The following is a 72089-nucleotide window of genomic DNA, read 5'->3' as shown; positions in this document are numbered from 1 at the left end:
ATTTTTAATCTATTAATAATAACTTAGAAAAGTGATGATTGTCACTGTAGTGATAAGTACGTAGTAGGTTCTGAAAGAGCTACAATCATACTACTTATAAGAACTACTTTGTACATTGAAGAAATAGCTGTGTAAACGTGATGACTGTGACTGCAAAAGTGATTTTCAGTCCATTAGAAATAACTCTGGAAAAATGATGACTTAAGTAGGTTCTGGAAGTACATAGTAGGTGTCAGTCTATTAGAAATAGCTCTGAAAAAGTGATGACTGTCACTGGTAGTGATAAGTACATAGTAGGTTCTGTAAGAGCCACAATCATACTACCTATAGGAGCTATTCTGCACATTGAAGAAGCATTATTGTACCATGAATCTACAAAAATCTCTTAAACTTTAAAGATATTTGCGCTAATGGTTTCTATGTAGAAACTGGTGAAGATGTTGGTAGGAAGCACCTGCTCATCACTACGCGTGATAGTGAAATGAGAATACTAGAATAACTTCCCTCCATGAGTAATGGCTTGTACTGCACTCGCATTAAAGTACCTATAGTGTTCACTATCTTAAAGACTGTGTTTTATAGTGCAGAATAGATTCTCTCTATGACATGATAGATTTGGTCACCATGGTTTTAGAATGACGAGTAAAATAATTACTAACTCACAAGGTTGTGGCATACATGTAAAGAATTTTCTGAATCATAAAGATTTTGTATGCCTTGCATATGCTACCGAAAAATTAATTATAAGATTGTCTACCTTGAAGTTACAAGATGAAATCCTTGTATTCTTGTGCCTAATCCAGGGGTATTTATGGTCCTATTCAACATCTTTATGGCATATTCTGATACTTTATAGTATTGATAGACGCATCATCAAAGTAGTCACATGTAAGTCTATTATCTACCCACAACTACACCTTTGCAAAGTTGATCATACAAACCAAGAATAATTTTCCTGACTATCGAGTGAAATCCATTAGAATGGATAATATTAGAGAATTTACTTCTAAAGCGTTCGATGATTATTGCACTGGTATGAGAATTAAAGTTGATTATTGCGTTGGTATCGAGTGAACCTAAGGAAATAGGCATACGATATTTGCATCTTCCCACGTAGGAAGAAACCAGCGAAAATGCGCGCGCTGAAATAAACGCTAATAAACTGAAGGACCTTACTCCCACAGTAAGAAATAATGAAGAAGCACATAAAAGTGCACCTGAAAAAAATAATGAAGAACAAGATGAAGAAGCCCCATAAAGTGCAACCTATTATGAAATATCAATAAACAATGTGAATTTAAGGGAATCCTAGAACACAGCAACCATAATAGTTAATATATACTTCGCAAATAAAATTACTATAGTTATAGATCATGATCCTAAGCCTGCATCGCTTACTGAATGTAGAATGAGATCAGATTGAGAAGGCTGCAGAAGACAATAATAACTGAACTGTTGTCCTTAAACAAAAGAGAGGTATTTGGACCACTATGCCGCACACCTCCCCACATCAAACAAGTGGGATACAAGTATGTTTTTGTTCATAAGAGGAATAAAAGTAATGAAATTGTGAGGTACAAAACAAGACTAGTTGCACAAAGTTTTACTCAATGATCAGACGTTGATTATGAAGAAACATTTTCTCCGGAGATGAGTGACATTACCTTTAGATATTTAATCTCGATAACAATCAACCTAGAGTTGAAAATAAAATTGATAGATGTTGTGACTATATCTTTATATGAGTCTTTATTTAGATATTTATATGAAGGTATCTAAAGGAATATTATTGTCGAATTAGGATAGAAAAAATATATATCTTTATATCGTATAATCGAACAAATCGTTATATGGGAAGGGCGACAGATACCGGCCATCCTTCCCGCAGGTAGTAGTAGCATAATTTTGTTTTTTTTTTCAAATGGACGTCAACTTTTATAAATTTTTAATTTTCAAAATATAGAAATAAAAAAGTTCCGCGGCTGCCCGGCCATGGGCTCTGTACCTCTTGAATGACTGAACACTATGGGTCGGCTCAAAATCTAGGACCACTGATTCTCCATGGGCCATTCTGGGCCGCAGCTAGAGAAGAGAACCATGAACTTAACCATCAGTTTCGTAGGGGTCACGTACTCTCGTTCTGCTAATTCCGCTCTGTATTGATCCTGTGATTTATCTCTTTCTTTTATTTTATTTTATTCTGCAGTAGGTTTCGTAGCGGGCGCGTCTCCTCCGGCCCTCCTCCCTGTATAAGACTGCTATCAAGTCCGCGGCGCTGCCAATTCCATCACCACTGCCACCACCGAACGGCGAGGGCGCGCGAGGCGAGAGCAAGATGCAGATCTTCGTGAAGACGCTGACGGGGAAGACGATCACGCTGGAGGTGGAGAGCAGCGACACCGTCGGCAATGTCAAGGCCAAGATCCAGGACAAGGAAGGTATGCGTAGTTGCATGCGCACGCACACGGTCACCGGTGACCACCTTCTGGTTCATCTATCTATCGTCTCCGCCCGGCTGATGGCCTGCCTCTTTCTTGCACGCACATTGCCGCCTTTCTCGTTGCATCTATTGTATGCTCCATGTTGACATGTTTTCTCATCTTACATCCGAAATAGCTTAATTTTAATTTTCAATCCTATGTAAGAGCGTAGTGCGTCTTGGCTTCCTTTTGTTTCTTGAAGAGGACTGAAGCTGTTAGATCGGCAACGTTGCGACACATCTGAACTTTTATTTCGGGAAAAAATTTCTCGTTTTTGTTTGGATCAATTATCCGGCCTAATTTCGTGATCTCATTGTGGGAGCTACATCCCCATAAAATAGTACTAGAAGAACTGATCTCATGTATTTACGGTTTAGATCAAGTTTATATCGTGATATATAGCAAGAATTACTATAAACCACCTGCATGCAGGTATTCCCCCGGATCAGCAGCGCCTGATTTTCGCGGGGAAGCAGCTGGAGGACGGCAGAACCCTGGGCGACTACAACATCCAGAAGGAGTCGACGCTTCACCTTGTGCTCCGCCTCCGCGGCGGCAGCAGGGGCGGCTACCCCAAAGGGATCGAGCCCAGCCTCCGCGAACTCGCGCAGAAGTACAACGAGAACAAGCTGGTCTGCCGCAAGTACGCGCGCGTCCTCCCTGAGCTCTACTGATTTCATTCACCATGTGTGCTGCGTGCGCGCTTCATCCTGCTAGCAGCTTGCTGCATCCGACATGGCATCCTGACTTCGTTCGCCTTCTTCTCCTGCAGGTGCTATGCACGCCTTCCTCTCAGGTCGACCAACTGCCGCAAGAAGAAGTGTGGCTACAGCAGCCAGGTGAGAACTGATTAGCTTCTTGTCATCAAAGCGGTTTACCCCTTCGAATATTAGGCTACCAATTTTCATGTTCTTGGTTTTAGTTGGTTTGAATGCTGTCCATGTTTTTTTGGTTTGTTCAGTCATCCCTTTACTTGTTTCAGAGTTTCATAGGTTGGCATCGCTGTGTTAGTCATGCATTTAGATAGAGTCAGTTTCAATTTAGACTTTAATTGAGTTTACTGCCTTGTGTTTGATTTTTTTTATTCTGCTCAATATCGGTTGTGCTACACGCTTAATTACACAGCTGTGTAACAAATATATACTCGTATTTAAATTTCTGGCAGCAGAAAAATATATTTGTTCATTCTTTCATCTGACGTGTTTATTTTGTTTCGTCTAATTTTTCAGCTGAGGTCGAAGAAAAGGTTTATGTCCAAGCTTGGAAACTGAACCGTTGGAGAGCGTTGCCATGCATTCAGCTGTCTTCATAACGCAGTTATCAGATCCGAGCTACCATCTTGTTAACTGCTCTTGAATAAATTCTGGGCCGTTTATGCATTGCAATAGGAATGATTATTAAATTTTGTGGATGTTTTACATCTCTTACGGATAATGTTCTAGTAGAATTATTTACTTATATTAATAACAGAAGGACAAAAATAGCTATCACATTCGCTCTAAAAGCATGAAGAACAAAGAGAAAGATCTATAGGGCCAAGACTAGCTTAAGCGGGCCTTTAAATTTTCATAGTTGCATGGAATATATAAGGGTGATAGAAAACGTGGAGCTTATCAATTGACGAAGGACAACCGTTGGATTTGGACCGTGTGCTTCACCTCTCTTCTTCCTCGCATCTTCAGATTGAACATTAGGATATAAAACTGTAGATCAGATTGATTGTTACATCTTTTTAAGGAATACTATTGTATTTCTGGAAATAAAAGGAAGAGTTCCATAGAAAATACAATTCCTAACTAAAAATACTTTAATCTATCCCTACACTTGCGTGGAAGATTTGCTAGTTTCCCACTTGGTGGGTATTTACTATGTCAGCGTAAATCTTCTGGTGGGAATGAGCTCTTTCCTGCCTTATGTGCTCTATTTTTCAATCTCATCGCAATCGGGAGTACGATTGATCGCAGAACAGGCAATGCTGTTCTAGTCTTGCAAATTTCACCACTGTAGAAATGACCGACGCCATTCCAACACTACCAGAATTCAAAAGATCCCAATTCATGAGTGGACATGCAGACAGGACGCGCACACACCAAAACCGTCGGGCTAGACTGCACAGATGCATTATCATTTTAGCAGATATTCAAGCTCGCTGGAATATCCTTTCCCTTTTTGGATATTTTTTTTTTCTTTTCTCCAGTTAAGCGTGCTTATCATTTTAGGGATAGCGTGTCAGCGGGCGTGATTAATGTGCTGGACACTCTAAATTCCACTTTTATCGTGTTTGTGCATCCACTTTTAGATTAAAAAAAATACTTTTTTAGTCCTCTTTCATGTGGATTTTGAATTCATTGAACGGTTTGCTGAAAGAATTAAATTGAAAAAAAGGAGGGGAGTTAATTAGCAGTAATTAAATATCTGCTTTCAAATAGTTTCAATTACTTTCAATCATTTTCAAAAGGGCAGACCCTATAGCATACTGCTAAGCTGATTTATCATTATTCATTTTTATGAAGCGCAAATAATTTTTGGGACGTGAGATATGAGGGTAAGAAAAGGGTGAGAGAGTGAATTATACTTTTAATTGGTTTGTATATCCACTTTTATATTACAAATAATATCCGATGTACATTAAATTGAAAATAATAATATTCAGTATACAAAGTTTATTAAAAAAGAATGATATAACTTTTTGGACATGTAACATCCTGAATTTTAGCATATAAAAATATAGCAAAATTCGCTCCAAATTAAAACTTTTTCTAATTATTAAACTAGTATAAAACCAAGAAAGTATATATTTGATGTATATATACTTGTATGTATATATTCAAATATATTATTTTGGTTAAGTATTCCAAAGATCACTAAGTTAATTTCTAAGTTAATCGTTGCATAAATTGAGCACATGCATTTTGGTTTATTGTTCTTATGGTTCTTTGTGTGGCGAATCGAGTGTTGTATGCTTCTCAGTTCGAATCTATTCTAGTTCTTCTCGGTAATTTTCTAATCCAAATCAATTCGTAAAGATCGATCTTCCAATCCAACTCAAATCTATAATTCAATTATTCAATTGAGTTATCCCCATTTAATTTTGTTCGACTCGAATTGAATGTCTCTCAAATTCGAATCTCAATATTTATTCTTATCAGCTCAAATACAAATTGAATTCAATTCCTTTGAATTCATGCCTCTCTCAAATACCGAGGTTTCCAGTTCAAATCTTTCTCCTAATTCAAATATCCTTATTTGAAATAATGCCAAACTCAGATTTGAATACTCCTATTTGAGTTTAATCCTATATATCTCAAATCCATTTTCAATTCGAACTCATTTTGAATTATCACCAATCCATTTCGATTCGATTGCATTCAAATTGAATCACTCAATCTCAATTTGAATATTTCCAAATCCTATTACCAATTCAAATTATTCAATTTGAATCCTTGCAAATACAAATACAATTCAAATACATCTATTTGAATTATCACACATTTCATTTACAAATTCAAATACATCTTTTGCAATTCAATATATTTATTTGAATCAATATTCATACAAATATCTCTCACCCTCTCTCAGATCTTTCCCTCTCTCTCTGTTCTTCTCATGCCCATCCCCTCCCTCTGTGCTCTCTCTCCCTTCCCTGGCACACTGCGCCGGCCATCAGCAGCCCATGCTCTGCACCGGTCATCTCTTCCTGATCTTTCCATCAAGCAGGCCAAAGCCATTTTACTTCCTTCTCCAAGCTTCACCTGCAAGCCATCCTCCACACCGAACAACTACATACATACACACGAGCACCAACAAGCACACAGCAGCAGCAGCACGCTGGCGTCGTTCTGCTCCTCTCCCTCGCATGCATCACACACACAAACATGCATACATATACGCAGGCACCCACACGGAGCACAACATCATAGCGCGCCCCTGCAAGCAGCACGGCCGCGCGCCACACCGTCCTCCGCGTTGCCGAGCCGCTGAGATGAGCTTCGCCACCGGTAAGCCTCCCTCCGCTCCCCTCTCCTCGGCTGCCGAACCCGAGCCACCGCCGGCATGCCCGGCCCTCATCTTCTCCGACTGTTTCTCATCTCCTTCGGCCTCCTCTGCGCGCCGCTGCCGCCGTGCAAGCTGCCGTCACGGCGCCGTCGCCGTTCGTCACGGTGAGCCCGCCTCCCTTTCCTCCGTTTTCCCTCTGTATCGCCACGCTACCGCTCCTCTGCGTGCGCTGCTCGGCCGCGCACGCCGTGCCGTGCTGTCGTCGCGCCGCCCAGCCCACCGGCTGCGCCGCCCTTGCACCGTTGGCCCGCGCGCGCCGTAGCTTGACGCCGAAGACGCGCCACAGCCCCTCCGCATCGCCGCGCCGCTCGGCCGCCGTCCGCGCGCCGCGCCCAGTCGCCACCGCGCCTGCGTGCACCGTCTCCCTCCCGGTGCGCCGTGCCGCCTCGGCCACGCCTCCCGGTCGCCCCTCTTGCCGTCTCGCCGCCGAGCTCCCCATCTCGGCCGGCCACCATCCCGCACTGCGCTGCCTTCAAGCCCCGGTCTCCTCTCCGGCCGGCTTCTCCTCTCTCCCCGGCCGCTCGTCAGCCGCCTCGCCCGGCCGACCACCTCCCTTCCGCCGGCGCCTCCTCCTCTCTCGCCGGCGCCGCCGCTCCCTTCGGTCCGCCGCCGCCGCTCCCTCCAGTCTCTCTCTCTTCTCTGAGCCGCTCGGGAAAAGCCCCCAGCCGGCCTTATCCTTTGGTGCCCCCCTCTCACCGGTATGTGGGCCCCACGAGCCAGTCCACCGGCCTGGTCCACGGTGGACCACACAGGCACAGCCCACACCGGTCCACAGCCCATGAGCCGAGTCCACCTGAGCTCGGTCCACGGTGCACCACCCTCACACCCACTCTGGTCCACAAATTCCGTAGACCGAGTTCGCGAAACAGTAGTCCTTTTTAATTTTCAGATTTATCTTTTCGGTAAATCTTTCGATAGCCATATCTCCTCCAATTCAACTCTGATTTCGGCGATTCTTTCGCCAATGTTCCTCTAAAATCATAATCTACCTCCATGCCAAATCTTGTAAATTTTGGAGTTCGTTTAATTTTCTCGTTTGGTAATTATTTGTATTGCGGCATTTGATCTAGATTTAGATTTTCTCCTTTAATAAATAACGTCAAGTTAGATAATTCGATAATGATGTTTAGGTTGTAATCATAGATTAGTCACTTATGATAACCTAGCTTAAGCAAATTAATTCCTTTTATTAATAAGAATAACTAAATGTTGTTTCAATTAAGTGTTTAAGAATAAATTGAGATTTCATGTGATATTTCATGTGATAGTTTATAGATTTAATCTTAGTTCAATTAAGGTAATAAATTAACTCGTGTAGCTGTTAAATAAATAAATATCAATCATTAGAATATGATAGAATATTTTATCATTAGTAATTAATTAATTGAATACCCTTTTAATAATTAATTAATTAGATTCAAAGGATAGATTAATCTAATTAATTAATTACCTGTATGCTTTTATGATAGCATTAAATATAACTTAATTAGTGTGGCAATTAACAAACTAAGTAATTAAGATTAGTTACTAAATAACCAGGTTTAGTGCTATAGATTAGAATAATTAATCTCCACGCTTAAGCACAGATAATCGTCTAGAGTTATACTTATGTATATATGTATACATGCTCACATACATATAGACATGAGTATTACACATATATTCATGTCGATACACGTGCACTCACCTATACGTAGAATCTCTAGTTGTCGTCCTTCGACAGTTAATCTAATAAGAGTTCACCTAGTTAATCGTGATTTGTTCAGGTTTTCTCTTAAGTTGATAAAACAACTAGGTTAATAGCTTAGCCTAGCTTCGCTAGATTATCCCGTTATTCTCTGTGTACTAGCTTCGTGTTGCTTAGAGTTATCGATCGTCTTCCGCTAGGTTTAGCTTTCGTCGTTTTCTCCGTTGTTCTTCTTCCGTTTTGGTATTTCTTGGTTTTGTTCTGGTGTTCAATTGCTTAGTCGTTATGCGTTTTTTGTCGTTAATCTGCGTAGACTCGAAGTCGAGGTTCTAAGCAAGAACGCGAGGAAGGAACTGAAGACAAGGTCCAACGATGAAGAAGAACCCTGGGAAACTCAAGAGACAAGACCAATCTTGAATTGACCCTTCAAGAAGGCAAGTCCTATTTCCTTGATCATACTGAACCTATGTTTTCGAATAATACACATGATCAACTAAAACCGGATTTATTATCGCATGTGCTACATATTGCGTTTTCTTTCAAACTACTTGTAGTAGTTAACCCTATCAACACTGCCATGCCATACAGGTCATCATCCAGAATACATATCACCCTAGGAATACCTGTTGTTAAATATATTAACGATGGACGACATCTTGATATCTAGCATGCTTAGGATTGAATACATCTCCTCGGAGATGTCGCTTTTAAAATACGTCTCCATGGAGATATTGCTTTTAAAACACTTCTTTTCGGAGACAAGATTTACTATTATCAACAATAACTCATATACCATGATTCCTTGATGGTTGTGAATTCCGTGATGGTCGAGAAATCCTTGATGTCATGTGGGACATGGAAGGTGATGTGTAAAAATGGGTGAAAACTGTTTTGGCGCGGGCAGGTAGAGTAGTCCTCCGGGGAGGATGCTCATGGGGGCTTGAGTTACATGATGGTATTCATTGCCCATGAAGATACCTAGCCCGGCCGCTTAAGGACCGAGTCTTGCGCCGTCATGCTTAGCCACCCCGTGCAACCATGCGTCCTGTATGGGCAGGACTTGATTTTCTTTCACTGGACTGAGTTGGGCATCATACCAGGAGGCTGAGAGCAACGAGCAGCCAGGGGTCTATCTGTCCCGCTGTTTGGAGGTTCAGGGACCGGCTTAGGCTTAAAAATGGAGGCTGGCCTTCGGAACATGCAGCTCTGGAACTTGGCGTGTCTCGTGGAAAAGCCTGGCAGGAAAGGTGTTTGGAGAGTCTCGGTATGATTCGCTCCTCCGCTTACAACGGTTGGAGGCTGAGCATATCGTATGGGTAAAGCTGTACAACCTCTGCAAAGTGTAAACCTATTCGAATAGCCGTGTCTACGGTCATGGACATGCAAAGCATTGACCTCACTTGAATAGACTCCGGGTGCGTGTGTCTTGATGAGTGAGTGTGTGGACTAGATGTCCGTGTGATGTGGTTCCTGGCTCGATCCGCCAGAAGCTGTGTGGTACTAGAGGTACACCAGATGTGATAAAAGGGACTGCGGAGTGAGGTATAGCCCCTCCCAGGACTGAAAACCTCCAGATACAACTTGTTACCCTGGTTTTGGTTTTAAAACTATTTCGACAGCTTTACTATCAGGTCACCTTCTAATACGTTGGGGACTTGAGGTGATACTCAGTACCAACAGAAGATGCCTGCTGTTGTTTTCAAAAGCTTTGATACATTTATTTCAAAAGGTTAACAATAAAGAATATAACTGGATGCTTGCATAAAATCTGCTTTACGCTTAAAACTATTCCGTAAAACCTTATCCTTGAAATATCCATTATGCATCTATCCACCTATTGAAGTAGTATAGGACTTGTTGAGTACCTTCTGTACTCAGTCTTGTTGCTTTCAGATTGTTGAGTTGGAGATCAACCTCAACCCAGATGAATTCGAAGAGAAGAAGTCTAAGGTCGCGTCCGCACCCGAGTTGCCTGTGGCATTGGGTTGCATCGTCGTTTCGCTTCGCTGCGCTGTAGGCTCTTCTGCCTGGCTGGTCTGCTGTGGATTCTTGTCCACCAGACCATCTTTTCTCTTTTTAGGTATTTATTTTACTTATTTGTATTCGAAGTATGTATTTGATATCATTCTGTTGGATTCTGTGCGTATCAGCTACTTGATCCAGGGACTGATACAGGAGGCACAGGGGAACCCGGGTTTGGGGTCCTGACAGGACATACCATAACAAAGTTAATAGGAAAAGTTTTACAAACAAAGTTATCTAGAAAACTTAATCGATACAAGTTATCTAGAAAACTATAAACCCTGAAAGTTGATAACTTATTTGATGTAACTTATTTATATAAATTTGTCAGGTAACTTATCTATGCAAACATTACCTAGAAAACTTATTCAGGATAACTTTTCAAAATATACCTTATTTGAGATAACTTACTTGTATAACTTATTTGAGATAACATGTAAAAAAAAGTTATCCATAAAAAGTTATCGAAAGAACTTTCAACAATAACTTTTTTTAAAAAAGGTTTTCCAAAAAAGATGATAAAACTTTTTCAAAAAAAAGATGAACACATAATATTTTCGAGATAACTATAGCAACCAAAGTTTTTGATATAACTCTTACATATAAGTTTATGATGAACCCATAACCTTTTGATAAACTTTTGTAAAACCTTTCGTTTGATAGCTAACTTTTTGAGACTTACATAGAAATGATTCCTAGAAACTTGTCTATAATACTTATACTGCAATTTTTTTTTCAAAAAAGATGATCCCAAAAAGTTACCGAGAAAAAGTCTAAAAAGAATTCATGCTTCTTGGGCCAGATCCAACTTGAGAATTGCTCAGGTTTACCAACGACTGCCTAACGGAAAGTCTAACGTGTGGTGGGTTGCACATGCAGCAGATCATACGACCCAATGCGGGTGGGCCGATCTGTTTGGTTTTACATGTGCATGTGGGCTAGTTGGTGGGCTCAAGAGAAGGACCATGTGTGCGTTGCACATGCATTTTGGGGATAAGATAGAATCGTTGTGGAGTAACAGACGAATTCCAATTGGTGGCTGGCCCTCCATGTGCGTCATTCGTTGGTTGGAGTCGCGCGTGACATAACAAGTAGGCACGCTCAGAACAAATTTTCGATCCATACATTGACTTCTCATGTTTTACGTGTCCTTCATCTTTGGCAGCTATCCCCTTGGTTTCGTCATTTGATGCCCACAACAACTTCTCCAAAAAACATAGGCTCCTTCACCGGTCAGCAGTTGGCATCATTGCATTCAATGCCCATAGCATATGACCACCATAAAAAAAACCACCTGCTAGCTAGCTTGTATGTAAACAACACACACCAGCTTCAGCCTTCCTCAAACCAAACTAGGAAAACATCAACTTACAATACTCTGTGAATCAACGACATGAGTGTAGAAATCCTTGACGACAAGACCATACAGAGCTTCGTGGAGGATGAGGACGCCTTCAACTCTTCCGTGGACGGCCGGTTCGCTGTGTTAGATAGGAAATATATTTCATGTATTTGTCAATTGATCTTGGGATCTCTTGTAGAATGATTTTTATTCATGTATAGATAGAAAGAGATCTCACGTGATCAAAACAAATTGTAACAGCCATGCTAGGGGTTGTTCCTAGCTGTATAAATAAACACACGTGGCCTCAAGAAGGGTTCAACGCTTCCTAAAATTCTTTTATGGCAATCATATCATCTCTTCCACAAAAACAGATCCAACTGCCATGGTGTCGTCTTCCTCATCTACATCTACTCCTCTCGGTCCTCCTATCTCCAAGAAATTAACTCGGGAGAACTATCTCCTATGGAGGGCGTAGGTCATGTTGGCCCTCTGTGGTGCTCTTTTGACTGGCTTCCTTGATGGTTGGTTGTTGCGCCTGTGAAGACCATCACCGTCGCTAAAGACTGCACGGTGGCTGATAAGACCACCGGCAAGGATGTCCAGACGATGACCAATCCGGCGTATATCCAATGGATTGCCCAAGATCAACAAGTCTTGGATACCTGTTGAACTCTTTGTCAAAGGAGGTTTTTGCGTAGGTTGCCAGGATGACAAGTGCAGCCAAAGTGTGGACTGCAATAGAGGACATCTTTTCCTCTCAATCTCGCGCTCGGGTGACCAATCTCAGGATCACCCTTGCCACCACCCATAAGGGATCAATGTCAACTACAGCCTACTTCAACAAGATGAAGGGCCTTGGTGATGAGCTCCCTGCTGCAGGGAAGAAGCTTGACGATGAGGAGATGGTTTCTTATATTCTTGCAGTGTTGGATATGGACTACAACCGCTTGTCTCCTTCGTCGTTGGCAGAATAGACCCCATATCTCTAAGCGATCTATATGCTCAGATGCTCTCCTATGATACACGCCTTGAGCTTCTTCAGGGGCCTAGCATTGGAGGGCAATTTCAGTCATCTACCAACTCTACATCCAGAGGACGCGGCGGCTTCAACTCACGAGGTCATGGAGGACGCAGTGGCGGTGGCCGCAGACGTGGACGCAGTGGTAGCCGCAACAATTGCAAGAAGGCATCAAGACAGGGAGGCCAGGGCTCTGGACAAATGCCTACTTGTCAGTTGTGCAACAAGTCAGGGCACACCACGTTCAATTGTTGGAATCACTTTGACCCTAATTTCCAACTAGAGGAGAAGGTTGAAGGGGCGGCCATAACAACCTATGGTGCGGATACAAATTGGTATACCGACACCGGCGCCACGGATCATATCACCGGAGAGTTAGAAAAGCTGATGGTCAGGGATAAGTACAATGGTCACGATCAAGTTCACACTGCGAATAGTGCGGGTATGACAATTAGATATGTTGGCCAGTCAATTACTCATGCCCCTAATCGTATTCTTCATCTTAATAATGTTCTTCATGTTCCTAGTGCCAAAAAGAACCTTGTCTCTATTCACCGTTTAGCCATTGACAATAAAACTTACCTTGAGTTTCATCCTAATTTCTTTTTGACCAAGGATCAAGCAAAGAAGAAAACAATTCTTCGAGGCAGATGTGAAGGAGGCCTTTATCCGCTAGGTTCATCTTCTTCAGGTCCAAGGATGAATAAACAAGCCTATGCGCCCCCAAGCCGTCTCCTACAAAGTAGCACAATAGACTAGGTCATCCTGCTTTTCCTATTGTTCATCGAATTCTTAAGAATAATGATCTTCCATGTTCGGGTGAAACTAGTGCTGAGTTTATTTGTGATTCCTGTCAAAGGGCTAAGACTCATCAATTGCCTTATCCTACATCTACAAGTGTGTCTTCTTCTCCCTTGGAGTTCGTTTTTTCTAATGTTTGGGGACGTGCCCCAGTCTCTATTGGAAGACATGTTTACTATGTGAGCTTTATCGATGACTATAGCAAATATACTTGGATTTACCTACTCAAAAAGAGAACTGATGTGTTTCATATTTTCCACAATTTTCAAAATCTTGTTGAGCGAAAATTTGGCACTAAAATCATCACCATGCAAACTGATTGGGGTAGTGATTATGAGAAATTAAATACCTTCTTTCAAAAGATTGGAATAGCTCATCATGCGTCATGTCCTCATGCTCATCAACAAAATGGGGTTGCAGAAAGAAAACATAGACACATAGTTGAGATGGGATTAGCTCTTCTAGCAAATGCATCCATGCCTCTAAAATTTTGGGATGAAGCTTTCCTTACCGCAACACATCTTATAAATTTATTGACGAGCAAAGTCATTGGCTTCCAAACTCCTGTTGAGCGCTTACTCAAGTAAAAACCAGATTACACATCTCTTTGAATTTTGGTTGTGCATATTGGCCGAATCTTAGACCCTACAATCCCAAGAAATTGACCTTCCACTCCAAGCAATGTGCCTTTCTTGGTTATAGTTCTCTCCACAAAGGGTTTAAGTACCTTGACATCTCCTCAGGACGTGTCTATATATCTAGAGACGTGGTGTTTAATGAGTCCATTTTCCCTTTCTCTAAGCTTCATCCCAATGCCAGTGCACGTCTCCACAAGGAAATTCTCCTTCTTCCTTCCCATCTCACCAACAATTCTATATTTGATCAAGGGGGTGAATATTGCACTGATAAAATGTTTATACATCCTAACTTTGTTGATAGTGATGATAGCATGTAGGTTTCTAGAGAAAATCCGACATCAAATGATAGAGATTTGGTTTAAACCCGACGTCAATGGTGCATGATGTCACAGGTTCGTTGGATATCGAACAGTCCGGTGCCTCTCGCACGTTGGGTGCCAGACTGACCAGTGCATCAGACTCGTTGGGTACCGGAGGATCCGGTGCGCTCATTCAGGCTGACTAGCCTGCCCGTACTGATGTGATTAACTCCCAGGGCGGCACTATTTTTCATGGTGATTCCTTGGCACCTAAGAGCCCGGTTTCTAGTGAGCTAGATGAAGTGCAGCTGGTGCAAGAATCCACTTCAGAGTTAGCTGCCTCCACATCCTCACCAGCGTTTGCATCTCCACTGCTCACTGCTCCAGCATCACCGCATGTACATGTGCAGAATCATCAGAATGTGCAAGCTCCTAATCGCAGAACAAAGACTCGACTACAGAGTGGTATATCTAAACCTAAAATGTTTATTGATGGTCGAATAAGATATGGCATGCTCAGATTAACAGAAGAACCAAGTCATCTTCATGAAGCAGTACATGATCCAAGATGGAAGAAGGCAATGGATGATGAATATAGTGCACTCATGAAAATTAAAAGTTGGCAGCCGCCTCGGAAGGTATCTCCGGCGCCGTTGATGAGGAGGATGAAGCAGATGGCTACGATGGCCAGTATGAGTCCGTCGAGACCATCCCAGGGGCAGCGGCCCATGTATTTGCCCTTAATGAGGTCCTAGTCGTAGCGGATGTACTTGACGGCGGCCATGGCGAAGTTGTGTCTGGCAAAGTTGAGTCCCTGGGCGAGCTGGATGCCGCGCACGACGGGGAGCGGGACGAACCAGTAGACGAACTGCATGAGGTGCATGACTCCGAGGAAAAGGACAAAGACGGCGGTGAGGATGCCAGCGGCCATGACCTCTGGGATGGCGAAGGAGAGGTCGGAGATCGCAGCGGCGGCGACGGCCTTCATGGGCTGGACTGGCATGGGCACGCTGTAGATGAGGCCCGTGACGGCGTTGTAGATGCCAGTGAAGATGAGCGTGGTGCCGAGGTTGAGGTGGCGGGAGAGCACCAGCGAGAGGACTATGGGGGTGTAGGTTCCAAGGTCGCCCATAGCGTCGTTGAGCTCATACCACACCATCCGGAACGCCAGGTTCTCGCGCGCGCGCCTAACCATGAACCTTGGCGCCCTCGGTTCCTTGGCATCGTCGGCGCTAGTGAGCGCCTCTGGATCAGCGTCGTCGAGGTTCACGTTGGTAGCCATGGCTGCTCTCCTCTCCTCTTGCCACTGACTTGTGGCCTGTGGGTCAACGGCGCCAAATGGGTCGCAGGATTTATAGGAGGTTGTTTAGATTTCTTCTTCTTGGCTTGCCTTTGCCTTGGGGCCTCTGCTCTTCAGCCCATGTATGCACTTCCTCGGTTCACTCCGTCTCTATATTTATCCTTTTCTTTCTTGTGATATTTTTTTTCAAAACAATGGCACGAGCTCTGCCGATTTTATCTTAGAAGAAGAGAATTGATCCAGTTTATAAGAAAAATCGGATCCAAAAAATAATATAACTTTATCGGAACAAAAGTTCGAAACAAGGTGCACTAACGACCACTTGGACACTACAACTATCGAAAAGCTATCGTAGGTTATTGTTGCCAAGCACGACTATAGCTCCGACTTCCTACGGCGATCCGCAACTACTACCTCAAACCATTGACTCCACCGCGGGGGAAAGCCGTGCACTGCGTCATCGTTGCTAAGCTCCATTGTACCCCCATGACGATGTAGCTCTGACTTCCCCACTGCATGGTTCGTACCACGCGAAGAGAAAAAACCAAAGAGGCAAAAACAACCCGACGTGTCCAAAGCACAGAAGGTTCGGTTTGATCGAAGCCTCTGCCGAAGGATCCATGTCCGCGCCCAAGCCTGCAACCACTCGAACCCAGGAAGGAACCTCTACTGTGATGTCTCCAAGGAGGGAACGATGTCCACAGACGCTGTCATCACCTATCCGTACACCCAGAGCTTAGCTTTCATCCAGAGAGTCCCTAACCTAGAGGCAGCGGCAACACGACAACACCTCTAAGAAGGGGAGTGGTGCCTCAGGCGTCACCGTTGTCAACATTGGCAAGAAACCAACTAGGGATTTTCACTTGTGGCCTCCGCACCCCAACCAACAAGCTGTAGGAAGAACCCCGCCGCAAATCAATCAGCCACTTTGAGCCACCACCAAGCCGTCGAGCTCCCCGCGAGCCAGATATAGGGGAGAGGAGATAGATCCGGCAAGGGGAGGAGCACATACAACGAGGGCCGAGGCTAGGAGGTTAGCATAGAGGGGTGGAGAGGGCCAACAGCAGGAGCACCTCAGGGCTATCTTCATCGTCGACGACGAGAACATAGAGCAGCAACAACAACCACCGACAAAGGGGCGGACTCAGACCTACAACTGGCCAGAGGCCTCCTTACTGACCGACCTAGAGCCCCCACGACCTCTTCAGTGCCTCCCCGAATCTGGCCACTAGGGCTCGAATCACCATGTCATGATGGTAGAGCCGCAACCGAAGGTCTTGAAGCTGGCGTCGATGATCTTGCCGCAGGTGACGACAAACCTGCAGGAGCCCTCATCCAAGCGGATTTGCAGCTTCAAGAAGTCGCCAGTGGTGGTCTCCCACGCCGCGCACTTGGCAAACAGGGAGACCCTCTCCCCCTACTGCTGCTGCCCAGCTACCGCGGTTAGCAGGCTCGACAGATCCACAGGAGAAGGAGAAGGCATGGCCTCGACAGAGGACGATGCTAGCGAGGGACAAGGCACAATGACCTAGAAAACCGGTGAGGCTAATGCCACCAGATGGAGGCGAACCGCCAGGGGGGAGCCCCGCCGCCGCCATCCTTGCGGCTACGCAGGCTTCCGGCAGCGCGCTCAAACGAGGTGAGAGAGGTGGTTGGAGGGGGTGGCAGCGCTAGGGTTTTGGTGCCGCCTGAGCCGCCCCTCTAGAGGGACGTGAGGCTAGTAACTCTCTCTTAGGTAACCAGCAGCTTCTGATCCAGCTGTGATTCTTTCTTGTGATATCAATATATGCTTTTCATTTTCCAAACGAATATCAATATCTATTCCTTAAGCATAAAATTTGGATATGCACTGCATTTGGTTTGCATCATCATCATCATCATCATCAGTACGATGTACTCCATTGCACTTGTGCAGTTATCATGGCAACAAAATGATGGATACCCCAGTTAGCATGATTGCAATGAGGCTAGTAAGAAGATTCTACCAGTCTACCACTGCACTATTTGGTTTCTGGCAGCCATTTAATTTTTTATTTGCTGTTGCCATGCATGACCACTCATTCATATGTGAATTTCAGCGATTGTCTTCCATCCCTTGATCGTTAGCATAACACATAACTTCTTCTGTATTTGGTTGCATTGCAGGGATGGCAACTGTGAGCATAATAATATATTTGTATGAGATTTGAAGTTGGCATAGTTTATTCTAGGGGGGGGGGGAACTTTGGCATAGGTGCAACCAGGAAAGATTCAACAGGTCGGTGTCTCATATTCTTTACATATATCTCAGAATGTTGACTTTGACCACAGCTCAGGGGCGGACCCACAGGGTAGTCCTGGTAGGCCCAGGACTTCCCTGGCCCAGCCCAAAAAGTCCGATTAGTAAGCCCGGTTCGGTTGTAAAAAAAACAAAAAGCCCACTGGTGCTCGCGTGCTGGGCTAGCGTACTCCTGTGCTCGCATGAGACGTTTTGACTTTCCATCTTCCTTGCCAACTCGATGAGGCGGCGCCTCCTCGTTTCACGCGTCATGCGATCAGCCGCCAATGTGGACTCGAGGATCAGCCGCCAATGCGTCACTCGATTGCCGGCCTGGGCGGGCGCTGAAGCAAGGCGGTTGTCGCCGTCATCCGGGCGACCGAAACGCTGTCGGCTGTCGCAGCTCTCCCACCCGGGGCTCCTCATCGGGCGGTCGCCGTCCCCTGCGCCCTCGCCGGTGCACGGGTCGAGGAGAAGGCGAGTAGCAGGAGGGGCTCCGCCAGGACCCGGGAAGGAGGCGGACAAGCAAGCAAACCCCATGTCTGGGAGTGGTGGTGGGCAGGCAGCATCGGCGATCGCGCCCGGCGGACCAGGCGCCAACACCAAGCAGCCAGGCACGACAGCCAAAGGGAATCTCCGCGAGCTCCTCATGGCACGCCACGCCTGATCCGCGTCCCTGTCTCAGCTCCGATCGCCGGGACGAGATCCCCTCCTTTTGCTCGCCCCTCCCCCTCCCCATCGCCCGCCTGCCTCCTCGAGCTGCATGTCAGTTGGTTCTCTCTGTAGTCACTCCTCATGCTTGCTCACCATGTGTTCGACTAAATAACTCTGAGGTGTGTGCACATGTGTGGGTGCTTTTTGGTCCGATTGGAGTGGAGACGGTGGGTTGATGTTCTAATTCAGTAGTAAGCTACTGCCAGTTGTGTGGATTTCTGGAGTGCCGTTTGTAAGGTCATGGCTAAAACTTGTAGCTTCCCGTTAAAAAAAAAGAGCTAAAAGCTCTTCAAAACTCGAGCAAAATTTATGCAAGCTTGCCTTACAGGAGCAGTAGGAATTTTAGCAGATGAGGAAGTGTTTTGTGCTTCGGAGCTATCCGCATAAGCTTTACAATATTATACCGAATTACCGAAATTGTATTAACTTTTGTCAAACCTTATACTTTTTTATCGAATTTGTAGTCTTAAAAATTTAGATGTCTACCCTATAAAAAAATTCTAGATCCGTCACTGCCACAGCTGATTATCAATATGAATGCACTGTTTCAAACGATGGAAGAATGACAGTTAACAATGTTATCTTCCCAAGTCAGCATCACAAAGTGATTGTCTTGATTGAGGCTGCCAAGTGTTGTAATAACACAAGGGTAGGGAAGAAGAATTTAAAGCCAGGGAATGGAATTGAAGTGCATTTCCATTCAGGCCGTATTCGGTGCAGATGTTTCCACACCTCACCCCAGTTGACAACTTGACAGCACCTTACAAGGAATATGTACTAGCCTATGCACTATACCTGATCATCTTACAAGTTACAACCTTCTTCTTTCTTTCTTTTTTTTTTTTGGGGCGAAGATACAGGTTACAACTGATGAGCAGCGCTGCCCCAGACATAGCTGTTGCTTCTCTCTCTCTCTCTCTCTCTCTCTCTCTCTCTCTCTCTCTCTCTGCCTGCAACGGCAACGTCAAGCATCCGATTTTAGAATATGATGCCGTTCATCTGCTGCAGGAGCTAAATAGCAGCCTAGCAGGGCATCTTACTCTTATCTTGGCTGGTGTTGCAAGTGCGAACCAATTATTTCTTTCTCAATCTATTTCGGAAACTGCTTTTTTTCTTTCCTTTTTTTGGTTGAGAATTCATAGTCATGATTTTTTTGAGTGGGTCATCTTAGGATTTTCAGTAACTGTAGGAGATGGAAGGATGGTTAATTTGGCAACACCAATGCAATGCACCAACGAACGAACATATTGGATTCGATCACAAAACCAAAAGAAACAATAGATTAACTATGAGCCGTCCATCTGTTAACCAAATGCAAATGCCAATGCTGCCCTTTTCTTGGGATTTCCAATTCTTCCTCTCTACTATTGGTAGCCCTGCCCTAAAGAGGCAGAGCAGGCATCACACATCTCAAGGTCCACGAATGGCCAAACCACACGAGAAAACGAACCCTCCCGTGTCACACCCAGTCACATTGCGCACTGACTGAAACGGCAATAGAGCTCAAAGGCAATTGCGTCCACGCTGGATGGTTCACGTTAAAATGGGCAATTTTGCTTTCTACAGACAGACGCCGAATATCGAAGGACTCCAGTTCCAGTTTGTTGGCAATTTAATCTAGATTTACTGATATTTCAGAAAACGAAGCTGCATAAAGATGCTCCATCACCGCCGTTCAATCCCTTTTAACACAAGACACATCTTTGGCATGTCATCTTTGGAACTGATTTTTAGCCTTCTCTCAGTCCACGGAGGAGAGCTGTCTGATCCAAATTGGATGTGTGTCGTGCCTTCTTCAACCTCCTCTCTGCTCTGGTGCTCCTCTCTATCTCACTTTTGCACTGCTCTCGCCATGACGCCTCCGCCTACCACCCGCCTCCACCGTCTTCGGCGGCGTCTCCCCCTACCACGCAGCGCTAACCTGGCACGTTGTGACGCCCCTGCCCTGGCTCTGGTCCATCGGCGGTATCCCGTAGCCCACGACCGGCGACATCACTGTGGCCCAGCCGTCTCGCCTGCCTCCCCTAGCCGCCTCACCTGTCTCCCGCCTCCTCCACCTAGCCGGCATGTCTCCCCTGAAGCTCTTCTAAGCTCGGTAGCCATGAAGAATCCTCCGAAAACCTTGAAATCCTAAAACCCCAGCTGTTATACCTCGTTGGAATTTTGTGTTCACACCATCGACTGAAATTTTGCGAGATTTGCGATTGAAGTAGAGAAAACGTGTAATAGTATATATAGGCTGAGTGTTCCAACTGGCGGAGAAAGAGAGTACAAATCCAACTATAAGAGCAACCCGTAGTGCAAATAGAACAGCAAGAATGTTGGAACTGCCTCTGCTTGAATCATCCTTGCGTCCAGACTCCATAGTGACAATATATCCTTCAGGCTGGATCCCGCGAAGACGCTCCAGGCACCATTTCCCAAAAGGATTCTAGTGTAGCAGAATCCGCTGCACTTTCTGGTTCTAAAATTGAAGAGCTTTCCGCAACTGTGTTCCAGTGATATAAACTTCCTTGCATCGCTCCGTTGCATCCTGCGGTCATGTTCATGTCAGAGAAAAGGCTGTCAAGGCCAAATTCTAGCAGAATCCAGGATATGTGTGTGAGACAGACAATCAGATGCCATGCTACTGAACTAAGAGAGGAACAAGTGGTGGGATTTACAAGTAAGATGCTGCACATGTTCTCGCTAGACGAAATGAAATATTGTGGACTAGAGATCATTAGTGCATTCATTGCATTACAGCTAGGACAAAGCATAAGTACCTCCGTTGTTTCTGATCGTTGCAGGTAATCACAATCATAGCTGCCGGCCAACAAGTCGATCGGTTGTAACAGACTTGTTGTTCTATTATACACAGAGAAAACTCAAAGGAAGCGTGTAAAGCTCAATATCACAATGTCAATAACTAAATATGTTCCGCAACATTGATCAACAGGTAAGACTTCTTTAAAAAACTAAATAGAGTCGGTGTAGTTTAAATTATTTTCCAAGTATAAAGGTTCTGTACAAAATCTGTACCTCAACTCGCGAGATATAATTTGAGTCGCCTTATTCTGAGATGGTGATTATATTTCTCGAAGTCATTAGTGGTAGAGTCATCATCTGCCTCATTGAGGATGAAATCCAGTCTGCTTCTTAGACTGGTAATGACGTCCACCTTATCAGGGAGTAGGAGACGCAGCACAAAAGCTGTTAGCTTTATTTAAACCGATGATAAATATTCTAATTATATGATGGCTGGAACTAGAAGTCAGCTAATGGAGATTCAAATTAAAAAAAAACTTCCTCTGTGAGGTGATTGGTTGCCTTCAAAATAACTTCTTAAACGGCTTAGCTTGAACAGCTGTCGATCTATGCCAGGCGTAAGGGCATGTATAATGGTCTACACAACGGTTGTCTATAAGATTCATCCATGTCATTTTTAAACAGTAATGAAAATAACTCATTCAATATGTTATCTATAAAAATTATCTACAGACTCATATACAATACTATAGGTACAAATAAATACGCATATAATAGTTTAGACAGTAGCAAGCTGTCTAATAAACTATCTATTAAATACTAGATGGTATTTCTCTCTCTCATCCCTCTTCTCTATATATCATCTAAAATCCCATGACATGAGAGCTGACATCGCCCCTGCTGAGGGTGTAGGCCGTTCGGGCCACTATGTAGGCCCGGTGTTTTGGGCTTTGTCGTGCTTAAACGTCCAAAAACTGGTCTAATATTCGGAGAAGGGAGAAGATATTGCACTCATTACTATTTGGGCCTTTTACTTATGCAGCTTAAGAAAGTCCACATGAGGCCCATGAGTGCGAAATTGTGCTATTCCAAAGCCCCTCTCACGAGTTCTCGTCAGTTTGAAAGAAAACATTTTAAAAAAAAACTTATCCAAATGAAGATAGCGCATTCTATCAGCACACATTATATAATTTTCTCTAAGTGTGACTACTAAACATGTTACTTACTGAAGAAATTGATTTTATATTGCAAGTCTCAGGACTCTACAAGTAGGGAGAAAAGAGGCAGGTAAATATGAAGTCACTGAAACTATCTTTTGCATGTCAACTTGAATAACAGTTCTGAAATTACATTTCTCTGGCCAAACATGTCAACTGCGTCATGAAAGACCATATTACTAAACCCTAGAATTCCAACTGCCACAAGCACGCAAGCAAGCATTCCCTCACATTGCATGCTTGATATCATCTACCCCGTACGTTGACCTCTTACAAATAATCCCAACAGCAAAAATGCATAGCTCCATCATTAGTCTAAGAACTCTAGCTTATCGACAATTCGACATGGCAATAACATTCTTATCCTGACGATGCGTTGTCGATCGGTACTCGACAGAACGTCGCGCCCATGGCGATTGATCGATCTGAATATGTAGCTAGAGTACATGCATGCCCTCTTATCAGGCACTGAAACCAGTATTACTATCTCTGTTTTTGTTCAATTTGTCACCAATTTTTTACAATATAATTTTGATCTTACATTTTTTACGAAAAATTTACAAATACTTAAAAATATACGATACTAATAAAATACATTTCACGACGAACTTTATGATACGAAAGTTTTAGTTACCTATAAATTTTTTAAAAAAAACGTAAAGTTAAAATGCGATAGTAAAAAATTAGTGATAAGTTAAAAAATTAAAGTAGTATATTTGTTTCATCCATTTGTTTGCAAAAGCCTATGGGAATATCTAATTGGTCATGGTCTCATGGACATGGGCATGACCTGCAGACAGTGAGCTCATGCACGTCCAATCGCAAGCAAGTGGTTACTACATTGCGCCTGCAATGGCGGACGTGTCGGTGCCGTATTTGTTCATGGTCCTTGACGAATGATGATAGAGCTAGATCAGTACCTGGCACTACCCCCTCTGTATTCTTCTGGAAATGATACCAGAAGATTCGTTGTCAAAACGTATATTTTCTCATTGTATTTTTTGTGAATTTTGTTAAAATATAATTAGAAAAAACATTAGTCAGATGTATGCACGTGAATGGAGACTATCTCGATGTCCAGAACATTCGAGTAAACGAGAGTAGAGGTATTAGCTCTGAAGATGGATTCACATTTCAAACAACAGAGGGGTATTTTGTTCATTGGATGGTTAGAAGAGTGAAATGATACTCCTGAGTCATTATTACTTAATGTGACCTCCAAAACATAGCTTTCATATTTTGTATAACGACAATCTCCAAATCATAGCTTTTGTATTCTGAATAACAACACAATCTCTAAAATATACTTTTGATGTTTGGAAAAATATGACCATTATTTTCTCTTGAAATATATTTAAAAAATCCAAGTGCATTTTAAGATAAATCTACGCATATTATTATTTTTTATTTCCATTCTATATGTTTCGAAAGATATTAATAGTAAAAGTTTTAAAAGTTCGACCAATAGCATATTTAAAACATCGTGTTTTTTATGACCAGAAGAGGTAATATTAACCAACATTGACCATTGTTAAGAATATGTTTCTTTTTGCACGCGTCTATTTGCAAAGAATTAGTACCTTCTGTTTAGTTACAAAGAATAGCATGTGCACTTGAATATAGTTCTAACTTTTGGAGACCACATGCATCTTCATAATTTTGTGTGGCCAGGGGGAAGGAACATAGCAATCCACAGAGCTGTTTTTAACAGTTGAAGCACCATTTAACTTTCAAATCAAGCACAAACTAGGGGCTGGGAGAGCTCAAACTCCCGGATTCTTGTAGAATATAGAAATTGTAGGTTAAAATAAAATAATTTAAGCCATTGTTTTTTATTCTGAGGAAGGAACCAGAGGCTTACCCAAACACTTCACTTTCAATTACTCCTCCATTTTCAATATTTATCACTTTTGATCAAACAGGTATACCAAGGTATACAAAAGGTAGTACCGATTTTAAATGGGAAATAACAAAAATACTCTTAAAAATTAGTTTAAATATTGTAGAACCTACTGTAAATAGATGGGTAAGAGATATTTTGTAAGGATAAAATTGAAGACTACATCTTAAAAAAGTAACGTGAAAAGTATTTAAAAACAAATAAAATAATTAAAAATAATAAGTATTAAAAAACAGAGGAAGTATAAGAATTCTACCTAGCTAGAGCTCTCCTAAACATAACTTTCTTTGTAGTAAATGTAATTATAAAAAAAATGTTTGTTCAAAAGTAACCCCAAAATCAACGGTTCACATTTCACATATTTAAAAATCCTTTTCTATCTGACAATGAGAATTTGTCCACACTCATGACACCATTAAATTGCAAGTGGTCGCAGGATGACCTGGACACACGTATTTGGCGGCATCCCACGTCATCACAGTGGAAAGCATTGTCCCAAGGGGACTGTGAGTGGGGTCCTGTCCACCGCCCCTAGCTGTGGTGCCATGTCACCGTCGGGTTCCGGGTCATGGCCTCCAATTATGCCAGCTTAGTCTCCGTGGCCAGCAATTCCATGGCAGCAAATGTGGCATGCAACCAAAAAGGCATTGCAAAGAACAAGTGTCTCATGGAGATCACTGAGCCTTCGTTTTTCCATTGCATGTGAGCGTATAAACCAGCAAAGAAAAACATTGCTAAATTTTTTGCTACCATTTAGATTATTTGAGCTGGCACGAAACTAGAATAAAATTAATGGTGGTGCGCAACATTGCCATATACATAAAAACATGTTTAATTCTGAAAAAATACTATCAATTTTAATTGCTTCATATTTATTATTATTCCTAACCTGTGTCCGTGCACCACCTAACATCAAGTGACGACGCCCCTGTATTTGAGATGAAAACTCGAAAGCACGCGATGCACAAACACCGCAACAAAGCTGATGCCACGGGAGATCCGAGTGGATATGCATGCGGGCCCACACTGACAGCCGGCCATGTCGATATTTCTCGGTGCTTTGTCACCGATCAGCCCGTCCTACTGGGCATGTTGGATGCCCGGCGTGGGCTCTCGCTCCTACAGGCGAAAGCTTTCTTGTCGTCTTCCCTATCATCTCCACGTCTCGATGGCCGAGCTTGCAGCAAGGAAAACGACTTACACAAAGAAAGTTTTAGCACGCAGACTTTGTAACTGTTATGGTTTCATGAATATCACTCTCTGCCGCCACTATCGGTGACACGCAGGAAACTTTCGGAAATGTTCGAGAATTGGTGTATTTAGATAATAGATTCTTTTTTTTACAGACGAGACCTACACCTTTAGTATAGAAGGCTGAAAGTGTCTTGAGAGATAACCAACGGCTGCTAGAGGTTAGAATGCGACCGCAAAGGAGCGACACCTCAGTGCGCACACCTAGGTTTGAACCCGGGTGAGTCTGCTGCTAGTCAGGAGACGGTACCAATCGAGCTACGCTATAACAGAGGATATGTGAAAACAGTACTTGTTACAAAATATTTACTGTGATGTAGATTTTGTATGTATTTCTAACGTCTAAAACATTGGAAAAAGACAGGAGAAACGGGAAGAACGTTTATGAAAATAGAGCTATATTTTGGCTTTGCCAAAATTTATAAGTTGAAATCAAAAATTTTCGCATAATCCTTGGAGTGGACCGCCCTTGAACTAGCCGCCTTGGAATCGTTCATCTTTCGGCAACAATGAGCTATGCTGGTTTGGTTGCCGATGTGATAATGAGGTGTCACGCTGCCCCATTGCGGTGTGCCACGAACGAGTGTAAACATCGCTGTCTTGGTGATGAGGTCCTCACCCGGCTTTTCCATTATTTTGCAAGGCAAAGCTGATCCCCGGACAACTACTCCTGCGGTGCAGTACAATCGGCTCGAATATTTCTATGCTAGCTTTTGGACGAAGGTGCTTGCCTAGTCTCTAACGCAACAGGACGAACTCCAAAGTTGATAGAGAGTCTCCATTTGCTGTGATTATATATTATCGGTGATGAACTTCCAATTTTGATTTAGCTGGTTGGAAATAGGTTTGGTTTCTACCTAAATGACACGAAAGCCGTACCAAATTTTGGCACGCCAAACTCGGAGCGGCCAATTTTGGGACAACTTTGACTACCTTATTGCAATTTTTGGTTTTCATAGGCGTAAAACCAAGCATGCTCCAGATTCGTTGTAGCACCTAGGGGCTCCAATTCTTGGAAACAAGAAGTATCTCTAAGAATCCATGATGATGGTGCTCATGTTTATCAAATAGCTATATATATATTATTGGTATCTTGACATCTTATTAGTATTTTAATATCGAAAGTTGTAATTCTAATATCTCATCTTAACATATCAAGCCACAGAGATTAATTAGCATGCTTCTTGTGCGACATGCAATACTAATTCTCATCATTTCATCGACTAGTTATCACGGGAAACAAAATTTGTTTAAGGGAGCACTCGATTTTTTAAGCCTTCTTTTCGTCAACTGCACTACAACCGTTGCTTTGTCATCTAAACCCATATCGCACCGCAACAACAAATTGGCCCCTAAACTTACACCCTTAATTATCGGAAAAACAAACGAAAACTACATATGCCTACCGTTCAAAAAGTCCTAGCTATAGATGCACCTACCTGGATCTAATATAAATTCCCAAATCACATCATAGCATTCCTCTCAACTGTTGAGATGCACATTCACCGGTTCCAATTGCATTGTCTGCACGCTAACCCGACAGCCGTCTCTGTTGCTGCCGCCTCCAATCTCGTACGAACAAAACACTAATCAATCTCCTCTCTTGATCCAAGATGCAGAATCTCTCGCTGATTTGGCTGCAGGGGACGTCGATCAAATGACCCAATTAACTACGGATGCCAAGGACGGCGTAGAACGTGCAGGAACGATGAGACGCACACCTCGGAGCCCTGCACGCACTGAGCACGACAACGAAGCCTACAGCTCAAAAGGCTCCTGGGACGTGGATATATTGGTCATATGTCTCCATCTTTCCTATTTAATATTTATTCATCTACTGATTATTATATTTATCTTATGATTTTTTTATATAGTATTTTTTTTTTAACGTTGGGGTGTGCATACCACGGGAGCACCGCGGCTCGAACGCGGCTGGCTCAAGACGGAAGCTTCTTGCTCCCTCCGTCACTGCCAACTGAGCTAAGACTCAGATGCTTTCATATAGCATTTTGATACAAATATTAATATAAATAAATAATTTTAATAGCTCATGCATCAGTAAGAACTAGTGAAATTTTTTCTTACAACGTGAGACCACCTATGTACCATTTCGCCACCGAAACAACTTTAAGATTCGTGGCAGAGTGAAACCCTGCCTCACTCACTATTGCCAGAGTTTCATAAGAGCTCCGGCATGAATTTCAAAGCCATTTGGACGGCATAGGCAATACAAGCGGGCATTTGCCGCCACGGTGAGATATTTTTTGATAGCGTACAACGACGACACACGAAACTTACACGCGCCACGGCGAGATTTGGCCAGCTCTCACTTGGCCCTTTCCTGGCGGGTAGATCGATCAATTGGTCTGTGAACCTGTGATCGCTCGATCTCTCCCACAGTTTTACTGGCCATATTGAGTGAAATAAACAAGACGCCGTGCACACCACCCCTTTTGGACCCTTTCCATGTGTCACGGCCACCTTTTGGTTGCATGACATGTTCATGTGTGCATGTACAGCTCTCAAGATTCCTGATCACGATACGAGCGACAGCTCTTCTATAGATCGTCAATTTTTTTTTCTCTCATTTTGCAGAGTGTTCTCCCCATTTTGGCCTTCCGGGGCCTCTATAAATAGGCCCCGTCTCAGCACACTGCTGCACACAAACACACCTCGATCCCATTCTCTGATCGATCGCTCCAGCTCAGTCTTAGCTCCAGCAAGCTCTAACTAGCCAACTAGCCACTCTTCGTATACAGATTAACCTCCTGATCATCACCAATGGCCACTGCCGAGGTAGATCGATCATCTGTGACTCATATGCATGGATCGTTTTGATAGTTTGATTATGTTTTGATCATTCGCCGTACTTGTGAATGCTATTGATTTCACTCACTGCTCATCTTGATGAGCACGATCCTAAACATCTTTGCACAACTAGATGAAGATTATGTGTGTTGCTAATATATGTTGTACGCGTCGCGCGCGCATACGTGCAGGTCCAGACCCCGACCGCCGTGGTGACCGAGGAGGCGCCCGTGGTGGAGACCGCGACGCCGGCGGTGGTGGCCGAGGAGGCACCCAAGGAGGAGACCCCCGCGCCGGCTGAGGCCGTGGCCGAGGAGGCGCCCCCCGCCGAGACCGAGGCGCCCAAGGAGCCGGAGCCAGCCGCTGCCGAAGCGGAGCCCGAGGCAGCCGTTGCCGAGACCGAGCCAGCCGCGGCTGAGGCTGAGGCACCAAAAGAGGCCGAGGCAGAGCCGGTGGCCACTGAGGAGGTGAAGGAGGAGGCAGCCTCGCCTGCCGCTGCCGAGCCAGAGCCAGCAGACGCCGCGCCAGAGGCCGCTGCTCCTGCCGCTGATGCTGTCGAGGCACCGGCGCCGGAGGAGGCACCCGCCGCTGAGCCCGCGGCCGAGCCGGCCGCCGCGGAGGCCGAGAAGGCCAGCGAGTGAGGCCGAGCCCGAGCGCCCAGGGAGATGTCTCAGCGTCGCCTGCCCCGTGCCGTGGCAGCGTGGCACGGCGGTGGCAGTCGTGTGCGTACGTACGTGGCACCGGCTTGCTGTTTAGTGCTACGGTTACTGGTGATGTGGTGTACCTTGCAGTAGCTGTTGTTTGGGGCTGTCGGGTGCGGGGAGTGGAGTGACGTGGGCTAAATAAAGTGTGTCACGGGCTGTGGGGCCCAGTGTCAGTGCGCAGTGCCTCATGCCTGCCGTTCCGGATTGTGTTTTGTGTGGTCCGTGTTCTCATGTACGAGTGTTAATGTTTGTGTTATCGTTTTGGTTAAGCCACTGTACCGCGTGATATGATGATCTTGAGCTGATTGTTAATCGAGCGCCTTAAGATTAGATCTTCAGATACGTAATCTAAACGGAGTCATATATTTTTAAAATATTTGGTTAGTTTATTTGTCAGAACAAACTGAATTTCTATTTAATCTGAAGGTACATAAACAGATATAAGAGTTAAGGTTTTAATTTTAATTAATACCTCGTAGCTAAGCACTGGAGCACTTGCTCAGTTTGGCAGGCTCAGATTGTGAACACCGAGTCCGCCTATAGCTGCAGCACGGGCCTGCAAACATTCGACCACTCCGGCATGCCGTGTCCTCCTCCGACTCGACCCGTACGTGCATCGTCTCCGAAGGGACGCTCATTTGAGCTGTCAGCCGTGAGCTTGTTTTGTCAATGGCGTTCATCGAGCGCTTACGACTTTCGGAGGATGCGTTGCCAATACCTGCTAGGGGGCTGGTACACTGGCGGCACCGCCGTTGCAGTTCCCGGGATTCTTGAGTTAGCCTGGCACAGCCGATAGCAATTCACTGGGAACATGATGTTTCATCACAGTAGTGTGTTTCCCTGAAGGCCTGATCACCCGTTGTCACTCCATCGGCACTCAGCTAACGCTCCATCGGTTACTTTAGGTGTCAGGAACACAACGTGCGTTTGCTGAAGAATCTGGCTCAAATACCGACTCGTCACTCGACTAGGCATCCGGTTCCATAAAACATACACATATTTCTGATTCAGAAGATAAAAATTCTGACTCAGCATTTCATATACCAAGCGCTGGGCAGCTTTAGGTCTTGAAGAACCCAGAGGGCTAAGCCATTTCTCAGCAAACGTCTGCTGGTAATCGGTATGAACTTCCTCGAGCAAAACGTGGCTAGGAATTAGCTGAAACTTGCGGATTACAGCTGCAAGATTGTGAATTGACAAAAAAAATTCCAGTTTCATAAAACAGAAAAAAGCAATGACTAGTATTACCCATACCTCCTATAATAACACGTGTCCACTCCTCTCTCCTTCTCAGTCTAGTCATTATATCACAGAATGAATAACATGAATGAGTCTAACGAAAATCTTTCTAAACATCATCCTATAGAATTTGCTTCCACTCACAACCCCCCCCCCCACCAGGCATTACCCATGGGCAAATTTCCTTCCAAGCACAAGGCAAAGCCATTGCAATGACCCAACAGAAGAAAATAATTCTGACTCAGCATTTCATATACCAGGCATTACCCAACAGAGGATAAAAATTCTGACTCAGCATTTCATATACCAGGCATTACCCAACAGAGGATCAATAACTCACCAGCAGCTTCCAAACTCCAAACGGCAACAAGCCATTGCAATGACCTGTATTGACATGGGATTCAGCCGTTCACTGGTAGCCGGAGCATGTCAGCACAATGCTGCTACACAGGATCACACTGGGCCCATTCCACCTCATTAGAAATAAAAAGAAAAAGAAAACGGAAAATGTCCTGGCCAATAAACAAAGGAGGGAATAAAAGGAACCTGCTTTATACCAATTCCGCCAATTTCACCTACATTAGGTTATATGGCTCAGAACACTAAATTGACGTACATAAAAAAGAAACCAAGACAACCTATTACCTTAGAGCTCTAGTAACAAATTCAATGAGATAGTAGGATGTCACTAACTAGGATATGTACAAAATTTACCAGGTTGGGCTCCATAAGGGCAGCAACTACCATGTACCGAAGCTGCAGCTCACATGCTCTTGTGTGATCTTCTGCAGCTGGTTTTCCATCACTTTTAAGGATGCATAAGGAGGGAGGCAGAGACGGTAGAAGCAGGTTTGCGATGATGGGAGACGGTCGGGTGAATCAGATGTCTTGTATATATACAGTTTTGAGCTCAACCCACAAAAGCCATCTGATGGTAAATACTTCACTGAAGTCCAGAAGAAGAGGAGCTGCCTCTGTTGCTCAATTGGCATGCGCTCGACAACCTGCAGTGTGAATAAATAAGTATCAATGCATGCACAAAACTGACTGGGAATACATAATGGAGCTGCTTGATAAGACAGATACAAATTTCAACCGAATTTCTCGACAGATATGCATGCAAGATAGAGAGGGACATCTATTGTTTGATAGCAGAGTCTTTTCAGTGAACCCAACATACGATTCAACATTTGATGACTTGACATACCGTGGCACCAAGGGTTCTGCCAGGCTTGGTGTGAGCTTGTATTGATAAGACTTAACAGACGGCAAAGTTTAAAGGATAATGTTAATGAGAATGTACCGGTACATCATCTAAGTCCAAATTACTGGCTGAAGCAACAAAGTTAAAAAACACACTAAATGATTGTATCACAATGAAGTGGGAACTACAAATTTCAAGGGCAATGAAACTGAAATCCTTCGACAGTGGGCCCGGTCAACTAGTGCAATTCACCATGAGATCAACTAAACATGCTATAACACTAAAGTCCAGTCTCATGGAAAGTTAGTCTGATAAAGCTGTCATTTAAAGACACTGCAGACACAAACAAGACTCAACACTACTTTTGTTTCACGTACTTCACACACACATAAAATGCTTTTGGCTCCATTCACAAACTACAATTTCAGAACCCGTTGGGATTGTGATCACCAAGACAAAAAAAAAGGCCATTTTAAACAAATACCAGGACATAATAGCTGTACCATAATATATGATGACAAGCTAAATTCATGAATTGCTATGACAATACAATAGAGGCAAAGCAAAAGGACAACTGGACAGAGCATATCAAGAAAAAAAATAAAGCATACTTTGAAGAGGGGGGGGAGGGGAATTCTCTATAGTGATAGCATCTGCTTAGCCATTTTTACTGGGACAGGAAAGTATATAGCGGCACACATTTAAGGAAAAAAAACATAACTGTGTTTCATACATGAATGATGCTGTTGATGCATACATATATATTCCCACTTAACACCTGTACATCTTCCACATATACCGAACTAATTGGTCTGCAGAAATGAATTATACTGGTGTTCTCCAGCAAAATCTAACATGGAATTCAGTGAGGAATGGTGTGTTGACATGAGAAACTGAGGACACATGAAGAGAAGATGATCAAAACATATAGCGGCAAAAAAAAGAGATGAAATTCATGACTGAGTGCATTTATACAAAGTTATACAGGATACCTTCCAGAACCAGATAATCTGGCGATCCTTTTCTTTGTAGCCATTATATTGAGTATGTGATCTCCAATCTTGCACATTTATTGTGTTGTTGCTTCCCCCTAGCAATTGGTCAAAGTCTTCTAGGTCTAAGAACTCAAAAAATTCTTTCCGGCGTTCTGGATTAACTAATATGTCACTAAATCCTTGTGTGAAATGGGTTAGCTGAGCCGAAATAGAGTCCACAAAGGTATTCTTAATAAGAAGGTCAATGTAATGCTCTCTGTTCCTGATATTCACACTGATATCCTGCCCTCCTGGGCACAGATCAATAATTCTTTGAGACCCTAATTGGTGATCCCCTCGGGAAAATGTTAGGTATAGATCATCAATTTCAGCAGCATCCATCTCTAGAATCCTTTTACAGCTTGCATATTTGACAGGATCTGCAACAGCAATATCTTCCAATGTAATATTTCTTCCAGCAAGATGCAAGAATAAAGTACGATCTAGAACGACTCCGACTTGCACTTTATGCATCAAGGCTAATCCAATTATTCGTCCCACAAAAATGAAGTATTTCAGATGCAGTGGATCCACAGCAGATGCTGCAATATACAGATAACTGTCAAAGGTTAGAATATATCAGGACAACATCATTGTGGACATCAGTTATCCCCCAGATGATAACTAAATAAGAATCAATTAAATAGAATTAGGAAAACCAAAAGGTGCATACTTTATAAGCGGACTGTCAACATACAGAACACATCATAATCTTCTCACTACCCCTTTCATGAAAACATACTCATTACAGCTATAAGGCTCATTATACTGTAGAATGCAGCACAACTTAATATCAACCACAACAAGGTGGGGGTTGCAGGGATTACAACTTTTCAGCAAAAGAGAAATACAGCCTATCTTGAAGGTTGTACCCATCCCAACTTTCTGATCCAATTGGTAGGGATTGCTTCAAAGTGTGTAATAGGGAAAAACACGCACAAAACAGTTGCATCATGTGCAAAACCAAGCAGCCAAGCAAAGATAAGGCTTTCACAACCCAACTTCTGTTTAGTACTCCCTCCAGTCACAAATACGCACATTTGAACTTTCAAAACTTGACTATCAATATCTTTTTTAACTTGACTATCAGATGAAAAACCGTATATGAAGATTTGCCTATGTCAAATTTCAAAATGCTATGTATTTGTGACTGGAGAGAGTATGTTAGATCAGCAGCATGGTGCATGGCAACAAACTATGGTATAAGTCCATGGTTTAGATAATAATAAAAAAAGGAGTCCGTTATTTGTGTAGAGATGTCACCATGTAAGCAGCATAGGGTCTGCAGGACCTACTAGGATTTACTCATAAGTGGTTGTATATAAATCCCCATACATTTCAAGTTGCTCAGCTATAGTGTCATACCAATAAAACTGGATGTAAAGTGGTTAGTACTGAGGAAACTTACTTTCATTCAAGTAGAACCTTCGTTTATCCTCAGGACAAGGCGAGAAGAGAACCTGCTTCGGACTGAAAAGAGCTTGGCACACCAAGCAAAACCATTCCCTCAGAACCCCAGGGCCTGTAGCTTCCTCACTCTTAAACTCCATAAACAGCCCACCATGAAGCTCAGTGCGTTTTGCCCGTGTGATGTACTCAAAGGACTCATCAAGTAAATGCGACCGATCGATCAACATCTCATGCAGCTCCCCAAACTCATCCTTCCCTTCAGGAAGCATCATGAAGACTAAATTCCTTCTTGCCTCGAAAGAAAGGAGGTTCTTATGCTTCGCGAGCCAGTGAAGATGCTCATTTCTCTTGGAACAACGGACGAGGGCATTGAGCGGTGCTTTGTGTGCCAGTAACACGAGCTGTAGGTTGTGTGCCACATCCTCATAAATCGCTGAGATGAAATCCAGCTCTGTCAACACAGCCAGGATATGTGACCGGGTGGCCCATATGGTTTGACTTTCCATTACCCCTATACTCTCTGATGACAATGACAGATCCATCTCCAACCTCTTCAAGCACTCATCCACCCTATTCAACATGTCCATCGACATGTTGTGCAACCTCCATATCCATGTGTCGCCATGCTCAAACTCCCTGTCGTACAGGTTCTTGGGCATCGGCCCCTCATTGGTGATCCAAAGGCGTGCCTGCAGGCACAGCACTTTGAAGAAGTTTGAGAACTCTTCAAGGTCAATAGGAATGACCATCATGGACACCGATGCAAGCCCATCCAGGACCACGTCCACTGTTTCACGAGCAAACGGGAGGACATGCTCAATCAACCTGGTCGGCGAGTTCATGGAAGGGGGGAGCCAGGGACGAGAGCAGAGTACTGATGCAAGTGCACAACGGCATGCTTTATAGAGTAAATCCTTCTTGCCCGCAGCCAAGGAAAGCAAGCGGCAGAATTCAAGTAACACTGGCGCCGTCACGAGCAGCACGTTCGGCGGTAAGGACGAAGGGTCAGCGGCGAGAAAGCATTTGATGGCACGCTCGGCGTAGGAGCGAAAGAAGAAGGACTTTGAGAGGTAGAGGCGAACCAGCGCTAAGGCGGCGCCCGCTTGGAGGAAGATGTCGAGGTACTCCGCCGCGTGGTCCCCCGTGGCCCGCGCATCGCCCGAAGCACCGCGATCGTGATGAGGAAGCCCCGGGTTGTCGCCGTGAGCGCAGATGATGAACTCCTTGACGAGCTCATCGAGGGAGCAGGCGGAGGTGACGGTCGTGGCGGCCTCGGAATACGCGGCGGCGGCGGTGGCGGCGATGTGGGACGCGAGCTGCCACGCGCGGGGGTGCTGGGTGGAGCGGAGGCGCGCCGCGAGGTGCAGCGTGGAGTCCGTCGGGAGGCGGAGTGCGGCGAGGGTGGTCTCCGGCACGAGCTGCCGCCCCGCGTAGAGGAGCCGCAGGTCGCGGCCATATCCGCAGGCGGCGAGGTGGTCGAGCACGGCCCCGACCGTATCGTCCCTCCCCGCGTGCATCGCGATGGTCCTCGAGTCGGTGGCGCGCACAAAGAAGTGGACCGTCCGTGGCGACGCGGGAGGCGAGGAGGAGGAGGAAGCAGCGGCGGCGGTACCATCGCCCCCCGAAGCGGAGGCCGAAGCCGACGAGGACGACTCGGCGGCGTCGGAGTGGGTCATCAGTGGCTGCTTGGATGACGGGAGGGCATGATCGGGCGCGTCGCGGCGGCGCTTGGAGGGGCGGCGGAGGCAGGCGAACGCAGCGGACATGCTTAGATCGGAGGCATCGGGACGATGGGGAGTGGGGAATTGGGGCCGCGCCTAGGAGGAGGTGGGGGTGGGGGCTTTAGGAGGACTGGAATTTGGGGGCGGAAGACGGAGCAGTTCGTCTGGGTCTGCCCTTTTCTTCCTCGGTTGATCACCTCTGGCCGTCTGGCGTAGTGACGTCCTCTTCCTTCTCCCCTCCCCTCCGCCTGGCTTTTCAGGGTTTTTTTTCCTTAGTTTTTCGCGTGTCTTGGATCGGGCTGCCTCGCGGTCGCGGTGCCGTGTGTTCACTTGTCACAGCCACGCCAAGTGTCGTGCATGAGAAATTGGGGTCCGGATCGTCAGAGGCGCACAGAGATGGAGGCACAATACTGCACAGCCGAACCCGTTCACACTCACTTCACCAAAATAATGTAGTGATGTGCTGTTCATACGACTATTTGAGATAGAATAAGGGCCTGTTTGTTTCAGCTAGAGATTCTGAAAAGCAGTTTATAAAAACTGGATTATAAAAAGCTGGATTGTGAAAAGCTGGATTATGAAAAGCTTTTAGACTGTAGATTCTAAAAAAATTTAATGGACAGTTTAGTAAAATGAACTTTCACAGTCTATCAAAAACTGAGGAAAACCAGCTTCTCAGATTCTCACAATCCAACCAGCAGATTTTAAAAAGCTATAACCAAAAGCTGCCTATTTGTTTCAGCTTCGGATTATAAAAGCTGAAAGCCAGAATCCGAAGCTGAAACAAACAGGGCCTAACTCACAATATTTTGAAATCACCGTGCCTTCAATTCATGTGAAGTCAATGATCCCGATTTGAGAAATTGAGGGTTTATTGTTTACTATATTTGTATTCGTGTTCTATCTTGGGAGATTTTGTTTCAACTTTTGTAAGTTGTTTCTTAACTATTGCATCATGTATTCTGGCTTTGGATATTTTGTTTGTGTTGATCACTTATTCAAAGCTTATGTCATACCTTATACGGCTAGGGTTACTACCAAATTAAATGAGAGATCTTCGTCTGGCATTTCTTTTGGTGCATTTTCCTTTAATTTCCGGTTTACCTTAAATTAGGTTGACGTGTGAACTTGTGGCCTCACCTTTGTTGTCTATGAGGAACCTAGAATTATTCGTCTAGTTTGCATGTATGCTCTTTCTTGGAGATTTTCTCTTGAATTCAAAGATTTATTTTGAATTTTGGAAATAGTTTTCAATGTTTGCATCTATTCTTCCGTATGTGGAGATTTTTTTTTCATTGATCGCTTATTGGATGTCATACCAGCTTGGTTGCACCATATAAAACAGCAATACCATAAAAGTAAATAAGAATTCACGTGAACTTTTTGATGTATTTTCCTAATTTCCACATAGCCTTTGATTTGCATTGCTCTGTGGTTCCACAGGGCTGCTATACTGCCTATTCTTGTGCAAATCCAAGAGCTCAGAAGGAATTTTAATTCTTTTGATATTGTTTTTGTAAGGAGGAATGCTAATATGGCAGCACACATAACTGATAAGCAAGCAACACCTTCGCTTATAGGGTGTACTTGGTTGAATCAGGTGCCGCCTTTCCTTGTAACGTGCATGCATATGGATTCAAAATCTTTATCAGTGTCTATTTTAAATCAAAACTGATTACTTAGCACAAGTAACCATCAGTGTCGGTTTTAGAATCGATACTGAAAGCGTTATCAGTGTTGGTTCTTAATTGGAACCGACATTGATAGTCGGTTCCAAATATTGATGTTCTGAAACTAAAATAATAATATTTTTTTCAACCAACCAGTGACTAAGACCTAAGCTAGGCCACACGCACACGTCATCGTCGTGTTTTTTCGCACATATGCATTTCGTTGGATTCAAAGCAGCGACCTCCTCCCTCGCGTCTACATTCCTTACCATCTCAGCTATCTCTTATTATTAATAGCACTACAAGATATTTTACTTTTGACCCCTCTGCTGAAAGTTTGTCATGATTATTTCGGCATCTAAATTACTTCAAGTGAAAAAAGTTATCAACTACAAAGTTATAGACCTCATCGAAATCTATAATTTTCATATAAAATTTATTTCTATTCGACACCGTATAAAAAAGTTATGAATTTCAGAAAATCGATTATCATCAACTATTAGTGCCGGTTCGTGATACGAACCAACACTGATAGTCACTTCATTATCAGTGCTGGTTCGTAGCTGGAACTGGTATTGATATATATCAGTGTCGGTTTCAACCACGAACTGACACTGATATTGATTTTTCAGTACCAGTTCTTAGCGCCTCAGCCATTATTTGCGCGCGAGAGTTTAACAACCGACACTGATACATCTTCAGTGTCAATTTTTACACAATCAATACTGATAAGGCGCTACTTATGATATATTATGTAGTAGTGTGATTAACAAAGATCAAAGCTCTTGGATCTTTAAAAAAAAGTCTCACTTACTTTCTCGTGGCTGACAAAAATGAGAATAAATTAGGGCATTTGTAAATACCTCACTGGTTTTTTATTTTTTTAAGGATGTCACTCGAATGACAGTTTTAATAGTATTTTTATAATTTTATAGTGGTAAGTTTGCAATAACACCATAAGTAGTAATTTCTTTGCAATTATCCCAATAAATTATTCACCAGATTTGTATTCTACTCTATCTTTTATATTTCTTTCCGACTTTCAGAAGTTGATTAATAATATCTGCATCCACCATCGTATTCCGAAAGATTTTCATTGAATTGTTTGGAATTTATTTCTCATGTCACTTATTCAAGTCCATAACACGATGTATCGTACAATTAAAGATGAAAATATTGCAATTCTTATACTCACGTTCTCATCGATAAACAGATATTTTGAAACGACAATCCAGAGTAATAGGATTTATAATGTGAAACAAAAAGGAGCAGTGATCTATCTGGCAATGGATATCACCGAGCCCCAAGACTAACGGTCATTTCGTAGCACACGCACTTCGTTTTTAGGTTATGCCCCAAGGGGGATGATATGTTAAGGGAATTGCTATCCTAAAAGAAAAAAATGTTAAAATTGTTAACAGTATATGTGGTATTAATCCTTAAGCCCTCAACATCATGGCAATTTTACCACCGGTCTGGTCTGTTTTGTTTATAAAACTGAAACTGACGCTATTGCACATATTTAACCTTGACCATTTTAATCATATGTTTTCATAAATTTATAAAATTGCAATGACATTTAAGTATTTGTATTGGTGATTTTTCTAGTATCATTTTGATACGATAATCTAAATAATTTTATGCGCAACAAATGTTAAAGTTACAAAAATTTATCCTATAGTGACATTTGGGGTCTATTTGATAGAGGTCGCATACCAGCTCCTATAGTGAGATTAGTGGACGGTCTGACAAACAACAATTTATAATTTTTAGCTTTTAGAGTGACTATATGAAAATAATTCTCTAAAATAAACTAGATGTTGTAAGCTAAAATAAATAAATTTTCTTAATTCATTTATCTCACAGAATCACTTCCTCTATTGAGTTTTTCCTAAAGAATCACTTTTAACCAAATAATTACTTTTCTTAGAAAATTATTTCCTTCGAAGAATTTAGATTAGAGAAAGTTTTACCAAAAAGTTTCAAGTATTTTGGACAAGAATTGTATTTACATGCCTTCTGTAAGAAACAACTTTTTTCATGAAAAAGAAGTCTCACGCGTTCATGTAACGCCCAGAGATTAGATTAGAGCGTCATCAAAAGGTAGGTTTTATATGTCGCAAAGGTAAGACAAAGATGCCCATTAGTCGCGATGCCGTGATTTACAAGCAGCAATATTATATTAGTGCAATTTGGGGGATCAGGGTCGTCTTCCTTGTTCCCAACTTGTACAATTTTGTATGCGTGGGCGGAGAAATTAATCTATATATAGTATATGCCGTCCATTCTCTGAAACCTCGTTGAGCCACGTCGTCCGAATTTCATCTGCCGTCCGATGCTCATCCGAAGCAGCGCCGTCTGACCGAGTGAGGAATACTCTCTGGAAAGCGGATGACGTTGCAATCTCTGGACTTTTCTGAAGGCTCATCTCCTGCCGCTCCTACGCCTAGACTACCACGCCCGCCGCTCCTCCTCCGGTCATCTCCTATTCCACACGACCACACGCGACCATCCTCCCCGGGCTAACCTCCCATTCCTCAGCTCCGCCCATGCAGCCCCACCATTCAGTGCCCGGCGAATCCACCCGCCTGGCGCTTCTACTCCGCCGGCCATCACGTCCACCTACAGGTTGCCTTGCCGCCGAACCTCGCCGCGGCCTGGCTCGAATCCTGCGCCTACGCGTGCCTCCCGCTGTGGATCCACGCGACCTCCACCTCCTCCACGGCGCTCTCCTCCGTCGTCGACACCTCCTCCCGGCCGCCGACGCCGTTGCAGCGCTCGCCAAACTGCTCCACTTCGCCACGGTTTCCCCCACCTCCCACCTCTCCTTCTTCTATAACACCCTCATGCACGGACTCGCAGCATCCTCCTCGCCCGGTGCGGCCATCGAGCTCTTCACGGCGATGCGCCACGCAGGCGCCGACCCTGACGCCTTCACTTTCACCTTCATCCTCAAGTCTTGCTCTCGTTGCTATTCGCCGGAGCGGTTACCTTTCGACCTCCACACCCAGTCTTTCAAGCACGGTTGCCTCGGCTGGCGCAGCGTGCACGCTCATGTCCACAACGCGTTGCTGCACGCGTATGCTTCTCAGGCTGTCATGGATGACGCGCGCAGGGTGTTTGACGAAATGCCCATCCGGGATGCAGTCTCCTTCTCAGGGCTACTCACGGTTCACCTCAAAGCCAACAATTTGGATTCCGCGCACGTGGTGTTCAACAAGATGCCTCACCAAGATTGATCAAGTTCGAGAAGACCTAGAAGATTTCTTGATACCTGCTAGAAAAAGTCTGCTTTTATTTATGCGAGAAGCCTCTGCTTCCTCTCCAGTTAATTAGGATATCAGAGTAATGATGTTTGTTCTTCTCTTAACCAGGAAGTACATCTGAGTGCTGCAGTCATTTCCTTTTCTTTGCATCCAGGGATCATGGTGAGGTATTGGCTAATGCTCTGAAGACACTTCTTTGGGAAGGCAAGCAGCAGTATATGCTAAGAACAGCTGCTTCCATTAAACACTTGGCCACATTTGCTCTATCATTTGGCTCTGCAGAAGCAATAGCAGGTTTGTTCTAAATTCTGACCTATGTTTTTGAGCTAATACCTGCCGAGTTCGATTGGCACTACATTAGTATCTAATACTTATCATATAAGGAAGGCAGAAGAATCCAATACCTACATGTAGATAAAAATCCAATGCACAAGTTCTTATATCAGGGTGGTTTGCTAGATTACTATAAACTATATAGTTATGAAAACATGCAAATCACACATGGATAGTTGTCTCCAATGGTTGATAGAATAGGCTACATAAATGCTTGAATGGCGCTCCTCTCAATGATGCATGCACTGAGCATGTACTCATGTGCAGGAGCATTTTTTTCCATAACTCTATAGTTTATAGTAATCTAGCAAACCACCCTGATATAAGAACTTGTGCATTGGATTTTTATCTACATGTAGGCATTGGATTCTTCAAATCATCTTTTACCATTGTAAAAGTGTAGTCTAGGTAGTTGATACACGGGCCATAAGGCTCATATCTGAATCATATTTGGGGCAGCGACAATAATATAAGTAAAAGGTATTGCTCTGTACAAGGGTCATATCTCATAGCTGAAGAATCATATTGGGGGCAGCGACAATAATATAAGTAAAATGTAGGCAATTTCTTTCCCTTTATCATTCTAATTCCCCTCGAAATCGCATTTCGTTAGAGCTATATCTTGATTCAGGCAGCTACATGTATTAGGTGTGCATAATCCCAGTTGTGTTATGAACATTATATTGCTTATTTTGGTGGCCCATTACCTCTTAATTTTATCTCATTGTGTGTGAACCTTCATGCCTTTCTCGTTTATATTATTTGAGTTTTTACAAATTTCACTTCTGACATTAGCAAATTATTTCCAAAGATCAATTCCTCAGTACCGAGAGTTCTGGGCTCTTCAACATAATAGAGAGCAGGGACATGGACAAGTTATTTAAGTCAAACAGCTATTCGACGAAAACATTCAGAGAAGAGAAGATGCTACATGGGAGGTGAGATTATGAAAATTACACTTGATCATGAAACGTGGTGTCAGTTTGTACAGTAGCCCAACATATTGATCAATGTGCAATTGTATAGCCTATAATATCTATTTCTTTTGCATATCTCAACTCTACTAACCTTATATTCTTGAATTATAACCACCATGAGGAATTGGAAATTTTTGAGAGGAAATTGCTAATATTTTGTCCTAGAGTCTTAAGTAACAGAAGCACACTTGCAAATTTAAGCAACAGAAGCACACTTCTAGAAACATCACTCATAATATGGGATGAAGCGATTACGACAAATTGAAGAGTAAGACAAATAATGCTATTGAATATCAAGAATTACAAGACTTTAGTAAATAGATATTACATTTTGGAGATGAAATATTACCAGCAATATGACATGAGATAGATACAAAAGCAACTTGGATCAAGATACCACATGATTTATTAATATTTACTGACGGTCCAAAAATCCTAGCAATAGTCAATGCATTATATCCTTAGTTTATCCTCAGTAAGTCCTACAAATGAAATTGTGGATGAAATTAATTCTTACATGTTATCACTTATACTAGATGAAGAGATAGAATATTTTAGTGCAGACTACATATCAAAGTCATTTGATATTTGTAATGATATAGATATACTATATCCAATTTAATATCTAAATACATTAAATGTGACACCAATTATGCTTCTATGAAATATAAATCAAAGTATAGGACTATGTAATGGTACAAGGCAAATAATCACTAATCTTGGAGATAATGTCATAAAGGCAGTTATAATAACTGGTTCAAATGTTGATGACAAAGCATACATCCCAAGAATCAATTTAACAACAAGAGGATCTAGATGTCCATTTATATTAAACAAAAGTCAAGGTCAAACATTATCCCATGTAGGTGTATACCTTAAAAAACCGGTTTTTACACATGGTCTATATGTTGCTGTTTCACGTGTAACATCAAAAGGTATCTCTAGCATGTCTCTGCATATTTTTACAAATTCTCCACAGTAGATAGATAGATACCAGTCATGCATATATTACCGCTCTTTCATCGCTATAGATACTGCAGATGCAGTAACACACCAGGTAAGTTGACTGTAGTCAGTTGAGCCTTACTCTTTGCAAGGTAATATCTACCATGTTTTCTCTGACATATCATGTAAGTTAATTGAACACGTTTGAAATGTATGAATATGTCTATACTCTTCAGTTATCCGTGTTCGATCACTGTATACTTTAATTCTACCATGCCACTTCCCATGCTGTCTCAACCTCAGAGCCGCATAGCTTGCAAACCCGTTCTGAAATATTTTTTCTTCTTTCATATATTGAAGGAAGACCCAACGCGTGGACTTGAGATCTTAGTGGCCCGACTAATATCAATGAAAAACAGTAACTACAGGGCACCCGGCATGGCCAAGGGCCATCGGGCGCGGTAATACCGCGCGGAACTTCTAGTTTCTTCCTAAATGTCGCAGAACCATCAACAGGTGTGAACTGAATTTTCTTCACCCCAAAAAAAAAAAAGTGAACTCAATTTCTAAAGTTGAGATGCTGCCTTTCAGAAGGTACAAGACTTGGTATTTGTCATCAGTCATGGATTAGCTACAAGGATTGCAGTTTTGGATGAAAGTTCTTTTGCTTTTTACTGAGAGTTTTAACTCCGGCTTCAATCATTGAATCCCAATAGGCCACATGCTTGAACGGAGCTATATAGATGGGATCATGGGAAAACACGAGACCAGCCGGCGGCAGCCCAGCCCAGCTATGTTCGATCGGTTAAACGTATGCCTACAGTTTATTAGTAGTTTTTATTTCTCGTAAGTTATAAGCTATGCTAAACAGGTTGAGTTTAGATTAGTTTTTGAAAAGTTGATAAATTGGTTTATGATGAAATAAATTAAAAGCTAATAAGCCGGCTGAGAGGGTCTTTTTTTAAAGAAATTACGTACTAAAAATTTAAAAATTGAAGTTATAAGCTAACAGTTTTTCTCAGGAGATATAAGCAGCTTTTAAAAAAAATAATTTTTCAGTAAAATCTCATAAGTTTTAGTTGTAACAAATAGAGCCGTAAGGTAATAGCAGGGACAGATCAAAAGCTCATATTGGGGCTGCAGCACGGGTCAATCCAGAAAATCTAAGGAAAGCTCAGGAGAAATTCAGCTATTTTTATATGTTATTTGACCTGCAAAACATAAAAAAAGCCCAATAAAAAGAGACTCAGCACCCCTCCAGCCTTGAACCTGAATCCACCCTTGGTAATAGCCATTTTATTTTATAAAAGTTGGCATAGGTGCTGAGTCTGTGACCCGAACCCAGATGAGCAAGTTTCACCACGAAACTCTAACCAAATGAGCTATGCAAAATTCATAGACACAATTGTTTCCATTGAAAAACAATATTATTGCAATCGAGAAGTAAAAAATTTTCTGAGTGAAGAACCAATTGTTCCACCCTTGATCTCAATTGCTTCTCTTCATCTTGTCGGGCGTGTTGGCCGGGGAGGTGTGACGTCCCTACGAGGAAGAAGCGGCAGCGCACCACTGCGCACGGAGATGGCGACACAATTGTGGTGACAGCGTTTAGGAACCTATAGGGTTTCCTCCCATCCAAGGGCAGCACTGGCACGCAATGTCGGCACTAGGAGCGGTGCGAGGAGGAGAGGAGAGGGAGATGGCTTGAGGTCGAAAACGAACCTCCGCTGTCGGCCAAATTTCAGAAATGGAATGAGTTTATCTAGGAGTAGTGTTTCGAGTTAATCCTAGGATCATTTAGCGCTGTCTGTCTGATAAGTTTCAGAAATGGAATGTTTATCTAAAGAGTAGTGGGAGATTACAGGCATGGTGCCAAGGCGGGCGTGCCGAGATGCGCGAGCATCCGAAGAGTGACCTTTACAAGGTCTGTCTGCTAAGTTTCAGAAATGGAATGTTTATCTAAAGAGTAGTGGGAGATTACAAGGCATGGTGCCAAGGCGGGCGTGCCGAGATGCGCGAGCATCCGAAGAGTGACCTTTACAAGGCCGCGTTGTGTAGGTGGCCAGGTGGGGTAGAGTCCCGGATACCGACGCCATCATCCTAGGGTCCGTTTGGTTGGGAGACAAAGTGAGATGGGATAGGGCCGTCCCTGTTTTTAGGGATGGGATGATCCTGTTTTTTGTTTGGTTGGTTGGATGGGATGAATCTCTTTTTTGTTTGGTTGGAGGGACGAGGACGGATGAGGATGAGAATCATCAACTAATTATATTTTTTTAATTTTAAATAATAATTATTAATAATACACTAATCAACATGCACCAACATGTATTAACGTTACTAATCATTACTAATTAACAATAAAATATACTAATTAATCATAATCATACTCTAATTAGCTCATTAATTAGCAATAATTAGTACATTAACCCTTACAAATTCTAATTTTGTAGTAATATGTACTAATAAGTAATACAAGTATACTAATATCATTAATCATTTTACTAATGTGCATGATTAGCAAAGGTGGATAGCTTCATCTCATATATTTTGAGGGATATCTTCATCCACCATATTGAGAGAATATTCCTCAGGAGGGATCATACCATCCCTGCTGCCCCTGAACCAAACAACACAAAAACAGGGATCGCCCCATCCCATCCCACCTCATCCCTTGAACCAAACGGACCCCTAGTCGACACATTCCAGTCGTTGGAGAGACAGGCGGCTCGAGCTCTCAGTGACCCGCTCTGCGTCCCCGGCAAGGCTCTGCCTCCTGTGTTCTGCGTTGACCTATTGGTTCAAAAGGACGGTGCGAGAAAACATAGTACATGTGAGAGGCACGACATGAGTGCTTCGCATGGCTCGATGGGCAACCCGACGACAGCGTCGTGTTCCTCTGCTTCGGAAGCGAAGGCACGCACCAGCTTGGAGATGTCCGGTGGACGTGCTCCACGCCTCCACCACAGGGCGACCGACGCGTTCGTGACGCACTGCGGGTCGAAGTTCGTGCTGGACGCGATCACGGCGGGCGTGCCGATGCTTTGCTGGCCGCTGTACACGGAGCAGAAGACGAACAAGGTGCTCACGGTGGAGGAGGTGCCGGTCGCCATGGACATGGTCCTGTGGAAAGGACTCGTGAGGCGAGGGGTGAGGGTCGACGGGGTGGAGGCGAAAATAAAGCTGGTGATGGAGTCCGCGCAAGTTGAGGAACTCCGGGAGCGGATGGCGACACACAAAGGAAGGCGTGGCCAGGGCTTCGAAGGATGGCGACTCGTCGCGAGCAGCGTCTGCCCGGTTCCTGTCGAACTTGGAGAGCGGAGTAGCGGACTTGGACAAGGTGGGAAGTGGGAAGGGAAATATAACTCCATAATGTATTGCTCACATATTTATTATATCAGCTGTATATATCTTTGTCTAACATTTATCTATCTGTTAATTATTTTATATATATTATGATTTTTTTATCTATCTAGTACGAATTTAGATACAAATAAACGAAACTAATATATGTGAAAATTTGCCTTCCGAAGTGAAAACCGCGACGAAGGCGATGTGAAGCAACAAGTCAGAAACAACGTGATCTCCCTTTGCCAGCGGGAATTCCAAGCTACTACGTACTTGTGTGGTTAGCATGATGACATGGTTTGCTTGCTGATTATTTTCTCGACTTGTTAAATTATATTATTTCAATATTCATATCTTTATGTGTTTGTTTGATTCAAGATTTAGGTGGTTCCTTTCATATCATTTATGTTACATGGGTTATTCTAATTCGTGGATATGTAGTTTGGATTTTATATTCATATTCCTGTGAGTAAGTGTTGGTTCTACTTGCTTGACTAATCGATAAACGTTAAGGATGTATTCAGGTTTGCCTATTTTAGACGGAAATACTGTTTCATTGATGTTTTCAAGAAAATGAAATTTTTTGTTATTTCTGGTTCTTCATTGACTTTGATGATGCGTATGTTCTTTCAGATTCTATGTTGTACTTGCTCAGTGTTTTTACTCACTCTTGAGTTTTATTTGATTTTTAGGTACCCAGTGATCGCAACATGCATGGGAGGGAGTAGCAACACGTCTCATCCTAGCTTTACTACCACCTAGTCTTTACAGTAATGCATTAGAACTGTAAATGCTAGTTTGGTTAGTTTAACCTCTTAGGTAGAGCTGGCTAACTGGGCTGGCACGAGGCCCACTACTGTAGGCATGACGCAGGCATGACACCGGTCGTTTCCTAAGCGGGCTGGCATGACACGCCTAGTCATGTTGTATATGGGCGGACACCTCGGCACGACCCGACCTGGCTGCCCTGTCCCACTACCCGTCACGTCGCCCCACACCACCACTCCGCCCTCGCGTTGTCGGCGCGCCTTGCTGCCCGGCAGGCCGTGCTGGCCTGCCGTACCGCAACTGTGCTGAGGCTGGCCTAGAACGATCGCTCACGGGCTGTGCCGTGGGCTGACGGGTCGTGCCTTAACCAGGCCATGCGTAGCCGGGCCTGTGGCGGGTCGGCTCGTCAGGCCCAGTTGGACATGTCTGTTGTTATGTTTGAGTTGATCGATGTATCAGGTCTATGAGTTATATTGGGTCCTAATTTAAGCAGTGATCCAAAAGAACTGCTTTTTCACTGTAGTGTTAATCCACAGGTTTGACTGTATTGTTAATCTATAGGTTTGAGAAGTTCTAGTATAAAGGGTGTGACGTTAGATTCTTGTCGCGGTTAAGGCAAGTGCATGATGAACTTGTGACTGATGACATGGTTTGCTTGCTGGTTGTTTTCTCGACTTATTAAATTATGCTATTTCAATATTCATATCTTCATGTGTTTGTTTGATTCAAGATTCAGGTTGTTCCTTTCATATCATTCATGTTACATGGGTTATTCTAATTCGTGGATGTGTAGTTTGGATCTTATATTCATGTTCTTGTGAGTAAGTGTTGGCCCCACTTGCTCGACTAATCGATAAACGCTAAGAATGTATTCAGGTTTGCTCATTTTAGACGATTGTGCTGAGGCTGGCCTAGAACGATCGCTCACGGGTCGTGCCATGGGCTGACGGGTCGTGCCTTAACCAGGCCATGCCTAGCCAGGCCCATGTCGGGTTTAAACAGTGATGCTTACTTCCTGCTCATGAATATTATGCATGTGAAAATTGTGTATTTTTTGTTTGTCCAGGAAACTCTGTCGAAATTTCCCAAGAAGAGTCTAATTTGTGCGCGCTGGCGTACACTCTTCCCGAGGAGCACTAGCGGCGAACAAGCCGCCGACAAGGTCTTGCATCCCAAAGTCTTTCTTCTGGGCACTGAGGACAAGAGCTTGTCTCGTATGCCACCCCTCACGTTCTATTGCGGATCATACCAAGCTATCTCAGTGAGCGGCCAGCTCTGGGTGCCGGTCGTATTGGTGGAGATGTGCTCCGAAAGGGTGACATGGCGCCTCATCGTTTACCAGCTAATTGACGAAGGCGGCAGCTGGGCTGAGATCAACAGTGTCGACTTCCCGCACCAGCGTTCACTCGAATCCTGCTATTGCGGTACCTTACTCCAGGGCTACGCCGTTTTCAGCAGATTCATCCTACTATCATTCATCAACTCCAACTTCTTCCTCTTCGACTGTGCTGCTGGCAGCTTGACGCCTATCACCACTTATGGCAAAAGCGAGTATGTTCCTATCGTTGGCAAAGCTGTGCATGTCGAAGGCGATGACACTATCTACTTCATCCGAGAGACCAAACTGTTTAATACAAGTACCCTCCGACGGAGGGCGAAGTGCTCACTGCTCCCATAGAGATCTGACACTATTTGCCCCTACCACAAGGAAGGGTATGGCTTCGTCGTGCACCTAGGTGGCCGCATACTGTGCACCGTTTGGATAAATATGGTGCTGCCGTGCGGGTGTGCCACGTGGCATGTCCTGATCACCACGCTCAGCGTCAGAGGCATCACTGATAAAACTGGCTGCTTCGTCCCCAAGGGTGTTGAGGTCCTTCATTCCACCTGCCGCAGCATAAACATGCTCAGGAAAGAAGCAGCAGGAGATGGATGCTCTTACGACACCTTCGGTTTCTTGCAGTAAGTGATCTCATTTTGTTTTGCTCGCAGATCAGTTTCTTGTTCCTTAATTCAGTGCTTTGTCAGTTTGTACATCCATCCAATTTTTGGAACGTTACCCAACCTTAGTTGCATAGACTTCAGTGGACACTGTTGCATTGCAGCATCGAAACAATCTGAAGGTGTTCTCTTCTGTTATATCCTAAGTTCTAAACTATCAAGAGATCGATCTACTGTTGTTTAACAAAAAAATATCCTTACTGATGTGATAGGGAATATCCTGATCTTAGAGCCAGGCTTGATCCCTCAAAGCATGCAATGAGAAGAGAGATCTACGACCCCAAGTTGAAAAGTTCCCAGATATGCTTACTTGCTGCAGGTTTAATTTCGTTTTACTGGCCAAATTTCTCTTACTAATTATTTGCTATAAATTACACTATTTGGTTCTGTTTTATCAAGCAGTTCTATTATAAGGTTATTTGTTAGTCCTTCTATAGTCTTCTTTTATTTGATCAAGCCCCTCAGGTTCATTTGTTGATTTGAGCCCTCTACTACTCTAGTTTGTATAACTAATCCGGCCCATGAATAGTTCAAACACTTTTTTTATATCATTATAAAATACTACAGATACTTTAGAAGAGTGTGGATTGGACCCTTCATCACAACTATGATAGATATGGGGGATACTGGAGTAAGAAAAATAATAAAATATGGTAATGACCAGAAAATTACTAGATTGTTACTTACCACAAAAATTCCTCAGCATTTTTATGGAATTTTATCAAGTTTCTTGTTGTCATATAAGTTTGAAGTGTGAGATTCGGATAGCCTTTTCACTTAACCATGCATGAAAAGTGACATAACGGTTTTTTAACAAGTATATATCCTATGTATCTATGCCAGAAATTGTCTAATACATGCGTATATATTATAAAACATATTTTTGTGCAGAACACTTACAGTTTTTTAAATTCTAACTGCAGGGAGTCTTTGAGGGAAAATTCTGAGCGTGTTACAAAGAATGCTAGAAGACTGCCAAAAGGACACCAAATCAGAATTTTATTTTATCTGTCAGGTTTATCAGCGCTCTCTTTTGTATCGTATCTCTACATCAGGAGGCAAGTTGATTAAATGTGATGAAAAGGCCTCGGAGGCTTTATTGGGTCTAGATACAGTTAGATTAGGAGATGTTGGATTAGATGATCTGCAAAGCATGGTTTTTTGTACATCACGGATCTCTGCTTGAGGTTATCCCATCTCGGCCAGACTGTGATCACTACATGGTTGATATTGAAAGGAAATTCTACAAGATTAAAAAAAAGCAAACCTTTTTTTCGGCAGTTTTTCGAGCTGGTCAGTTTATTGTGTCTATATGTGACTCTTTGTTTGATGTCTACATCCTTAATCAATTTTTTTTTTCAATGGAGGTGTCAGAAGATAGCATCGAGGTCGATTGACTTGTCACTGAAGGTCAAGATTTCAAGGTTTGTAGACCTCATTGACGACTCATTTATGATATCCAATGCTGACAGAGCTGAGTGCTTGCTATTTGATTTGAAGAAAGGGGAGTGGTTTGCTGTCGCACCACCTTGAGGTGATCTTTGGCGGTATGATGGTGGTTTGCTGAGTGGGAGATGCATATTTGCAGAGGGTTTCATATACACGTGCTCAAATAAAGGGCTTGTTGCTTTCGACATGATTGACAAGGATAATTCGTATCGCCTGGGTGCGCCTATCCTGTTACATTTATCTTGGAAGAAGATCTGTGGTGATAGAAGATTTATCTCCTTTGATTCAATTTGCAAGAGCCAAATTCTTGATAGCATTACATTCTGCGTGTTTTGCGGATTCGAAACTTCTCGCATTTGAATTTGTATTTGAAACTGTGTATGTAATATTGCGGGCGTGCCAGTATACAGAGTATACAAGAGACAGGAGAATGTAATAATCGAAACATGTAACTTTATTCATTCATGTCGAAATTATAAAGTACAGCTTCTCTCATATACATTTTTACTCCACAACGCACACGCTATCTGACTATCTTCATGATCTGGCGATTGCTTTGTCTTGGTTCCCGGGGCTTCGTGAAGCTCTCCGGTTAATTACGTCTGTCTTTGGGCTACCTCCGATTAAGTGCGCTAGCGGTCGTCATACCGAGGTCGTCTCCGAGTCTGCAAGGCTGTAGTCACACGCAACAAAGACCAAGCAAAGTAAGCGTTAGCAATCAAAAGCAGTAAATAACGGGATCACAGTCTAGCATGAGCTTTTTGGACCGTTTTATATATCCTGGGTCATCATCGGTCACATAGGCCTCAGAATTGTGTTTTTATGAAGAGGTGGGCTAGGAGCGCGGCACGACACGTAGCTTCGACCGAAAGCAGCAGCGAGGCCACAATCGGGAGCTCCGACGTTGTGCTTGACTCACTAACTCACTCTTCGGACTTCGGACTTGTCCTCATCGGTCGACCGAAGGCAACGTGCCACAAAGGCGAACGCCACAAAGGCTGGGTAATAACATGTGAGCCACAAAGGCATCAGCCATAGCACCGGACATCCTTAAAAAAAGGATTAGGTCTCTAGCAATATCATAACTTAATACTGGGGCAACCTAAAGAAACCCACACTCTGAATTTTCTGCACCATATGATCACCAAGCAGCCGGCCAACAACCCATTGACCATGCCATGGATTCGTCTAAGAGCATAAACATTGCCACCATACCATCAATTCACAAAATGTAATCTCATCTGGTGGTCATCGGCCAAGCCCAAAATCAGTAAAGCCATCCTACCATCAGGCCAGCCAACAACGGTAGCATTGGGCAATGATCAGGACAAGGGCAAGCCCGTATTAACCACATATCAGTGGCGACAATTATCGCATGGTATGGCAACATCATATCAATGAAGTGGACGAGGGCCTCAGTTTTATCATCACCGGCCAACGACAATCATAGACATACGGCGAGCACAAGTGAGGCACCAGCACGAAGGCTGAGCACACAGAGAGTCAACCGGCCGGGCATAAGCAGGACACCACGGCGAGGGGCACGACGGCCAAAACAGAGAAAAGAATCACAGCGGCCGGGCTTCAGGACGAGCACAACGGCATCCAAATCTAAATCATGATCATAGTGGCACGATGGCAGCACTGTCCGAGGCTCCCCGACTTTGCTTTACTGCCCAAGGGGCAAACAAGGGGTCAGGCTAAGCATGATGCAGCAATCGGCCGGCGACGGGCGGTAGCACCACGGCACGATGGCCGGGAACAAGCGCAAGCACGACTGCAACGCGGTCCGGCGCATGGCACAAGCACACGGATCCGGCATAAACTGAAAGCTCATCAGGACGGCACGATGGCCAGTCGGCGCACCACAAAGCAAACGGACCGGAGAGAGGATTGAGGTTAAGGCTCACCAGAGAGGGAGGAATCGGCCACGGGCCTCCGGCCAATCGGCATGGTTGATGGAGAGCAGGATGAAGGCCGATGATGCCGAACTCGACGGTGGCAGCGATGGGCCCGTGCGACAGCGACACGAATCCGGCGACGGTGAGCCCTGGCGATGAGTTCGCACGGTGGTTCGGCGAACACCAATGACGGCAAAACCTTGGCGCAGCAGGGCTTCCGCCGAACTCCAAAGATTGATCCCCCCTCCCGGGCACCACCTCCCTGCCTTTTATAGAGGTGGCCCGGGGTTCCCACGGGAGGAGATAAGAGCATGTAGCCGGCCCAAACTCGCAGAAATCGTGGCGGCCGAGCTCATCCGAAGCAATCCCCAAACCGATTTGAAATCGGGGGAAGAGATAGAGATAGAGTCCAACCGAACTCGCCTCAATTCGTTGAGGATCAGAGGGTGAGGCTTGGCTTAGGGGCAGCGCAGCTCGGGCGGGCTCGAGCCCAGGGGCATGGCCGAGGAGGAGAGCAGCGGCGCGGTGTGGACACAGGGAGCTAGGGCGGCTCGGGCCGCCAGCGCGGAGCGGCGCGCTCGGGTGAGGAAGAAGCACAGGACGGCTCGGGCTGCTGAGGAGGCGGACGGATCGGGCGGCGCGGCGCGGCGCCCGCCCGCGCAGGCGGTGCGATCGACTCGGGTCAGAGAAAGGGTGGCGCGGTGCGTTCGGGCCCAGGGAGAAGCGGCTCAGCGCGGGGAGCGGACGGCGCAAACGCGTGCGGGCGGCGCGGCTCAGGACAACGGCGGCTCGGGTGGCGGCGCGCTCGGTGGGGAAGAGGAACAGGAGGCCAGGTGTGTGGATAAGAGGGAGAGGAGGGGAGGCGACGCCGGGCCGGCCTGGGCCAAGGGGAAAAAGGGAAGGAGGAAAGGGGCCGGGCCGGCCGAAAGGCAAAAAGGCCGGCCCGCCCTCTTCCTCTTTTTTTTTTCTTTTTTTTCTTTTTTTTCTTTGCTTTTTATGTATACGCATAAGTATATGGGAGATCGCGTATATGCACAGTAAAATACCATCATACACTGCGTAGTTCAAGGATATTTTCTAGCAGCTCCATTTATTTCAAGCCACACCTTGGTTACCACCACAGTACTAGTGAAGCTCAAGGAGACAGCAAGAGGAACAAAAGAGTGTCAAAATTGATCATATTGATATTTCTCTTTCATCGATTGATGAAAAAGAGTAGATCTTGACCAACTATGCTTTTGCTTTATAAGCAGGTTCTGTTTCGGAGATTAAGTTTAGTCTCTTTGGATTTATATTGATTATGTTGTGTTGTAAATGATTTGTATAATGTTAACTCCTAAACACAAATCTCTTAGCACCAACCAGATGCTGTGAATTCATTAGTGTTTTCCTCCTAAACAGAACCAACTTTTTATCACATTTCTTGGCACCAATTGAATGAAATTTTGAATTCTCAGGAGTCAACATGTTACCCCCCCCCCCCACCCAAAAAAACTCTGCATTCTGTGCGCATTTGAGCTATGTGGTGAAAAAACTTTGCATTCATTTGTATCTGAGTTATGTGGTGGAAAAAAACTCTACATTCTGTGTGCATCTGAGTTATGTGGTGAAAAAGCTCTGCAGTCATTTGCATCTGAGTTATGTGGTGGAAAAAAACTTTGCATTCTGAGTTATGTGGCACCCGTTTAAGGTAAGGTTGGCAATGGGTTAGGTCGGATCTGGTAGAAGCAAAACTATGTCCGACCTGAAATCCGATAGACTCAACTCGATCCAAACCCGAACCCAAAATGCTATACGGGCGAAAAGTAAAACCCAAACTCTAGCCTGTCGGGCGCTTGTCGGGTCTGACCTTCCCTCTTCTACCGCCTCGCCATCTCCCTCCTCAAGTCCTCCCCGCCGCCGCCCCCTGACCAGATCCTCTCCATCTTCTGCGCCGCTGCGCTCTCCTCGGACACCCACATCGACCGTGTCACTTTGCCTTTTGCCGCATCAAAGCTCTCCTCTGCCCCGGACTCCCTCTATGACCTCACCCCTGCCATGTTCCCCACGCCATTGCGCTCTTCAGCCAAGCCGGCCTCCTCCCCGACGCCATCTCCACCTTCCAGTCCTCACCCTCCACCCTCTCCCTTAATGCTCTCCTCTTCGCATGCATCGTCTCCACCACGTTGAGGCCACCCGCATCTTCTAGACCTTCCCGGATGCACATGGTGCCTAGATCTATCACAACCAAAAGGAGGGATAGCTCCCGATGGCGGCCCGTCTTCCTTGACCTTGCGTAGTGCTCCCTACGGCAGCCCATCTTCCTTGACCTCCCGTTGGAGGCTTGGGGCGGATCCGGCGGCACACAGAGCCTTAGGCGTGGCACCAGCATGGACGCGTCAAGCGTGGCAACAGCAGCCGGGCGGAGGCAGTGGTGGGGCGACAATGGCTGGGCGGCAGTAGCGGCGGGGCAAATCTGGCCCGTCGACACGGGGTCAAAGGGTGGACCGGTGGAGGCGCTATTGGGCGATGTGAGGCCACGGATGTGAGCGGGCGGGGGATGAGGCAACACGACACGACAATGATTGGTAGAAACGGGCCGGTGGCGACCGAGAGTGGGTGGGTGACCGTGTGGCATTGGCACTGAGCTAGGGTTCTCGCTTCTATTATATTGGCTGAGAGCGGGCTGAGCTGAATACATTGTATCTATTGTATTGGGCAACCCATGGGCACCAGCAGGCGAAATGCAAAACTCGAGCCTGATTCGACCCTATTGGGGTACCTGAACCGCCAAACCCATAGGCAAAAATTTAGATCCGGACCCATCGGGTGCAGAACTTAAAGGTACCCAAACCTATGGGTCCAATTGTTAGCGCTACACCGTTTCTTGAGTTTAGTGGGGATTCAGGTTTGTGGGGAAAAACTTCTAGAAATTTTAAATTCCTTTGAAGATTAAAGTTTTTGTTTGGCATTAGCATTCTGTGCGGAATGCCTGAAAATGCTGGCCATTTTTGTTTGATTGTCATTTAGCTAAGTTTCTCTAGTGCCGCTTTAAAGAGATGTTTGGCTGGATTTCTTGTCTATCTTCTTTCAGTAATTTGGTCTCTGATTTTGTTCCAAATCGCTGAGGGGTTGATTTTTCCATGGGTCATTTCTGTTTTGCAGCTTATGCTTGGGCCGAGTGGAACGTTCGCAACAAGATGGTGATCAAGAAGTTTCCTAGGACACTGCTGACTTATTCTATTCAGTTATTTCTAGCTTGCAGAAATGGCGAATTCCGGGTTTATGAGATGATCTACATGATGAAGGCATGGACAAGTTCTTTTGTAGCTTGTACCAGTTGGGTGGCTTAGTTTATGTTATGTTTCGTTGTAGTCGCTGATAGTTATCTTCTGTCGTGAAGCCTGGTTCTACTCCTGTAAGTTGGCAACCCCAGCAACGTATGGTGACATCAAAGCTCTGTAATCTTGCTTTTATGATAAGCAGGGTTGGACCTTTCTCTAAAAAGGTCAAATTGCAAATGAAGTATTGAATCGTGGAATTGCCGGAGCAATCTCTAAAAGGACTTTGCGAGTTGCTCCGTGCATTGATTTTGTTTAGCTTATGTGATTTGGCTAAAGTAAGTACTCTGTCCTAAAAAAATTCCAGTTGATTTTATTGGATTTTAATTGCCTTTCCGTGTGTACACTGGGTTATGAATCGAATTTGTACCTCGTGTTGTTAAATCGAATCACGTCCAATTTATGCAGAAATGATAATAATTTAGTTCACATTTGGTTACCCACACACCATGACAATTTGCTAGATTTCCAGGTATCTTCGGTCATTGTGATATTTCTCATGCAATATACATTCTTAGTCAGCTCGCTTTTGCTCTCTTAGCTTCACCATAGTCATATCATATGTGTTTTGCGCTATCTTCTTAGATTGGTATCTCACCGTCTCTTTTTTTCATGCTCCAGTTATTTACAACTTCGTGTTAATGCTACTTGGACTAGTGATCCTTCTAATCATCAGTCTATTTTTGTCTACTGTATTTTCTTTAGTGATTCTCTCATTGCTTGGAAGACTAAAAGATAGACCACAATTTCTCATTCTAGTGTAGAAGTTGAGTTGCTAGCCATGACATTGTTGATAGTGGAGCTTAGTTGGTTACGATAGTTACTTGAGGATTCTGATATTTCTTCTACTGCACCTTTCTCTTTACTCAGACAATACATGTGTTATCATTATTGCTCAGTATTCGATGAAGCATGAGCTCACTAAACATATTAGTGTTGATGTTTCTTACATACAGACATATACATAATGAGGTGATTGCTCTTCAATATATTTCTTTCGAGCTTTAGTTGGCTGATTTCTTCATGAAGACACAAAGTATAGATTAACACAAGTTCTATCTCTTCAAACACATGAGTTTGAGGGGGTGTTAGATATATATATATTTCTATGTGTAATAACCCTAGTACATATGTATATATACTGACCTAAGCCTTCAGGGAATACAAGTTGATATTTCTAACAGCAACAACTAAATGCTCCTTTTTCTTCTGGAGAGGAATGCAGCAAATAAAAACTTTGTATAGGCAACCACACATCCAATTCAATTCAAGGAGATGCCATGTTACTGTGCAGATGCGTTTCAGATATCTTTTCTTGGGGTTTATGTAGCGAACATGATCATTTTAGGGTATGTATGTGATTTTAGTGATTAATGATAATATAGTTAATGTGATTAACATGTTCGTCAAGTATATGCTTCAGCAGGTCTTATGGATTTAATACATGAAGAAGCCATCAAAACTGAACTCAAGAAGATTTAATTGGATGAATTCAGAGAAGATTGCACTCACCGGATGATCTAGTGTTCAGAAAGGATAACACATCAGATAGTTCAGTGCTCTGAAAGTTATACACATCAGAGTATTTTTTAGCTTAGAGGAGAAAAAGAAGACTATACCGGACGGTCCGGTGCTCAGCAAGATATTTACACTAGAGTATTTTCCATGAAGAATATTTTGGTGTAGAAGATTTATACACATCAAATGGTCCAATGCTCAGAGAGGATATACACACTAGAGCATTCATCCAGAGAATTGTTGAAGACTGAAGATCTACACGCCGGATGTTTTCGGTGTTTGGAGGTGTACACACCGGATGGTTGCACCAGAGCATTTTCCAGTATAAAGTCTCAACGGATAGTTTGGCGTGGTTGTACACACTGGATGTTTCGGAGCCCTAAAGATCTACACGTCGGACAATAAACAGTGTAGAAGAACTGACTCGGTTGGCTGAAGTATACACACCGGATAGTTCAGTGATGGAGTTCAATATTACACCGGAATATCCAGTTTTCATAATGTGTTTGAGTGAGGTTCCAATAGCTTTTTTTTACTGCTATACACACCGGATGGTCCGATGTTTGTACCGTTGTTAACGTCAGATCATCCGGTATTCACAGTCTTTTGTGGTCGTTGGAGTAACGGCTAATGCATGAGTTTGAGACTATAAATACACCTCACTCGGTAATTTGAGTGTGCTGGAGTCCAAAGAAGCTCATAGATACTCGAGAAGATATCCAAGCCACCAAAGTACTTAAAGTGATCATCCAAAATAATTAAGCACATGATTAAGGAGTGATTAATACTAATATGCCTAGAGAGAGAGCTGTTGCTAGGTGTTGCTACCTAGAGAAAAGATCAAGGAGTGATCCCAGCTTGTACCAAGTGGTACGCCGGCGTCTTGGAGTTTTGGTGACTCGCCAAAACCTTAGGTTTTGGTGGCTCATGCTTGTTAACCATCTGAATGTACTAGATGTCTCCTAGAGGGGAGGGTGGTGAATATGTGTTTGTTGAGAAATAAAACTTCGTAGTTGATTAACATAATTCGGATACTCCGGGTTCAATCCGGAACTTTTGGGTTCTGGAAGTTCCGAGCTCAACTCGGATAGTCCATCTAGAACTAAGAACACCTACACAAGTCTAGTTGGTTCTAAATGTTACCACAGGTTCCAAAGGTTTCCTAGAGGTTTTTCCATCAAATACCTGCAACCACAAACTCACAAATACATAGATCGGGCAAATCACCCAAAATACCAACTAGAACAAGTATGAACTCGAAAAAGCAAAGGAGATATGAATTTATTTCCCGAAGTTCGGATCCAACAATCCTACTTTTTCGTTGAGGTGCTCACAAATATTTGGGTCTCTTTCAACCCTATTCCTCACCAAGAGACCACGAAGATCGAGCTTGAGCTTACTCAAGTGTTCCTCTTCTCTTGCGGAGGCGAGGATAACCTTCACAAACTTTTTGGGACACTCCACAAGCTTGGGTGCTCTCCGGGTGACGCCTAGCCGTCTATGAGCTCCAAGAGTAACGAATGCGAATCGATGGCTTGATGATAAACTCATGTGCTCAAGATTTGAATTTGTCTCACTTGCACTCAATTTCTTGCTCTCACACCCAACTCTCAAATCATTGCTAGAATTAAAGCACTAGAGGATTGGGGAGAGCTAATGAAGGGCCATGAATGCTTTTGTCTTAAAGTAGTTCAGCTGCTAAAGAAAGGAGGTGGGGGGGGGGGGTGAAGGGGTATTTATACCATTCCTCCAAAAGACTAGCTGTTACAAGATTTTCTGGCCTAACCCGGATACTCCAGGTTGACACTTGAACATGTAATAGAGAACCCCTGGTTGGATCTCAAATCGGAGGGTCCGGATGAAACATTAGAACCGAAACATTCGGGTCAACCCGATACCTTCGGGTAAAACATTTAGACCTTAACCAAGCACCCCAGCTCCGATCAAAGTCCATAGAGTCTGGCAACCCGGAACATCCAGGTTGGCTTAAAAACCAAAACCGAGCACCCCTATCGGAGCTAAACTCAGAAACTCCGACAATCCGGAGTACTTGGGTCAGCCCGGAATATCTGAGTACATATAAAGACTTAGACCTTCCCGATGTTCGTGTATTGATTTGTGTCTCTCATCTTTGGTCTAAATGGGTACTTTGAATATTGAGAGATCTTCAAATCAATCTAAATGCATCGTTTTTATAGCACAACACACCTATACTCATATTCAAAGATAAAATAAATTTAATTCTATTGACAATTAAATGCTGCTTCTCTTTTCTTTTTGAAGGACGCCAATGACTTTTAACATCTTCAATGGGACTAATACACGTTTATTTTCATTAAACTCATTAGTCTCTTAATTGTTTGTCATCACTTATCCAAAACCCACTTAGGGGGCCTAGATGCACGTTCAATCTCCCCTATTTTGGTGATTGATGACAACATGATTAAAGCTTACAAAAGATAATTGAATTAAAGATTCTAAAATCTAAAATATATGGCGAGCTTCCCCTAAATATGTGCATTGATTAAAATTTGATTTTCACATCAAATGCACATATTTAAAAGAATTTTGTGAGAGCTCCCCCTATATCTTAGCATTCGTGGGGTGCAAAGAGTATGAGTGAACATATGAAATCGTGATGCGTATGATATGGTATATCACACAATAAAAGATAAAACAACATTACACAAGTACATCACATACTTAGCATCACATAAGTCTCACACTAACATAAATAAGTTTTTACAAATTTAAAGTTTGACATCAAGCACACCACACATAGCTCATCACACATTACAATAGGTCTTACATGTCCAACAACGAAAAATATAAGGATTTAAATTGATAAAGGAGACAGACTATGCCTACAGAACTTGGAACATTCGGGTCAACCTAGATACTCTAGGTTTAGGCAGAACAGACAGCTAACACAAAAATATCTATCCCCCTTTGACATCAAGTTACCAAAAAAGAAAGATAAGCTAAAGGAGATAGATCTAGTCATTGCCACGTAGTCTTCATCTCCATATCCTTTGCTGTCACTTTCATCATCATCATCATCCTGAGAACTCCTCGGTACCACCCAAGTCTTCTTCTTCTTCCTCCTCGGTCTCTTCCTCAATGTTTTGAGCATGAGTGGATGATCCGGTACCCATTGTAGTAGCTTGGGCTTCATTATACCAATCCCAAGGGTTCTCAAAAGCTTCGAGTTCACTCACTTCTTCGGAGGCAACCAGAGAACATGGAGGCTTAATTCCTAAATGAGTATGAATTGCTTTTTGCCTCTTCTCAATCTTCCTCAATCTCAAATTTGTCTTGTCCTTGTGTTCCTTTATCTTCACGACATTGTGAGTGCATATATTGAATATTGGCTTGAGAGTAGTATTGATAAAGGAAGGTGAGTCACGAGAGAAGAACTTCACCTTGGTGCTTGTCATGTCCTAAATCCGTAATCACCTAATTAAGCATAATTATGATTCTTAAGCATAATGTTTAATTTTGTGTTACTTTGTTTTGTAACTCTAGAGCAATTCGTTTAAAGTCATCCGGATAAGAGAAAGAAAATTGAGAGAGAAAAGAATAGAAATCGCATTGGAAATACCTCCTTTCTCTAACATGTGAGCCCCACCAGTGGCCCCACCATCCCTACCACCAAATGGGGTAGCACCACCTGCTCCCTCTCTCCTCCCTCACTCCCCACGCCCTCACTTGTGCAGCACAGCTGCTGCAGCTCACTCAGCCCCCCCTCTCTCAAGCTCTCTCTCACTCCTCCCTCGAATCCACATTCTAGAAGCAAAGCCAAGGTATGATTATGGTACCATTGCGTTCTCTAGCTTAGGAGCTACTCGTCTATCCAATCCATTTTTGTTTTCGTGGAAGATTCGAGTAGTTCTTGAGCTTTTTGGAGCAAAAATGGAGTTTTGGTCGAAAATAAGCTCTAGAGTCGTGTTGCTAGTTGATGAGCGAGTTCCAGGACCCTTGGACTACTCCTAACATATTCCCTTTAGGCTTGGAAAATATCGCAACTCGAATCGACCAAAAATTCACTCGAGAACAGCTTTTCTAGGCTGACCCGGATATTCCGGCCTCACCCAGATACTCCAGGTTCAGCAGAAATTGTACGTCGAATTGTGTTCAAAATTGGTTAGGGTTTAAGGTGCAAGATTGGTTTAGAATCCTTTGGATGGGGCATATGCACGTTTATGTAGCATCGATTTGTAAAGTGAGTCGAATCACCCGAGGGAAAAGTTGTGAAGAGCCCAAGTCTGTATCACCCGGATAATCCGGGTTACCTCTGAGACTTCGGGTAATTGCATTATCGAATAACCGAGAGCCTCACTGGGAGTATCTGACACATCCCGGATAGTCTGGACCAACCCGAAGGTTCCGGGTTAAGTTAGAGTAGTGGCTAATCGAGAGTCTTCGCCGGAGGATGGCCCGGAGGCTCCGGAACCCGGATATTCCGGATTCATCTGGATATTCTGGGTCAGTCAAGCAAAAAGGTAGTAACCGAGCACCTCTTCCGAAGGGTCTGAACCCGGATAATCCGAACCAACCTGGATACTTCGAATGGCTGTTATTTTTTAGATTTCATTTAGATCGTTTAGAGTTGCATTGATTCGCATGTCTTATACTTCCAGCATGTTTATGAGCATTGTGGCATACCTTGTTGTATTCATTCATGTTCATCATTGTACACGTTCTTGTTTAGTGAACAAGGAGTCGGAGTGTGGTACGGTTGCAATTGAAGACGACTCCAATCTTCCAGATTTCTGCGAGTGTTGCGTGGGTAATTATAGGCAGCCACTTGAGCAGCAAGGCAAGCAACTAAGCATATTGCACCTTTGTTCAATTGAATGAAGTTTAAAATTGATAAATTATTCTTATGTATATTGCATGATTAGCGAGTCGGTGTCGGGTATAAATGGGTAGATCCTATGTTGGTTGCATTCGCTCTACCTTGAGATCTTGTTTACTTGCACCGTTGTAGCCTTGAGAGTATGTTGTCATCTAAGTACATTTTCGACTTAAATGCTTTGCAATGCATAGGTCATCGGTAGAAGTCGAGCGGTGGAATGTTCCATCGTTCGTGAGCGATAGGTTTAATTGTTGATCACAATGTTGGTTATGGGTTGATGATGGTTGTATGAGTGGTGAGTATGAAACGAGACGTGGGCAGTGCTAGGAGGTCTTTACCCTGCTCGGATGTGGAGTTCCCCTAGGTAAGTCGGGATAGGAAACCAGACACCGTAGATCATTTGCATCGTTTAAGCACCGATCGTCGGTGTAGTCGGCTTTAGCACTTACCGTACTCACCACATGCTGATCTAATGGTAAGACGAGCCGAATACCTTTGTAGTTGTGGTCATTTGGGGCCTGAACATCGACGGTGTGAGCGAGCGGGCTTGTAGTGGTACTAGTTTGCTTTGGGAGTAGTTCTAGTATCACCGCGCCGAGCGATACATGTTTCAAATGATCGGGGCTTATTGGGAAAGGTTGACATCAGTACCCCTTGTATGGATCTATGTGGTCATACAAGCTGTATGATACTCAAGTCGTGTGGATCTAGGAGTATCCCCCTGCATGGTGTAAAAATATTTTGAAATGCTGCTTTCTCGGTCATGAGCATGCTTCTGTCCATCTGCATCGGTCGTAGAGTTTTCACTTGTGGTTGATGGTTGGATATGTGGGAGATGGTTGAATTGGTCTTTGTTACATGTATGTTCGTAATGGTTCCTTATATTTATGTTTAGTTGCTTATGGCAGGTTAGAGTTATATTGTTGTTGGTTAAGTTTGTTGCTCGCATATATATGTCTAGGTTGCTTACCACTTATATTTAACTTAACCTTGTGGCTTTTGCTTGCTAATGGCTCAATGTATAATCCTTGGAGTCGAGATATGTATATGTGCTCTATATGGTTAAGTCTTGCGAGTACCTTCTTACTCATGCATGCGTTTTCAGGTGCTGCTGGTGAGGAAAAGCTGGTGTTTGGCTACTTCGTGCCTACCGATCAGGGTGGCGGGTAAGAGTAGTGCATCCTACTCTCGGAGGTCGTGCTTTTGGGGTGGAGCCAAGGGCATGTGGCTCCACTCTCTTTTGTTGTTACCTTTTGTTGTAAATTATTGGAAATGGTTGCATGCTTAAGAACTTGTAATATAAATGTTAATTACTTGCTCTTTCTTAAGCTATGTTGTGATGCTAATTGTTGGAAGGCCTGTGTTCCTATCTTGGGCACAAAACACGTGCCGGACTACCGGGATGATATTCTGTTTAATCATCCAGGTTGTGATTATGAATAATGATCCTCCTGGTGATTAATTAAAATATTATTTGGATAGTTCCCCACTGCGCTACTCTTTGTGCCACGCTAGGTGCTGTTCTTGGAGGGGAAGGTGTCATAGAAGAAGTTGATTTTGAGCTTAACAACCTTACCCTATAAGACTCATGCTTTACTTCTTTGAAGAAATTCTTCTTTGTGACTTTCTCGATTATAAACATGATATATGGATCATAGGCACAACTTTTGCTAGGTGTGTAAGATGTAGTGTGTATTTCTTTTCAAAGAAAATCCACAACACTAAGAGGATCACTCTCATTGGACATCCTAGCAAGCAAGTTCCTTGTGTTCCCTTGAACAGTAGTGGAATCGTCACTTTTGGGAGCTAAGGTAGCACGAAACAACAAGTTGAGATATTTGTAGAACGATCTCATACCTTTAGTTGTTGCTCAATATGGATCTTGGTCTTGCTAGTGTCACGGACATCGAATCCAAACAAGCGACCAAAATTTCTATACTTGATCTTGTATCTTTCTCCTTCAATTCATCCAGTGTATTGTTTGGTTTTCCTCAACATCATAGTAGCGTGTGGCATAAAATTGGGCTATCACCTCATCACTCTAATCACATTTCAAACATGTGATATTCTTAACTCTTTTGTCCTCACAAGCTGTTATGACCTCATTGAAGGTATGATCATTTTTATTGGCTATATAGTCTCAATCGATCCATTGCATAGAAGTGACCGACTTCTTCTTCTTGAGGATCATGCTTTTATAGAAATCTGCTTGAAAATCATTCCAAAAGCGATGATCCGCCACATTCTTCTCATACTCAAAAGGATCTTCATATCTTTCCTTCTTGCACTTGCCAGACTTGTTCATATAGTCTACCACCTTTCTGTCCAACTGACTTGAATGCACAGATGCACGGTAAGGTCTGTGAAGCTTTAACGGTGCCAAAATAGTCCTTTCTTGCTATTTCCCCACATCCTCTTCTATCTCTTCCTCTTGTGCCCTTGAGCTAGATGCAACTGCCTTTCCTTTGTCTCTCCCTACTACCACCTTTGTTCTTCTAGGTGGCAAGGTAGCACCACAAGACACATTAGTGGTTTGGACTGTCTCATCAATCCGAATGCCACCCGATCGAGACAATGGAACCTTTTGAATAGTCGTGCGACTACGACCATCGCCACTGACACTGCCACTGCCACTGTCCTCTAAAGCAGGTGACTACGATGGTACGTCGCTTTGTGCTTGGGGGTCAAAACGAGCCTTTGTCCTCTTTTGATAAGCTTGAGTAAAATCCTTCTCATGAACCATCTTGAACTGCGCTGAGATAGACATGGATGATATGCTTGAGAAAGGGAAAAATTGAACATGAATTGGAATTGAACAATAAGATTTAGATGAACTGGAGCTGGACAACTTGGACTATCTGGGTTCAACCCGGACCTTCTGGGTTGATCGATCCTGGGCATGAACTTTAGGGTATGAAAGATTTATCCAATACATATGTAAACCCTTATGAGATATGATTCTAGGAGGGATATAGAGCATCTTCACCAAATGGAATTGACTCTAGAGGTAGGTATTGAGAGATCAGGAAGAAACGGTCTTTAGGTATACCTTGAGATCAACCAAAGCACCAAGGGATAGCCGGAGAATTTGACCAAGGGATAAGTTCACTTGGTGAGGAACTTGGAAATTCGACAGTGAATCCTCTAGATCACCGGAGGGGAGTCTCCACAATGAGAGGATGAGAGAGGAGATAAATAGATTAAAAAGAAGGGGTAACTCCTCGGGTTGGGGGTATAAGACTGGATAACCCAGAACATCCGGGTGGAATCCGGAGACTCTGGGTTAAGATATAAAATGAAACCGAGAGGGGTCACCTGAAGGGAAACTTGGAACCTCCAGGTTGAGTGATAGAATCCAAAACATCCGTGTGGACCCGAAGATTCCAGGTTCTGTCAACTTGATAGAGATAGCCAGGGTCTGAGGACTTCCAAAATCCAGAACCTTTGGTTTAGGCCGGACCTTCCGGGTTCTGAAGGATGGTAGAACATGTATTTGGAAATGAGATTTGATTTGGATCCAAGAGAGTGAAAAGTTGAACATATAAGATATTTTTACCACCTGTGATCAGCCAACAGACAACAATATATAACAGTGATCACAAGTAGCAAAATATGATCATAAGATCAAAGAATCAAATCTGTTAGAAAATAGCACTAAAAGAGATTTTCGCAAACTTCTAGCTATCAAAGCTATAAGAGTAGAACAATCAATTGTATGCAACTTGTCAAGCCATGTTGTGAGAATTTAGGATATTTAGCTCACTTCTCAACTCAAAACTTTTGCTCGTCTAGTGGCTTGGTGAGGATATCGGCTAAATGTTTTTTAGTTCTCACATGACGAATATTGATATCCTTTTAGGTTGAGTGGTCTCTCAAGAAATTGTGACGAGTGTTTAAATTTTTGGTTCTTGAGTGTTGCACAAGAATTTTGGCTATTTTGATGACACTCTCATTGTCACATAGAAGTAGCACTTTGGCCATGTTGTAGCCATAGTCTCTCAAGGTTTGCCTGATCCAAAGTAGTTGAGCACAACAAGCGCCCATGGAAATATATTCGGCTTTAACGGTCGATATGGCTACAAAATTTTATTTCTTTGAGGACCAAGACACCAATGACCTATCTAAGAATTGATAAGTCTCTAAGGTACTCTTCCTATCCACTTTGCAACTGGCATAATTGGAGTCCAAATAGCTGATAAGGTCAAAGGTTGAACCTTTAGGATACCATAAGCCAAGGTAAGGGGTATGAACCAAATATCTGATAATTCTCTTAACGGCCACTAAATGACACTCTTCTGGAGCGGCTTGAAATTTTGCATACATATACACAGTAAGCATTATATCGGGCCTAGATGCACAAAGGTAAAGTAAAGAACCAATCATGGAGTGACATCCCTTTTGATCCATGACCTTTTCATCTTCGTTGAGATCGAGATGTCCATTTGCTTGCATGAGATTCTTGATGGGTATGGCATTCTCCATGTCAAACTTCTTGAGCATATCCTTGATGTAATTAGTTTGATATATGAATATTTCTTCCTTGAGTTGTTTGATTTGAAATCCTAAAAATAACTTTAACTCTCCCATTATTGACATCTCAAACCTCTTGGTCACAATCCTACTAAATTCTTCACAAAAGAGTTGATTAGTAGAACTAAATATAATATCATCGATATATATTTGACAAATAAATAAATCATTATCAAATTTTTTAGTGAAAAGAGTAGTATCGACTTTGCCTATTTCAAAGCCCTTTTCAATGTGAAAATCCCTAAGACATTCACACCATACTCTAGGTGCTTGCTTAAGCCTATAGAGTGTCTTATGGAGTTTATACACATGATGAGGATACTTACGATCTTCAAACTCTGGTGGTTGCTCCACAAATACCAATTCAAAAATTGGTCCATTTAGAAATGCACTCTTCACATCTATTTGATATAACTTGAAATCATGGTGAGTAGTATAGGCAAGTAATATACAAATTGACTCGAGCCTAGCTACGGGAGCATAAGTCTCACCAAAATCCAAATTTTTTATTTACGTGAAGCCATGAGCAACCAACCTTCCATTTTTTCTCATCATGATCCCATTCTCATATTGTTTGTTGTGGAAGACCCCATTTGGTACTAATCAAATTTTGATTGGGTCTTTCCACCAAGGAGCAGACTTCATTCCTCTTGAAGTTGTTGAGCTCTTCTTGCATAGCCATTACCCAATCCGGATCTCCAAGTGCATCATCTACCTTCAAAGGTTCCAAAGAGAAAACAAAAGAGTAATATTCACAAAAATTTGCAATTCTCGAATGAGTAGTTACCCCCATTTGTATATCACTAAGGATATTGTCAATCAGGTGATCTCTTTCAATGTTTTGATGAACCCTTAGATGTGACACTTGGGATTAGGGTTGAATGTCTTCCACCTCATCATTATAAGGAATTTGTTGGAGTCATCATAGGCTTAATCTTGATATTGACTTTGGTCTTGATCTTGAGTTGATGTAGGTGGCTCCACTTCAGTTGATGAAGATGGATGGACTTGATCACTATTGGCTACTTGTAGTTCTTGGGGCTCTTGAGGCTTGATTTCACCTACTACCATCTTCTTTATTGTATCACTTGGGATTTCTTCATCACCTAAAAAATTAGGATCAACTTACTCTACTTGGGAGCCGTTATATTCATCAAATGTCATGTCATGCGCGATTTCAACATAACCGGTGATTTTGTTAAAAACACGGTAGGCATAGACATTTAATCCATAACCAATCAAGAAACCTTCATCTACCTTAGATGAAAACATAGAACTTTTGGCTTTCTTATTTAGAATATAACACTTACTACCAAAAATCTAAATTAAGACATATTTGGCTTGTTACCGATTAGGAGCTCAGAGGCGGTCTTTTTCAAGATCTTGTGGAGATATAACCGGTTGATGACATGTCATGCGGTGTTGACGGTCTTGTCCAAAATTGATCCGAAATCTTGTACTCATCAAGCATGGTCCTTGCCGACTCTATGAGAGTTCTATTATTTCTCTTGACAACCCCATTTATTGAGGGGATTAGGGTGTCGAGAATTCATGTTTGATCTCTTCTTCATCAAGAAACTCTTCAACCTGTGTATTCTTGAATTTGTTTCCGTTATCGCTTATCACACTTTTGAACTTCACATCAAATTCGTTTTGAGCTCTTCTAACAAATTTATGTCCTGCGGCAGCCCCCGAGCGCCCGGTTCCCCGAGGGTCAGTGCAAAAGTGCTCGGGAGAGAGTGCTCGGGGTTGCACGTGGCAGCCCCCGAGCACTCGGTTCCCCGAAGGTTCGTGCGAGAGTGCTCGAGAGAGAGTGCTCGGGGAGGTGAACAGTACCCCCGAGCACTCGGTGCCCCGACGACCCAGAAGGGCCCCCGAGGGGCCTGCCGATGGGGTGTCAACCAGTCAGAGGTCCGAGGCCGCATTTAATGGGCGTGCGCGGCCTGACATTCCCAACTGCTCCCGCCACAGTGTCAGTCCCTGCCATGCTTTGGCAGAGAGGCGTGGGGCCATTAATTGCACGGGTCCCGTCCCGTATCATCCGGTGTATCTTGGGATAACGTTGCCAGGATCAAGGCGTTCCGCCTGCCGCCCTGCCGTGGCAGAGGGACAAGACAGGGCGGGCACGCCGGGTGCCTCTGTGGCTGCCCGGTGGGCCCTCTCAACGGCGCCCGACGCCAGGGCGTCCACAGTGACGAGTGACCGGACGCGCGCCGCGTTTTTCCACCGCCCCTGTCGCTTCGCCCAGAGGAAATGATGACGCCTTTCTCAGTCGTGGCATCTTGGAACTTGTGCCCCTTCCTTCCTGTTCGGGTATGTCGTGGCCGGCGAGTGCATAAAAGGACCGGCACACAGAAAGAAGGGGACATTGATCGAAACATCGGAGGAGAGAACAGTTAAAAAAAAAAAGACAAGCCCAAGCAGTAGACCGTGCCACACTCAGACGAAAATATTGCAAGCAAGCCTGAGCAGAGCTAGAACAAGGAGCCTCAAGCTCTTAGTAGACAATAGATCCTTGTAACCAGATATATCCCTGAGGGATCCCCCTCAGGGAAAATTATTGCATCCATACAGGAGTAGGGTATTACGCCCCCGTGCGGCCCGAACCTGTCTAAACTCTGGTGCATTTACTTCCCATTGCACTAGGTCGATCATCCCCCACCACCGGCCGTTGCATTTACTTCCACTTCCATTTATTTCTCCGATGAACTTATTCAGGATCATCCCCCCGACCGAATCTTTAAAAAGGGGTCTCTCGGGATCCCTGCGACAGGAGTTAATCCTCCGACAGATGAGTATGCCTATAAAACAAGTTAAGCTTTCGTTTTAGGTATTCAAATTTACTTGGGTCATTTCATGTCAGTCACAAGCACTTTTGACACTCACACATTCTTTTGTGCGGGCACCAATATATAGAGCAACCACTTTATCATGGTGGTTTCTCTTCAAAATATAAGATACATAAAAAGTTGATTGAGATGCATGACCCTTGGTTGCTTGGCTTGTGTGGTGGGATCAACTTTCTTGCTTCCTTTAATGAACTTGAGGGACTCCTTGACATTTATCACCACACGTTTACTTGGCTTACTTGTATGCATATCAAACTTAAGGCATCTCTTTTGTTTGTTATCCTTAGCCTTAATAGTCTTGTATAGTGCATCTTTGGATTTGTATGACTTGATGCATCCATACTTAACTAAGGTATGTAGCCTCTCATTTCTCTTTTTGTAATACTTGCAAGAATTGAACATTAGTAGCACAAGTATTTATATCAACATTATAGCAAGAGAGCAACCTTGACTCGTGGAAGCATTAGAGAGTAAGGTTGCATCATTGGAGGTGAAAGTGCTATTATTAAAGGCAACAATTTTCACTTCAAGAGTTTTATGAGTTTCATCCAAACATTTGTAATTCGCTTGTAGTGTGACGTTGCTACCCTCAAGACTAGCAAAAGAGACATTGGTCAAATCAAGATCTTTGGTTAATTTCTTCACTTTCTCCTTTTCTTTAACAAAGAGCTCATCGAGTTCAAGGTTTCTCTCATTTTCAAAGATGAGCAAGTCCTCTTACTTCTCGAGAATCTCCTCTTGGGCTCTCTATTGTTTTCATTAGCTCTTTTATCTTAGACATGAAATTTTACTTAAACCTTTAAGCACAGATTCACAACCACTATCACTATCGCTATCACTATCTAGGAGCTTGGGTTGTGATTTTACCTTGCGTTCGTTTGCCATGATACACTTGAGAGTGTCATCATCTCTCATGTCACCAAAAAGTGACTTTGTTAGTGTAGAGGAGCGGATGGTGATAGTGACTATCCCTTCGTCATCCGAATCAGAGTTGGAGTTAGAGTCCCACTCCTCACTAATGTGAACTTGACTCGAATATTTCTTGTGGTTCGTGTACTTGTCCTTCTTAAAAGACTTGTTCTTCTTTTCTTTCTTGTCCTTACTCTTCTTGTAAGGACACTTGGTGATAAAGTGACCAACTTCACCATACTTATAGCAAGCTCTCTTGGATGTTCTTTGTTTAGGCTTTTCTCTTTTGTACTTGCTATAACCACACTTCTTCATGAATTTTCTTGAATTTCCTCACAAAGAAAGCAATCTCTTCATCATCAGAGCTCTCATCTTCACTTCAACTCGATTCTTCAACTTACTTGCTCTTGCTTGCCTTGATTGTTACTTCTTTGTTCTTAGATGTTGAGCTTTGCTCGATAAGGTTCTTGACTTCATTGGTTTACTCCTCCATGAGCTCATGAGCAAAAATTCTAGCAAGCACATCACTTGGTGTGAGCTTCTTGTAGTCTCTTCTTTCTCATATGAGAGTGACCAATGTGGGATTTTTTGGCGTAAAAGCTCTTAACAATCTTCTCACCACTTTGTGGTCATCTAGCATCACTTTCAAGCCCTCTAATCTTGTTTACTAGCGCTATCATACGATCATATATTGCTTGAGGGGTTTCATCGTCTTCCATCACAAATCATCCTAATTTCCCTTTGAGCAACTCTATCTTAGATTCTCTCACACTTGTGGTGCCTTCATATACGACTTGGAGTGTGTCTCATATCGCTTTGGCCTCCTCAAGCTCATCCACCTTGTTGAACTCTTTGGGGTCCAAGGTGCTAAGCAATACACTTACGGCTTGTGCATTGCGGTGGATATTTTACTCTTGTTCAGGAGTGAGCTCTTTGTCTTCATCCGGTAGCTCAAAACCTGTACACACAATCTTCCAAGTACTTGGATGAAGAGAAATTAAATGCAAGTTTATTTTGTGCCTTCAAGCGGTATAGTGCGTGCCCTCAAAATATGTCACACGCTTGAACGACACAGAAATATAAGAGTTGGAAGCATTCAATTTATCATAATTAAATTCGATTGCAACTCTCCTGCCTTTATTGTTGTCTGACTTCGAAGCATCATCTTTAGGACTCTTTGAGCTTCCTGTACCTTTCAGACTTTTCTCCCCAGATGTCAACATCTTCAATTCTCCAAGCAGTGAAACCTTTTAAGAGATTAGGTTCTGATACCAATTGAATATAGTAGATGTCGCATAGAGGGGGATGAATAGACGTTTCTTGAAAAATAAAACTTCGTAGTGGATTAACAGAATCCAGATACTCTGGGTTCAATCCAGAACTTCCTAGTTTTGAAAGTTCCGAGCTCAACCCGGATAGTCTGGTCGAAACACGAAATTGAAAACTAAGAACACGTACGCAAGTCTAGTTGGTTCTAAACATTACCACAGGTTCCAATGGTTTCCTAGATGCTTTTCCACCAAATACCTACAGCCACAAACTCACAAACACATAGATCAGGGAAAATCGCCCAAAATACCAACTTGAACAAGTATGA

General features: G+C 43.5%; 4 protein-coding genes and 1 pseudogene across 5 annotated transcripts; 4 read left to right on the top strand and 1 right to left on the bottom strand.

The window, feature by feature from the left end:
* Positions 1-2274: 2274 nt before the first annotated feature.
* LOC133902236 (ubiquitin-like) lies at positions 2275-3907 on the top strand. The gene is made up of 4 exons (XM_062343845.1): positions 2275-2438; positions 2913-3123; positions 3253-3319; positions 3710-3907. Exons 1-4 carry the CDS (start codon positions 2336-2338, stop codon positions 3749-3751), a joined length of 423 nt encoding a protein of 140 aa, XP_062199829.1. The 5' UTR covers positions 2275-2335; the 3' UTR covers positions 3752-3907.
* Positions 3908-28370: 24463 nt separating this feature from the next.
* LOC133902443 (uncharacterized) lies at positions 28371-29514 on the top strand. The gene is made up of 2 exons (XM_062344031.1): positions 28371-28529; positions 28733-29514. Exons 1-2 carry the CDS (start codon positions 28515-28517, stop codon positions 29180-29182), a joined length of 465 nt encoding a protein of 154 aa, XP_062200015.1. The 5' UTR covers positions 28371-28514; the 3' UTR covers positions 29183-29514.
* Positions 29515-31016: 1502 nt separating this feature from the next.
* On the bottom strand, positions 31017-36139 carry LOC133902442 (E3 ubiquitin-protein ligase UPL5-like). Of its 2 annotated transcripts, XM_062344030.1 has the most exons (4): positions 34131-36139; positions 32681-33264; positions 31199-31488; positions 31017-31059 (listed from the first exon to the last, which is right to left on the bottom strand). In XM_062344030.1, the coding sequence occupies exons 1-3, from the start codon at positions 35896-35898 to the stop codon at positions 31225-31227; spliced, it is 2616 nt and encodes an 871-aa protein (XP_062200014.1). In that variant the 5' UTR covers positions 35899-36139; the 3' UTR covers positions 31017-31059; positions 31199-31224. The 2 variants fall into 2 exon arrangements, with proteins under 2 accessions (XP_062200014.1, XP_062200013.1); XM_062344029.1 differs by having other exon boundaries at positions 31017-31488.
* Positions 36140-40022: 3883 nt separating this feature from the next.
* On the top strand, positions 40023-53975 carry LOC133901978 (uncharacterized; annotated as a pseudogene).
* LOC133902373 (pentatricopeptide repeat-containing protein At1g08070, chloroplastic-like) lies at positions 40073-40762 on the top strand. Its single transcript, XM_062343958.1, has one exon. It carries the CDS (start codon positions 40073-40075, stop codon positions 40760-40762), a length of 690 nt encoding a protein of 229 aa, XP_062199942.1.
* Positions 53976-72089: the final 18114 nt, after the last annotated feature.

This window comes from Phragmites australis, chromosome 20 (assembly GCF_958298935.1).
Source record: "Phragmites australis chromosome 20, lpPhrAust1.1, whole genome shotgun sequence".
Taxonomy (NCBI): domain Eukaryota; kingdom Viridiplantae; phylum Streptophyta; class Magnoliopsida; order Poales; family Poaceae; genus Phragmites; species Phragmites australis.
This window is presented reverse-complemented; position numbering and strand designations above follow the sequence as displayed.

Bases quoted from the DNA above. Each gene is read 5' to 3' on its own strand.
- LOC133902236 (XM_062343845.1), top strand. From the start codon at position 2,336: ATGCAGATCTTCGTGAAGACGCTGACGGGGAAGACGATCACGCTGGAG. The intron at 2,439-2,912 runs GTATGCGTAGTT...ACCTGCATGCAG, and splicing joins CAAGATCCAGGACAAGGAAG to GTATTCCCCCGGATCAGCAG. The intron at 3,320-3,709 runs GTGAGAACTGAT...CTAATTTTTCAG, and splicing joins AGTGTGGCTACAGCAGCCAG to CTGAGGTCGAAGAAAAGGTT.
- LOC133902442 (XM_062344029.1), bottom strand. From the start codon at position 35,898: ATGTCCGCTGCGTTCGCCTGCCTCCGCCGCCCCTCCAAGCGCCGCCGC. The intron at 33,265-34,130 runs GTAAGTTTCCTC...TGTATATTGCAG, and splicing joins AAGGTTCTACTTGAATGAAA to CATCTGCTGTGGATCCACTG. The intron at 31,489-32,680 runs GTATCCTGTATA...TTCACACTGCAG, and splicing joins AGATTATCTGGTTCTGGAAG to GTTGTCGAGCGCATGCCAAT.
- LOC133902373 (XM_062343958.1), top strand. From the start codon at position 40,073: ATGCAGCCCCACCATTCAGTGCCCGGCGAATCCACCCGCCTGGCGCTT.